Source organism: Carcharodon carcharias, chromosome 16 (assembly GCF_017639515.1).
Source record: "Carcharodon carcharias isolate sCarCar2 chromosome 16, sCarCar2.pri, whole genome shotgun sequence".
NCBI lineage: Eukaryota > Metazoa > Chordata > Chondrichthyes > Lamniformes > Lamnidae > Carcharodon > Carcharodon carcharias.
Genome location: NC_054482.1, coordinates 87,499,046 through 87,564,449, shown reverse-complemented (window position 1 = coordinate 87,564,449; position 65,404 = coordinate 87,499,046). Strand labels below are relative to the sequence as shown.

Here is a 65,404-nt window from a genome sequence, read left to right as displayed (position 1 = left end):
CAACTCCAATCCTACTCTTCCCCTTCCCAAGTCACAGTCCTGGGGGATACAATCTCCCACAGTATTCTTGGCCCTTAGGGATCATGCAGGGTTTCTTCTTCATTTTGTGTCATAATTCCCAGCTTACTACTAGATAAACCCAATCCCAGGGTGGAACTCGGCTTTATAGATCCTAACTTTTATTTTTTGTTTTGAAACATGGAGACTTGGACTCTACTGTGAAGTCACAGGAGTCAGTTGATGAACTTTTAACAAAAGAATAAAACATTTATTAAACAAGGAAAGATGAACTATATTACAATGCTCCTGCACCCACAGCTATACCTTTACAGATATATACAGATTCGTAAGGATAACACAAGTTACAATAGCTATCTTACACTCTCATGTTCATAGTAAGTACACAGTCCATGTTAACCAATAGGTGACCTGTGGTCAGACACACCACACCCTGAAACTAAGGCCAGAATTTTTCACTTGGCATGCGGGCATGTGCTTGACATGCTCGAGCGTAAAATGACGTATGATGATGTAGGGCGAGTGTCCTGACATCATCACGCACTTGCGCAATATTTCAGTCGGCGGGCACGCGCGGGAGTCGGCAGCACGTCTGCCAACAATTAAGCAGCCTATTAAGGCCCTTAATCAATTAATCAAGTACGATTTTTCACTGCGCGTCCAACTGTTCAGTTGACAGGCGGGTGAAAAGACCAAGTGGCCTTTGCGTTTTTGGCGAAACCTCATCCACGGTTGAGATGAGGTTTTGACCAATGATTTAAAAAATAAAAACTTTTTGCACTCCTATTTAACATGTCCCTGCTCATGCGGCAGAGTCACGAGGGGAAGTTTTCATTATTTTTCATTTCTTTATTTTGAGTGCGGAAAATCTTCAGTTCTGTGCCTCAGGGAGCTTTTACTGCATGTACCCGTGAATTCAGCGCTTGCGCTCCTCCTGCCCCCACCCCGGCAGCGCTGAGGTTCTGACTGTGCCTTTTACGCTGGCTGGCCATTAATTGGGCGGTGGTCAGCTTCCTGACCACTCCCGGGCCCACCTGCTCGATGATGGCAAAATTCTGCCCTAAGTGACAGATGCCACCCCAAACAAATGCTATATATCTCCAGCACCGGCCCCTCCCCCACCCCCTCAGACGCTTGTCACACTGTAAGTCAACCAGTCTCATTGAATCCATCTTTCACACGAGGGTTTCCAACCTCCACTCCAGAAGGACCCACTTTGGAATCTTCTCCCAAACAATGCTTTCTCTCAGACGCCTTCCACAGGGGTCCACCTCCAGGGTTTCGAACTCTCCTTCCGATGTTCTTCTCCCCTGGGTTGCCACAAACGTTCAAGCTTCCTTCCACACACTTTCTTTCATATGCTCAGCCGTGCCAACAGAACACCACTGCTTCATATGCCCACAGTAAGAAGTCTTCTTGCAAGCCTATTTCACTTTAAGTCTGTGCCCTGCAACTTTTTCCCTTCAAGCTTGGAACATGCCTCTCTGCTCATTGAACAGGATCTTGTTCCAAATTCCTGTTCTTCCTTTGACTATAAGATCATCTTGGGACTTTCTTTTTTTTCATTTAGGACCTGTTCCCTGGTTCTCGGGACCTTCTGTTCTTATGGGAAATCTGCTCTTTCTACAGTTCCCTCTGCTGTGCCCAGCCTCTCCTAGCTCCAACTGAACTAAAAGCTCTTTTTATTTCTCTCTGTCTCTGTGTGGGCCTTCTGTTGCTGGGCAACAGCCAAGTTTTTTCTATCTTGTGTTTGTTTTAACTCCCTTCAAGAGTCATAAAAACTCATTAAAATGCAGGCATCTTTTAAAATGAAACTAAAACTCAAGTTTCCCCCATTTCTTAATATACAAATGCAGACATACAAATTAAACTTAAATTTAAAGCTAAAACCAATTTCTAACACCCACAAATACAAATACAACTTACTTAAACTATCTTTAGTTCCTAACAGTTGGAGGATATCAGCAGCAGCAGAATGGGACAGCAATTTAGTAACATTGCTGGTAAGCAGACTGTAAGTTGCAGGATAACTAAAATGTAAGGACAACAAAGACTTTTTAGTGAAAGACTGATCCAAAGAGAAGACTGAAGAACATCAGACTTTGGACTTTCTGGGGCTAGAAGAGAAGAACTCAGGACAATCTCTCTCTAAGCATACAGGGAATGACTGTCAGAAGAGGAATGATCTTCAACTCCAGGCAAGACTGTCACAGCCATATCATCCACAGCTGTATCAAAGACTAAAAAGGCAATGAAGATCTGAGATTTCAATTAATTTAGACGATGAGGGAAAAAATAGCACACTCTTGTAAGACTGTCAAGAAAAGAAGGAGAGATGATTTCCCATTGATATTTTAGGAGTACTGTCTACTTTCTGTAGGCAGTGGCAAGAAAGCCACACTTCTCTGTGTGTGAGGTTGATCCACTAAGGGCAATGGGAAGAATTGCTGAGGAAATGAAGACAAGACAGCCTCATCTTCTGTAATGAGACAAATTTCCTGTAGACAACTCTGGGACAAAATTGCTGTACAGGATTCTGCAGCTTCAGAAGTGCTAAGGATTCTGCTGCAGCTTCTATGCTGACCTCCAGCTGTGGAGGGAATAATACTTTCAGCCAGGACTGAAGTATGGGTGTAAATTGACTTTTATCCCTGAAAGGTACTAACTCTTTAGTAGTGCAATATGACCTGGACTCAGGCAAAACATCCCCTCTGGAAGATTCTTCATGGACAACAGAAGATAGGTTAGATAATGCATTGGTAGGTTCAGTGGAACGAATATCTGAATGCTACTCAACCATTATAAACACAGCTGATTCCTGTAAAAAGGCAACAGAGACTTCACAAGTTGCATCCATCAGCTGGAAAGGGGAATCACCCTCTAGGATGTCAACTCCAAGAGATCACTCAGTGCTGCAAGGGATTCTTCCTCATCGTTTTCTAATAAGAGCCAATTCAGATCCAGCAGGTTTTCATGGGGATGGTCACCTTCTGCTGCAGTGTCTTCTGTATCCACTATTTCTGGCCTTACTTTATAAAGAACTGAGGGATTCATAACTTCAATCTCCACCCGGGGTCTGGTGGATGGTGTCTCTGAAAGAAAGGAATATGCTACTGAATGTATAAACTTTCTCAACGTCTGAAGGCTGAAGTTCTACTGCTTCTAAATAAAAGATTGAAGATTGTTGCATGAAATACAGTGAGTTGTTAAATGGTGGGCATCATCTGGTTTTTCTAGTATGCCTAGAAGTATGCCAGCATTGCCACTCGGTAAGGATGTTCATTGATTGTGAAGAACATAGAGAGAATCAATGATCTGTCGCCCCTTGTAGCTAAGAGGAGCAACAATCCTACCTTTAATTGGAAGGTCTATGTCACCTGGACCTTTGATGTCTGATGGATGAAGGGTCATTAGTTGAAGCCAGTCAAGATCACCTGCTAATACATTAACAGCAGCTCCACTATCAATTTTAAAGGTGGAATCGAAGCCTTGCATTTGGACTGAAACTAACCAATAGTCTGGATTATGACTATCAGCTTCCTCTAGGAACTCTGTAATTTTGTCTTTTTCTTGACTTTCCATTTCTTGAATGTAGTGTGTTTCATAAATGTGTTCTTACCTTCTACATCAATTAAAATTGTTGCATTTGCAGAAACGCTTGAAATGTCCAGCTTTGCTGGACTGGAAGCATCCTGTGCAGTCCAGTTGGGCAGTGCTGGCATCTATACTGGGTGTTCACACCACAGCGCAAGCATCTCAAAATGATTGTCAGTGTGGAGTTTCCCACCCTTTTGCTTGGTTTGGGGGGGCTTTCCTGTCGGTAGGGCCCATGGGTCTACCCAGTCAACGGAGTCATGTCAAGGCTGGAAGTTGTGCCGAATTATAGCCCGGTTAAATGCTCTAATCTTGCCTTTCCTCACGTACTGGAACGCTTGATCCAAAGTAAGAACATCTTTGTTCTGCAGAAAGTCAGAGTTTTTTTCATCCTGGGCACCTAGGACTATGTGATCATGGATTAGCTCGTCCTTCAGCGCCCTGTATCCACAAGAGCTAGCTAGGTGATATAGGTCAGGTAAAAGAAATTCAATTGATTCCCCAGGTCGTTGCAACCACTGGTTAAAACATGCTTGATCAATTACTAAGTTTCACTTTGGGTGAAAATAGGTGTCAAAGGCTTTAAGAATGGACTCAAAGTCCATGGTGGAGTCCTGCACTTCCGCCTTAGGAGAATGTCATCTGCTACTGGACCTACAACATAAAGAAATAAATTAACTTAAAGCTTTTGCTTTTTTTCATGATGGCCTGCTGTTGCTTAATACCAGACAACATGGCATTTCCATAACTCCCATTGCTGGCCTCTCTGTGGGCCCTTGAGGCAGTCAAATGGGCAAGGCAGAGGCAGGGATTGCTCAACAGGTACGGTCATTGTTACCTCTCTCTAATGTGCCTCCTCCTTCCGTTGACTTGAGCTGCTATCAAGGCGTTCTTAACTGTGTGGTTCCTTCAATAACACCAGTGTATTTTTTACATCAATCTCTCCATTGCTGCCACCATGTTCTGAGATGGTCCTTCTATCTTGGAGTCCAGCTGTAGAACTTGGTTAGTAGACAGACAGTAGACATACTTTGGTATCTGCTTAACAGTTGATTATTAGCACTACATTTAAACAGGTTACGGATTAGGCATATTGTTCCCAGGCATGATTCCAACCTCTCTCCCCTTTGAGAGCCTAAAACATGACAGACTGTTGTCAATGATACATAACCATCTACGTAATACATCAGCATATCCCATCTGCTAACCCTTTGAACTACAACAGTGAAGTTGGGAGGGTTTCTTCCACTGGAAGAGGTCCTTGCTGCTGTGGGGTGGGTGGGGGGTGGTGGGGGTGGGTGAGTGTGGGTGATTGGGGAGGTGGGGCCTCCATGGGCCACAGGCTGTCCAATCTGGAGGGAACCAAACCCACAGGGAGGCTACCGGGTTTTACTGAGTGTCCTCCCCATGTGGTGAGATGCCCATCTGCCATTGGTAAAACATTGATGGCAGTGAAAAGAGGTCCTTTAATGGCCATTAAGGGCCTCAGTTGGCCCAATGACGGGGGGAGAGGGTGATGAGCATGGTGCCCCTCGCCATCCCACCTGATTTTATGCCACCCCACGTAAAATCACATCCTAGCCTGCACCCAAGGGGGTGTAAAATTACAGCCTGTGTGGATAATAACTCCTCATGTGGCAAATAGGAAGTTATTATCTAAGAACACTGCCACAGTTAGCATTTAGCTTGAAATGCACTAACTGCTGTAAACAAGATACATAGACAAGGCATCACTCCAACGTAAATACATTTAATTTGCATAATTCGTCAAGAGGCAGGGATGCTCTTCAGCTGTGAACTATTTATCACAGTGATTGCAGATAGTTTTTTAAGACTAAAGGAATTATGTGACAAAATGATTTGTTACCAACACCTATTAGATGGATCCTTCAGTCATCCTTTGTATATGTAGATATTTCTCTGGAAACTTTGATTTGAATTTGAGAGAATCATTGGTATTTGGTCAAGCTTCAAATGTTACCGTCGATAAATCCAGGAGAGCCTGCTGAGAGTCATCAGTTCTTCTGAGGCTTTTAAGATAGAGGCTGGAGAGAATGTGATTTTGATGAAACCCCACCAATGTTATGGACGCTAATCCACATTTAATATTAGTAGAGTTAAAGGTGAAGTATCTTTTACCATCTTTTATTGAAAGGCAAAATGTGAATTAAAACTTTTTTAATAATAGTGCAAATTGCTGTATTGTCTTTGCTAAGGATAGTTGCCTGCAATTCCTGAGCTACGTGGGAACTCCAAGATCGAACTCAAAGCTCAAGGTGTCTGAGCTTTGGGAATGGCTGAAGTCACTGCAGGGCTGAAAATTTTCTGGATCACACATCCTTGGAGGTGATCACCTCAAAGCTATAGAGAGTTCAAGAGCTTAGTAAAGGGAATACCAGATGTCAAAGTAGGAAGAGGTGAGCAGTGCAAAAATCCTCTGGGATTGTGGCATTCTCAAACTGATTCTGAACATCGTACTGTATATCGGTGTGGGTGGTCTCAGTCTAGAGCACAGCCATTGCAGAAAAGGGCAAATGACTGCTTAGGAGTCACAGCAAAATGTCGAAATGCAGTTGTTAGGGATTTGATAGTTGGAGGGCTGGACAGGCATTTCTGCAACCATAAATGCGAGTCTCGCATTGTGAGTAGTAGCCTCCCTGGTGTCAGGTTAAAGGGCATTAGTAACACGTGAAAAACAATTTCTTCAGGAATGGGGACCAGCCGGAATTTGTGGTCCATGTTGGAACAATAATATTGGAAGGATATGATTGAGGCTCTATAGACAGAGTTTCAGTAGTTAGGGAGGAGGTTAAAGAGCAAGATCTCAAAGGTTATAATGTCCGGATTACTCCCAGTACCGCACGCTAATGAATATAGGAGCTTTAAGATAAGACAGGTTAACATGGCTGCAGCAGTGGTGCAGGAGAAAGGGCCTGTAATCATGAGGCACTTCTGGGACAGGAGGGACATGTACAAAATGGATGGATTGCACCTCAATAGGGCTGGGACCAATGTTCTTGTGGGAGATTAGCTAGTGCTCTGGGGGAGGTGTTGGAACTAGTTTGGTAAGGAGAGGAACACCAAGATGTAGCATTAGAGAGGAAGTACAATGTGTAGAGAGGATAGGGAGAGACAAACAGCATTTGAATAAAAAATAGTTCAGAAAGAGGAGGAATCAGATGGAGGAATAATGCAAGGCAATGTAAGATGGATTTGGAATGTATGGTAAATAAGGTTGATTAATTACAGGCACAAGTAATCTAATGGGACTATGATGTAGTGGCAAAAACAAGGACTAAGCTCAAAGAAACTGAGATTAAGATTTTAACATTCCTGGTTACAAGGTATTCAGGAAAAATAGGGAAGGAAAAAGAGGAGGTGGGATACCAGGATTTATTAAAGAAACTATTATAGCATTGGAAAAGGATATTTCCAGGATTAAGGAACTTCAGTTACATGGACAGATTGGAGAAGCTGTTATTGTTCTCCTTGGACAAGAGAAAATTAAGGGGAGGTTTTATAGAGGTGTTCAAAACCATGAGGTGCTTGGACAGAAACTGTGAGAAACTGTTCCCTTTGGCCTAAGGATTGAGAACCAGAGGACACTGATTTAAGGCGATTGGCAAAAGATGCAACAGCGACATGAGGAAAACCTTTTTACACAGAAAGCAGTTAGAACCTGGAATGCACTGTATGACAGTGTGGTGGAGGTAGATTCAATCGAGGCTTTCAAAAGAGAATTGGAAAATTATCTGAAGAGAAAAAAATTGCTGGGCTACGAGGAAAAAGTCGGGCAGTGAAGCTAGTTGAGTTGTTCTTGCTGAGAGCTGACACAGACATGACAGGTCAAATGACCTCCTTCTGTGCTGTAACCATTCGTTTCTATATGATTCTAACCTTTAATGGATGACTTTTCATTCATAAACATGAAACATATTAATTCGCCATGACATTGCAGACAGCACAGGAGCTTTAAGCTTTCACTTTGTATCATTCATGTTGTTGGAAGGACCCTTAACTAGGGAATTTATTAACCTGTTATGTTTTTTACCAAGGTCACTGTTTACTGGTGGCAATTAATATTGTTAAGGAAATACTGGGCGAGAAGAAATATTTCATTTTAAAGAGTCTGGTGCCATATAAGAGGAATGTTGTAAATTGGTGATGGCCACTATTCCACCAACTGTTTTAACTTGGAGGAAATAAGGAATTACTATTCACTGTTCCCCACATTTACCCAGAACTGTGAAAAAATCATTCGGTCCACAAAGAGTTAACATTGAACAAACAGATCGTTTCCAATCCGGGAGATAGCCTGTGGCTGAGAGTTGGCGGATCAGGGAGTCCAGAGCTTGGATCGAACGCCCAGGGAAAGAGAAAAGTGAAAATCAGCTGGAAGGTAACGTGTTGACTGATTTGTTTTGTCCCTAAGAGCAAAACAGTTTTACACGAACAAACGAACCAGGTGTTTTAAGAAAACTTTTCCATGTTCATCATCTGAAGTGCATGGAGTTTCAAACGTTTCCTTGCTAAATCTTTTCTAAAGGTCCGAATTCAATCCGTTACAATTGTGTTTTTAACATAAGTCTCTAAACTTCTTATCGAAATTGCAACAAATTCATGTTACAATTGTGTGTGGATTCTTTTCATTCAGTGGTGGCCGGATGCACTTTTGCCAGTTTTTTTTTTACATTCTTGCATCTTGTCCGGTTTTATTTGTTCTGGCCATGCGCTTTTTTGCATCACAAATCGTCGATTGCATAATTTTGGCATTATGTGAACAAGTCAGTAACATTTTTGAAGAGTAGAACTTTGCATAAACAAATGAGTCTCGGTGTTTAGAATTTCCGTTCCCACCAGAAAATGTGCAAGAGTTTGTTGTCTTTTCTACACCCAAAAAAATTGACACACCAACTAATCGGGGCCTTTTGTTCTCTGTTGCTTTTTAAAAAATGTTAATTTAAAATAAATTTATTGTCCATCTACTCCAAATTGTAGGAATATGTAAGAGATCATGATGGGGCTGGAGATGCCTTTACTCACTATTGTTTTGGGCCTAACAATCACTGTGGCAGTAGCGGGGAATGAAAGCAGAATCTGTAATGTGGCCCCTCACTGGGAGATTGCCAACCAGAACCCAATGGAGGAACAAATTGGCCGTGTGGTGGTGGTGGCCCTTCTCAAAGCAAACTGCCGGTTCTGCTTAACACAGGCAACTAAGTAAGTAAAGCACTTCATAAATATTTTCTGCCGCCGCGCTTAAGTCATCTTCACGATGCCTCCTTCATTCAAGAGCACAGACTGGAATTCTATCCTGTCTTTAGCAATTAGGTGAAGCACAAGAGTGGTGAATGTGAAAAACTCTCTTGATTTTTCCTTTCCTCCCCTTTCACTCGGGGGGAGGGGGATCCCCATTCTTTTGTTCGTGACATCTCAGAGTGTCAGAATTAAGACCAAGGGCTCTCTTAGGAATTGTGCCATGAACTGATGTCGTATATTAATGTTGGAATATATTGAACACTCTTTTGTTTAATGTTACTTTAAAGGATGACTTTCTGTTCAAACCATTGCTGCTCATTTTCATTCTTTTATAATTTTTTCCGTCCTGTGTAATTGAGTAATTTCTTTTGAGTCTTTTTTATATTAATCGAGTGATTGGCTATTGTAGTTGGAACAACGTCCTTTCAACAAGGAACTTCGGAACAGTTGCCAAACTCATACATTCACAAGTCCTACAATTTGTGGGTTTTTGCCCCTTTTTATAATGTTTTCTTCTACATAAATTTACAGCATCTTGAGATATACACCACATCCTATAGTTTATGGACATTTTAATGTTTCTGATGCAAATGAGAAATTGTAACTGTACAGAAAGCTTTATTTACATTTTTCATAAACATTAACACAATCTGCAGATTGCTAGACTTGTGAATGATCCACAAGTGTTGGCAATAAAAGCAGAAAATGCAGGAAACACTCAGCAGGTCATGCAACATCTGTGAAAAGGGAAACAGAGTTAATGGCCCAAGTCTTCCGGTCTCCGCAGAGATGTGCTACAGGACTTCACAGGAATTGCCCAGGAAGTTTGAACTTCTGGGCAATTCCCCTGCTCCCCTGGAGCCTCCAAAAAAACAGTTCGAACTCTGAGTTAGAGTCAGAGGCATCGGACAGGTCCAACTTACTTACCAGGATAGTTACTCAGGAAATGTTAGACAGGAAAAAAACCCAGTCTAACATCTGGGAAACACCTCTGACTCCCCACTCAATATACCCCCCCAACTACTCCCCTTGACTCCTCCAATAATTCCACTGACCCCACCTGACTAGTCCCCCCACCCGACTCCCTTGTGACCTGACCTGATTAGCCCCCTATCACCCAACTGCTCTCCTGACCCAAACCCGACCTGACTCCCCTGGCCTGACCTAAGTAGCCACTGATCCAACTACCCCTGACCTCACAGCCCCTCCCGACCAGACCCACCTGCCATCCTGCCACTGTACCCACTTCATCCAACTACCACCCTGCCCATCTACCATCTCACCCACCTGCCACCCTATCCTCTTACCCACTTTTTCACTCACCATACCCCTTTACTCTTTATCTTATCCACCCTACCCCCTTAGCCACCCTTCCCCCATACACACTTATCTTCTCCCCGTTGCTTTCCTAAGAGACTCTACTTTCTGGAATAGGCCAACTAGTGCCATAAAAAGGGGGTGTGGCTTCTGCACCGAGATCTCTGTGCTGCTCCTTACTAGATTTGCTGCACTGAGTGAGTTGTGAACCATCAAAAGAGCATTTAGAAAAACCAGAACAAGGTAAGTGTGTATTATTTTGTCTGATCAGAGTCGGAAATAGGGATTCCAAACCTGATCAGAAGATCTGGCCAATGTTTTAGGTCAATGACCCTTTCATCAGAACTAGGAACAGTTAGAAACGTATTTGGTTCTAAGCAAGTGAAATTGGGGAGACTGGGAAAAAGAACAAAATGAGAGAGAGTAGGAGACAGGAGAGATTAAATGACAAAAAAATCAGCTGGTGGTGCAACGATAAAGGGAGTGATAATGGGACAAGTAAATAAATAAAAGATGTGTTTAGAGGAGGTGTGAATGGCAGAATGATATCCTACCTCACTGCCTGGTTGAATTTATTTTCGCATTGAACTCCACACGTTCTCTAAATAAAAGGTATTGCTATGGCTACAACTAACTTTTTGTGGGAAAAATGGAACATTTCATCTTCAAGTCCTCCTCAGGCCCCTTCCTTACCTCAATATCCTGTATAATGATGACTGTACTGGTGCCCTTTCTTACTCTCGCCCTGAATTTCAAAAACTTTACTTCCAATTTCCATTCTTCTGTCACCTTCACATAATCCATCTCCAATTCTTCCCTTCCTTTCCTCAATTCCATATCTGAGGATAGGTGATCCATCAATATCCACTATAAACGCACTTACTCCCACAGCTATTTCGACTACACTTCCTTACACCCAGCAAGGACTCCATTCCATTTTCCCCATTTCCATTGCATCTGCTTTGATGATGCAACCAGCGCTTCTCATATTTGTTCCTTTTTCCTCACCAAGGATTTTCCCCTTCACCCCCCACATGGTTGACAGGACCCTTGGCCAAGTCCATACAGTTTCTTACACTTCTGCTTTCGCTCCTTCCCTTCCTTTCGAAATCCATGAGAGGGTTTCCCTTGTCTTAATCTTGCACCCACCAACGTCCACATTTAACAGATTTCTGCCACCTCAAGTGTGATGCTGCCACAAAAAATATCTTCTCCCTCCCCTCTCAGCGTTCTGAAGGGACTGTTATTTCCACGATGCCCTGGTCCACTCTTCAATAATCCCAACATCGCCTCCCCTTACGACAGGACATTCCCATGTAAGCGCAGGAGGTGCAACACCTTTTTAACCTCCTTTCTCCTCATCATCTCAGACCACAAGTACTCCTTCCAGATGAATCATTGGTCAACGTGCACTTCTTTCAATCTAGTTTATTGTATTCGCTGCTCATGCTGTGGTCTGCTCTACACTGGGGAGACCAAACACAGATTGGGTGACTACTTTGCAGAACACCTCTGTTCAGTCAGCAGGTGTGACCGTGAGCTTCCGGTCCCATTTAAATTTAAATTTTCCACCTGGTTTTCACAACTTACTCTCTGTCCATGGTCCCTTGCAGTGTTCCAATGAAGCTCAAAGAACAGTACCTCCTTTCTGAATTCAGTATTTTACAGTCTTCCAGGATCAACGCTGAGTTCAACAATTTCAGATTGTAATCCTTGCCCCCATTTTATTTCCTTTTTCTTTGCTGGGTTTGGTTTTACTCTTGTTTTTCTCTTGTTTTCATTTTCATACAGCAGCTGTTCACTATTCTGCCATTCACAGCTCTTCTAAGCATATCTTTTGTTTCTTTACTTGTCCTGTTGCCACAACCTTTGGCCTTGCACCATCAACTCATCTGCCATTTGATTTCTCCCATCTTCCACCCTATCACAGACTTTCCCTTTTGTTCTTTTCCCCAACCTCCCCCTTGCCCCTTTCACTTGTTAATTCCTATTTCCTATTACATTTCTAACTTTACTCAGTTCTGATGAAAGATCACAGACCTGAAACATTAATTCTGATTCTCTCTCCGCCTGTTTCTCTCTGCCTCACCTTTTGAATATTTCCAGCATTTTGTGTTTTTACTTCAGATTTCCAGCATCCAGAGTATTTTGCTTTTGTACAAAGTGTTGGCGAAGTTGGTGTGAACCAATCCAATATTTCAATGACACCATCAGGATTATAAATTAGCTCCATGTTTTTTTTAAGAAAACATATCCAATCTGAAATGTCCTGTATGCATGTTCAACTCTGCAAAAGTACCAGCCAAAGTAATGCTGTTCACTGTTCATCATTTTTATTGCATTGGTAGATTAGGCAGCTTGCGAGACAAGCTCAATCATCAGGGCCTGAAGGATATACGCTATATGATAGTGAATGAGAAAACACCTCAATCTAGAGCCATGCTCTGGGAGCTCAAACGGCATGTTCCTGAGGATATCCCTGTCTACCAGCAATCACCATTTCAACGTGATATCTGGAGCATTCTGCAGGGTAACAAGGATGACTTCCTCATCTACGACAGGTTGGTTACTTTAAATGGTAGCACTGAGACTATTTGTTGCTATCAAACAGATTCTTCCCCCTTCAATTATTTGTGTGCAATAGTACTTAGGACTGCTGGGAAAGTAGATATAAGGGATGATTTATTCTAGCACCCTGTTTTGTGCTAACAAAATAGCAGAACCTTTCTGCTTTTACCATTGAAATATTTAACAAAATGAGCAAAATTTATTCCCCGCCAATTTTTTCCCCTTTTATCATGAAGGTGATGCCTCGTGCTGAGATATGATTATATGATGGTAACAGCCCTTTGGTAATTTGCCCAAGCTGTCGTGTGTGAGCATGTTTGCAATTATAGTCAAACCTGATCCGGTCCTCATGTGCATGCACATATGTGCTTTCTAACAGGAATCACCCTTACAGCAATCGGCAGCAAAAGTCCTTGCTGATACTTCATATTTTTGTCCTTCTGTATTTTTGGGTTACCTAAGGCAAATTGGGGGGGAAATGCAGAAGCGGGTGTGTGCAGGGGCGCCTCTGATCAGTGCTATGCGCTCCCTGTGCATGCGGGGGGGGGATTCCCTCAGCTGGGAGTGTGCTCTTTTGCGCATGCACACGAAAGAGCGCACAGATCTCCCTGAGGCAAAGTGCTGCCTCAGGGAGATTGATGCCAAATTCAAAAACGGTCAATGCAAAAAATTAAAATTTCCCTGACATGTCCCCTCATGTGACACTGTCACATGAGTTGGGACATGTCCATCACTTTCATTCAAACTTTTATTAAATTTTAAAAAACCTACGTGAAGCTTCATCCCACCCATGGATGAGGTTTCATGCTTTTTCTGAAGCCCACCAGGGCTCCCAGCCGCCTGCTAACCTTAAGGTTGGACAGGCAGATCCATTAACTAGTTCAATTACTTTTTAAATGGCCTCAATTGGCTGTTGACGGGTCGGCAGGCACACAGCTGACTCAGCTGTGCCCCCGCCGACCTGAAAATTGAAATGACACGGGGTGACGTCGGGAGTTCCGCCTCATGTCATCCTACATCATTTTATGAGTCAGCGAGCGGGTCCCGCTCCCCGCTGGCTGATCTCAATGTCTTGACCTTTGTAGCCTGTGTGGCTCAATGCTACACAATGTGATATTTTTTATTCACTGTGAGACTAGCTGTCATATCTTTAAAAATTGAGCAGTTGTTCAACTTGCACGTTTATCTTCTAAAGGATCTGCACCAACACTTACAAGGAATTGGGCCATTTATAATGCCACTCACATGTCACTTCAAGGTATTTAATCCCATTTTTATGATTTTCCTTTTCTTCTAGATGTGGTAAATTGACCTTTCATATCGTGTTACCATATAGCTACCTCCATTTTTGGTATACTGAAGCAGCAATCCGGGCAACATATAACAAGGATGTTTGTGGGAACTGTGGAATCAGCAATATAAGTCTTGAGGTAATTGTTAGTGTTAATTAGCAATCTTAATTTCAGAAAGACCACAGAGATGCTTGGTAAACAGGTGGTCATATGTCAGTGCAAAAATATAATGTTTGTGGCATCAGTATACCTCAGAAATCGTGTCTTCAAGCAAATAGAAGTAAGCTTCCGACCTCATATTCATGCCATCACTAAGACCACCTATTTTCACCTCCATTACAAAACTGGATTTCGCCCCTGTCTCAGCTCATCTGCTGCTGAAACCCTCATCCATGCCTTTGTTACCTCTAGCCTCAACTATTTCAACACATTCCTGGCTGTTCTCCCACATATAGACAGGATGGTCAAATGGTCAGATAAGTGGGAGATGGAATTTAACCTGAAAAGTGAGGTGATACACTTTGGAAGGAGTAATTTGACAAGGAAGTATTCAATGAATGGCATGACACTAGGAAGTTCTAGGAACAAAGGGACCTTGGCGTGTGTGTCCATAGATCTCTGAAGGCAGGGGGGCATGTTAGTGGGGTAGTGAAAAAGGTATATGGGACACTTGCCTTTATCAATTGAGGCATAGATTATAAAAGTAGGGAGGTCATGTTGGAGTTGTACAGAACCTTGGAGAGGCCACAGCTGGAGCATTGTGTGCAGTTCTGGTCGCCACATTATAGGAAGGATGTGATTGCACTGGAGGGGGTGCAGAGGAGATTCACCAGGATGTTGCCTGGGATGAAACGTTTAAGTTATGAAGAGAGGTTGGAGAGACTTGGGTTGTTTTCGTTGGAGCAGAGAAGACTGAGGGGCGACCTGATCGAAGTGTACAAGATTATGAGGGGCATAGACAGGGTGGATAGGGAGCAGCTGTTCCCCTTAGTTGAAGGGTCAGTCATGAGGAGACACAAGTTCAAGGTGAGGGGCAGGAGGTTTAGGGGGGGATGTGAGGAAAACCTTTTTACCCAGAGGGTGGTGACGGTCTGGAATGCACTGCCTGGGACAGTGGTGGAGGCAGGTTGCCTCACATCCTTTAGAAAGTACCTGGATGAGCACTTGGCACGTCATAACATTCAAGGCAATGGGCCAAGTGCTGGTAAATGGGATTAGGTAGGTAGGTCAGGTGTTTCTCACGTGTTGGTGCAGACTCGATGGGCCGAAGGGCCTCCTGCACTGTGATTCTACCATCCATAAACTTGAGATCATTCAAAGCGCTACTGCCTGTGTCTTTACTCGCAACAATTTCCATTCCCCCTATTATCCCTGTACTTGCTGACTGACGTTGGCTCCCAGTCAAGCAATAACTTATTTTAAAATTCTCACTCTTGATTTCAAATCTCCCCATGGCCTTACCCCTCCCTATCATTGTAATCTCCAGCCTCATAAACCTCCAAGGTATCTTTGCTCCTTTAATTCTGGCCTCTTGTTGCATCCCCAATTTTAATCATTCCACCATGGATGACTGTGCCAAGCTCTGGAATACCCTCCATACACCTCTCTGCCTTTGCATCTTGCTTTCTTTGTTTTAAGACACTCCTTAAAACCTACCTCTTTGTCCAAGCTTTTGATTATCTGACCTAATATCTCGATATGTGGCTTGGTTTCATACTTTGTTTCATAATGTTCCTGTGAAGCCTTTGGGATGCTTCATTACATTAAAGATGCCATATAAATATAAGTTGTTGTTTTTTCTTGCAGACAGAGAAAAACATCACCACCACTTACAAAACAAACTTTACACAATCTAAAACCACAAGTTTGATGACTAATCCAGTTTTTGAAAATCGACTAATTCAGCCAGTGCAACAGCGCATATCTAGTAAACCTCATCCTGAACCCAACCTGGCTCCAAGTGCTATCCATCCACATCATTTCAATAACAGCCAAGATGGAAATCCAGAGAGTGATGATACTCAGAGATCAGAATGGTTGTAGAGAAAACATCAGGAACAAGAGTTAAAATAACTGGCAACCTCAGGACAACTGCCAGCATCAAACCTAATAATTCACAAGTTGTCAAAAAAGAATCCTGGTTTAACATTAACAGTTTTGAATCATGTTCAGTTTTTAATTGAAGAATGTCATGTATGGCACCTCCCACAACAAACACTTCTGTGTTATTGTCAAATGTTCTTTCGATGAAAGAATCTAGCCATGACAATTTAACAAGCAATTTAAAGGCAAGATTGAAATGAGTACTGAAATAAACATATGTCTCGGTGTATTGCCCCTGAGCAGGTAGCCATTGTTTTTGGACCCACAATAAAGTACAGTCCAGACCAAAGGCATCCCCACTCCAGATGCCGCTGTGAGCGTAGAAAAATCGGGGAGGCTAATCACCATGATCTGATTCCAAGCTGTTCTCATGCATCTCCTTTGGGGATAGGTAGGGAATAGCAATCAAAGGTTGGTAAGAAGACAAATTTCAGCTGCCTTAGGAAGACAGCAGAGGGTCCTTTGGAAAGATTGAGGGAAACAAATGGATTAAAAATAGTTTGCCGCATGTTTCAGGTATTTTGTCTAATCCTCAAAGAATATTCTATGCATGTCCATTTATTAAAGGAAGGAATTGGAGTACTGCTCTCTTAACACAGAAGATTCTTGATGGCTTGATGTTACAAGGAAAACATTGGCATTTCTTTTATTTGCTAATCAGTGACAGTGTTTTCTCTTTATTCATGTGCTCAATGAAGTCTTTGGTTCAAACTAGTTCCTCATAGCAGTACTAATTCCAAAATATTTGCACATTTCTCATTTCCCTAAACCATTCTCCCTTTTTGTTTCCACTTTTGGGTATCTTTGGTCACTTTAGTTATTCCACCCATGCCAACAAGAGATTTGGTAGCAAGTCTGCTCCCAGTGACTCCTATATATACACTGATTAGAAAATGGTGAGTTGTGTGCATTAGTTACTCTCTCATTTTTCTCTCCACCTACAAAGGAATGCTGCCACATCCACATGGCATGTCCCAGATCGATGAGTGGAGTTGGAGACTCTAATTACACACTAATACACTACTTTTCCCCTTTACCCCTTCTTTTCTGAAGGCAGTGACTTGTGTTAAGATAGAATTCTATGAGTTGCAGCAATCCTCAAATACTTCACCTTGGTTTGTGATTTCAGACTCTGCATAGGTTGTTTTAACAAGAAAGTGTCACAACTTGGACAGCTTCCATCATTTTAACATCCTGATCATTACCTTGACCTAATTTTGTCTGACACAATCTCTTAGAATCATCAAAATACATTTTTATTACCCCACAGAAAATAATCAAATGTGTGTGCATTCTTGGAATATTTTCTGCTTTGCTGGTTTCAGATATTTAGCAAGATAGATGAGATACCAACTGGGCTATTGGCACTCAGTAAGGTATGTTACATTTGAACAGAAGATGGAAGACTGTTTCTGGCTAATGATTATGACTGATTTATCTGAACAGGAAATACACTGCAGTCTACCTAAAGATCGATGATTTTAAAAACTTCTTAAAACCATAATTTAAAATAATTCTTATGTCTTGTTATGAATGATAGTGATCAATAAATTACTAATGAAGTTGGATTTACAGTTACTCTAACATGTATAAACAAATGAAAATAAAAGTCAAATTTTTATCAAAAAACACTGAATTATGTATTAGTGAAGTTGTACATTGTTTTATACAGCACTTAGAAGCACTTATTTATGAGTCTGTTGACATAACTGTATATTGGTAAAGCGGATCTATAGATTACAGCAAAGATGGTAACTGCTACAGGGCTGTCAGCATCATCAGTCCCACGAAATGAGGATTACTGATGGGCGAGTAGTGACAGTTGGGCAGAGGGTAACCTACCTTGAGGTGGTACCTATAATAAGTGTTGCTGTACTTCCATCGTCCCCACTGTATCTGGTCTTCACTGCCAGGGAGTCATTGGACTTATATAGGTCTCTAGATAACTCAGTATTCTCTCAGGTCTAGACAGAAAATGGACATTATGCTCTATCAATATGCCTTGATCTGAATGTAAGGCTTCATCATTTGGGGAGGGGAGTTGGGGGGAAAGATGTGTTTTGTGTTGAGTGAGTGTTGTGCAGGTTTTTGTTATCAGCAATTCTCAGGCACAGATCCATCAGGAAGGCAACTGGGAGTAGGGATCTCATAATCTTTTGTAACTTAGATTGCTGCCCAGAATTGTTGAATTTTGGAGCAGGATCGTAATTTGTGCTGAAGCAAAGGAGTTTGGCTTCATACTTTCCATCTCTTAGACAGAGGGGTGAACTCCATGTGTGGTATGTTGGTGCATGAACTTCATCTGGCCCACCCCTTACATTTTACTGCACATGATTGTCTGGGTATTGTTTCCAATATTCCACTATTTTTCTCGTTATTTGGTTCTGGGCAGCAATCTACGTTAAAGAAGATTATGAGATCCCTACTCCCAGTTGCCTTCCTGATGGATCTGTGCCTGAGAATTGCTGATAACAAAAACCTGCACAACACTCACTCAACATAAAACGCATCTTTCCCCCCAACTCCCCTCCCCAAATGATGAAGCCTTACATTCAGATCAAGCACCTGTGAGGCATATTGATAGAGCATAATGTCCATTTTCTGTCACGAGTTCCATCACTAGTCTTTTCTTTGGGCTCTGTGGAGAGTGTGTGTCAGCTGTGGCTCAGTCAGAAGGCTGTGGGTTCAGGCTTACACTCCAGGCCTTGAGCACAAAAATAATGGCTAGCACTCCATGCTGAAGGAGGGCTGTACTGTTAGAGGTGCTGTGTTCACTGCAACTTCTGCAGCTGACTGGAAATGCGTCAAGAACGGTTGCTCATGTGCACTTGGCCTGTAGCGCCGGTGCATGTGCAACTGATCCTGATGACTTTCCAGTCAGTGGCAGGACCATCAAATCCCACTTCAGATTTCTTCTTTATTATGGGGATAAACTTGTTGAACTTTCAATGCATCGCAGAAGTACAAAATGGAAATAGTGATTTTATGAATTTTATGTATTATGTAACAGTCTTCTGAAGCAAATTGAAGGCTTTGTGAAGGTGATGGGGCTCTTAATCCTGAAGTTGTGCTCTTGAGCCCACATTGGGTCATATTGTTTACTTTTTTATTTAAGAATTTGTCTTAATAAAGGCCCTGGTTGCAGGTACAAAAACTATCTAGCGTGAACATAGGCTTCTCAGGAGAGCCCAGCTACTAAAGAATATGTTTATTTGTAGAAAACAGGAAATGTTAATAAATAATGCGAGATGGAGTAAGCCCATACATTGTGATGCTTCTCAAAATCATATTGATAACACCTGCAAAAAGTCCTATTAAAAAAACAATACCCTGAAGTATTTCTGATGAGAATTTTCATAATGACTGGCAAATGAACAGAACATTTTGGGGAACTAACGTGATTCTGTTTTAATTTACTCTCTATTACCAGGTTTCAATTTACATCTCCAAAATTAATTCAGGATGCCTGTCTAGTTGTAAATGATAAAATGAGTTCTCAGGCACCAGCTGCACTTAAAGGCATCTCACATTCAAACAGTCAGAGAGTGATTCACTGCGACTGACACTCTGCACATGTGCAGGAATGCTCCCCCGCTAGTGTTGTGGCACTAATAAATGCAGCCTGCTGTCTTTTGGATAAGATGTTAAACCAATTGAGGCCTTGTCTGCCCTCTCTGACCTAAAAGATCCCATGGCACTATTTTGAAGAAGAGCAGGGGAGTTAGCCTGTGTCCTGGCTAATATTTATCCCTCTATCAATATTGCAAAAAACAGATCGGCCATTATCACATACATTGCTGCTTGTGGGAACTTGCTGTGTGCTAACTGGCTGCTGTGTTTCCTACACTATAGCAGTGACTACACTTCTAAACTGCATCATTGGCTGTAGAGCGCTTTGGGATGTCCTGTTGTCATGAAAGGCGGTATACAGATGCAAGCCTTTTCTTCTTTATAGAAATATCTTTGAATACCACTGATATTATTTTAAGGACAAAATGCACAACAATAGAAATTAGGAGGAGGTGCAGGATTAAGGGGAAAAAACACAGTGGAATTAGTTTTGAATTGTCTAGCAAAGGGCTGACATAGACCTGTTGGGCTGAATGGCCTCTTTCTGTGCTCTAAACTTTTACGATTTGACTTTACAATGTTATTGTTACACAGCAATAGTTGTAGATCAAAGACATTTCCTTGTTCCTGTTAGTCTACAGGAATAAATATTAGCTTACGAACAAAATAGTCAAAAGTCTATAGTGTATGAAAGGGGTGACATTGCCTCTTGGGTTCTATCGTTTTTGGGGGCTTTCTGATTTAAAATTTCTACTTGAGTGTTAGCTTCAAAGAAAGGTAATAACTGCAGCTTTTAAAGGGTATTGGTTTATAGGCAAATGTGGTAGCCAGTTTGCACATAGGAAGGTATCAGGTAAAACAATAAGATAAATGACCATGGTTAATCTTTTTTTTGGATGTGTTAATTGAAGGATATTTGTTAGCCAGGTAATTCCCCTGTTCGTTTTCAAATAATTATGGGATGATTTACTGCTTCCTAGCTCAGCGTATTGGGGACAAATTGTGGTGCACCGACCGTTGTTCTGTTTGGGATTACTAATGCAACATAGGCAAGGAAACAAACCTAGGAACTTCTGCTCTATGAGACAGGTTCACACTGGCATTGTATTTACCAAATTTCTTCCTTTCCTAAAGGTGTTGACTCATGCTGGGCTATAGTGCTCCACCCAATTGTCCATTTTTCATGGATTAGCCTACACGTTGAATGTTGCTGGCATTTTGATGATGCGATATCACAGCTGAGCTATCCTCTGAAAATAAATTTACACATTCCAGCAGAGATCAAAGGATAGCAATCAACAGCAATGTAATTTGATTGTAATTCTTTTTCACATCGATGTTCTCCCGATCTCTCCTTAAGACAGTAACTGCTGGCTCGTTATTATTCCTTGAAGGGATTCCAGTTAAATTGTATTATAGGACTTAGGAGCAGGAATAGGCCATTCGGGCCTTCAAGCCTCTCCACCATTTTATAAGATCATGGCTGATCTGGTTGTGGTGTCAACTCCACTTTCCTGTCTGCCCCCAAACCCCCCCATAAGCCTTGACTCCTTTGTCTATCAAAAGTTTATCTAACTCCACCACGAATAAATTCAATGACTAGGCCTTGACTGCTTTCTGGGGGAGAGAGTTCTACAGATTAATGACCCCCCTGAGAGAAAAAAAATCCTCCTCAATCTCTGTCTTAAAAGGAGGACTTCTTATTTTAAAACTGTGTCCCCTAGTTTTAGTCTCCCCCACAAATCTTTGCCCAAATGGTCATTATTTGTTTATGAGAAAGAGAAATAAAGGCTTGTATTCTGAAGTGCCATTCACAATCTGAGGGCGTCCAAAACTGCTTTACATCTAATGAAGTACTTTTGAAGTTGAGTCACTGTTGTATTGTAGGAAACAGAACAGTCAATTTGTACACATCAAGGTTCCACAACAGCAAAAATCATATAATCTGTTTTAGTGATATTGATTAGAGGGATAAATATTGGCTGGAACACCAGCAATAACTTCACTGTTGTTATTCAAAATAGTACCATTTTGTATCCACCCGAGAAGGTTAAACACCTCCTCTGGAAGATGGCACTGCAAAATATGCAGCTCCATCTGAGTACAGCACTGGAGTGCTTGAGCTCTGATTGTGAGTGTTGGCTCTGCTTGTCTGCAGGAGGCATTTTCAATCGTCCACGTTAGACCTGAAGTCCACACAAGTGTCAGGCTGAAGTTTCCTCTGGAACGCATTTGTTGCTAGGAATGGGATAAGGCGGAATTTCTGTTGATCCTGCAGAAGCCCCGAGCCATTTTCCTGCTTGGGGCTCATCAATTTTGCAGCACAGGCTCCAGCCAGCATCTCCAATAGGCAGTGGAAACCTACTAACACTGATAATATAAGTTGAGTGCTGCAGATAATTTAAAGAAGTCCCCTGAGACAAATTCTCAGAAAAGGCTTTCTCAAAGCTAAGGGGCTCATGCTTCAGGTAAGGGGCATGAAGAGAGGGAGAGGTAGCAGCTACTAGGCTTTCCTCTTCCAACAATGGCCATAGCGAGATTCTTGGTACTATGTCAAGGTGTATCACAAATTCTCTCCTGGAAACCTCAGGGGTTATCTGTGAAAGTGGTGATAAAGAGAGTAACTGGCCAGGTTGAGTATGTCAATGTATGGCTGGCAACATTTCCTGACGGAGGAAGATCCCTAACAGTGATGATGGGGTGGGAAGGCTAAAGGTAGGCTTTCATATCCCAATTTCTCTTTCATACTACCTCTGGTACCACGTGAAGTCAGGTGGGGCTTGCCAGAAAGTTCTAGGCTATAATCTCAGCAGGAGTCACTGGAAATAGATCAGGAACAGGAATCCTGGTTAATTTTCATCCCCTCATCCTGAAAGATCAGTTAGTAGCATAGCTGGAGGTAAATGTTATTCTGGACTAGAAAGTGTATGAGGAAATGTCACCTTGCCCTGGAATTAAAGCAAGGAGAGGAGAAACCAAACCTCTAAATACATCTACCATGGGGTAGAACATTCCCCCCATTGAGAGAGGGGGAGGGGGGCGGGGTGCGGTTGGGCAGGGGCGGGGGCGGGCGCGAACCCAATCGGCGCCCCCAATCAGGAACGCGCCGCCATTTTACATGGGCGGGCCAATTAAGGCCCGCCCAGTGTGACACGCACCCAGAAGTGCTGAGCACTTCCTGTGCAGGCGGGGTGGGGGGTGTTCCCTGAGTTGGGAGTGCACTCTTTCGTGCATGTGTGCAGGGGTGCTTCAGGGAGATCAGTTTTAAATTTTAAAAGGTTAATAAAGTGGAGAAGTAATTTTTATGACATGTCCCCTCATGTGAAACTGCCGCATGAGCTGGGATATGTACATTCATTTTATTAAAAATTTGTGTGAAAATGTAAAATCATTCAGGAAACCCCATCCTGCCCATGGATGAGGTTCCATGAAAAATGCGAAGGCCGCCTGGGCGCTTCACCTGCCCCCCAACCTTAAGGTTGGACAGGCAGCTCAGGTAATTAAAAACAAAAAACTGCGGATGCTGGAAATCCAAAACAAAAACAGAATTACCTGGAAAAACTCAGCAGGTCTGGCAGCATCGGCAGAGAAGAGAGTTGACGTTTTGAGTCCTCATGACCCTTCGACAGAACTAGGTGAATCCAAGGAAGGGGTGAAATATAAGCTGGTTTAACGTGTGGGGGGGTGGGTGGGTTGGGTGGGGGGAGAGAAGTGGAGGGGGTTGGTGTGGTTGTAGGGACAAACAAGCAGTGATAGAAGCAGATCATCAAAAGATGTCACAGACAACAGAACAAAAGAACACATAGGTGTTAAAGTTGGTGATATTATCTAAACAAATGTGCTAATTAAGAATGGATGGTAGGGCACTCAAGGTATAGCTCTAGGGGGGGTGGGGGGAGCATAAAAGATTTAAAAATAATAGAAATAGGTGGGAAAAAGAAAAATCTATATAATTTATTGGAAAAAACAAAAGGAAGGGGGAAGAAACCATCCATCCCCACCCCCTTTGTTTCTTCCCCCTTCCTTTTGTTTTTTTCCAATAAATTATATAGATTTTTCTTTTTCCCACCTATTTCCATTATTTTTAAATATTTTTAAATCTTTTATGCTCCCCCCACCCCCACTAGAGCTATACCTTGAGTGCCCTACCATCCATTCTTAATTAGCACATTCGTTTAGATAATATCACCAACTTTAACATCTATGTGTTCTTTTGTTCTGTTGTCTGTGACATCTTTTGATGATCTGCTTCTATCACTGCTTGTTTGTCCCTACAACCACACCAACCCCCTCCACTTCTCTCCCCCCACCCAACCCACCCACCCCCCCACACCTTAAACCAGCTTATATTTCACCCCTTCCTTGGATTCACCTAGTTCTGTCGAAGGGTCATGAGGACTCGAAACGTCAACTCTTTTCTTCTCCGCCGATGCTGCCAGACCTGCTGAGTTTTTCCAGGTAATTCTGTTTTTGTTTTAGCTCAGGTAATTGCTTAATTGTCTTTTTAAATGGCCTTATAGGCCTTTGACAGTTTGGTAGGCATGCAGCCAAGTTCTAAATGTCGCGCAGTGATGTCGGGATGCACGCCCGATATTGCCCCACATCATTTTACACCTCAGCGAGCAGGCCCCGCCCCACACTTGCCGAGCCGAAGATTCTGGCCCATGTTAAAATCATAAAGAAACAGCATCAAGCATTTAGGTTCAGATCAGCTTTGGGGTAACAGGATTTGAGTTATATTTATTACTTATACAATAGATTTGCACTTTAAACCACAATAAACCACACTGAAATAGATGTTTCATTTATTTCTTATTAACTGACTGTTTAAAAAAAAAAACTAGCTGGCCAATATGTGTTAAAATGAAGATATTTTATGTTGTTTAGAAAAAAACAGATCTAATGTGGGCCACACCAGGTGTGGAATAGAAGACAAAAATATTCTTAGATTATAAACTGAAATTTGGAGACAGTAGCTTTGAGAGGATCTGAAAGTGATTGAGACAAGAACAGTTGAAAACCAAGCTGATTATTCAGACTGTGAGAATAGTGGAATTTCTTAAAATACCTCTATTTGGCACGTTAAACATATTTGAATACTGCCAGATGCAGTGGGTATATAGAATCTGAAAAAAACAAGAGAAAACCTTCACAAAGAGACAGTGTCAGGGACAGAATAAACATTGGATTTCTGGGTATCTGAGTTTGATTCAGACAACACTGGTGTCTTACAGTGCTCCTGTTTGATGGTTGAAGCCTCATGCTTTGCTGCTTTTAAATCAGATAGTCTAGTTGAAATAGAGTCTGAACATTCCTGGTTGTCTGAAGAACTTACTGAATCATTTACATCTGGGCAAGCAATGCCAGATTGCTGTTCTTCAAGTTCCACTACATACTTGTGAATAGCAGCACATTTTTCATCCAGAAAAAGAGAAGTTGGAAAGACTTGCTGTTGGGATTTCTCAGTATATAAGGAAGACCTACAGTTGGCTTGTTCATTATTAATTTGACTATACAGGGAACTGGCTTCGCCAGAGGCGACATACACTGGTGACTTGGGGAAAGGCTTGTTTCCAATCGGCAGGCTGTTACAGTCACCTGCTTCACGATTAAGCACACTTGGTTCCTCTATTATCTTCTTATATCTCACTGGTAATATAGTGCGAGTTTTCCAAACCTTTCTTTTCTTGCATTCCTCGTTTCCTGAGCAATATACTCTAGCTTTAATGGATAAATCACTGTTGTTCTTAATCCAGTGTAGTAATGGATGGTACACTTTCCCCCCATATTTCATGGCATTCACCCATTCTGTTATCTCTTTTTTCCGGTTTCTGGTCTTCCTCAAGTGAAACAGACAACAGGTAATAGTTGCTAGTATCATACATGCTCCAAAAGTGATGAAAAAGGGACAAACCCAATCTGAAAATAAATAAATATTTGTATTCTTATATGTATGTATGTCGGATATGAAAATGAGCTAACATTTTCACTTATTTCTGTCTTCAATGCTATGAGAAATGTGGTCAATATGTCCTGAATTACTGCCTTCAGCATTACTGGGGCTCTCAGTGAATTAAGAGAGGGCAATCTCTCTCATTATTTGTTCATTCCTGAATGTTAATTTCAAACAACAACCAAAATTTATGTTTAATTAGCACCTTTAACATAAGTCAAATATCCCAAGGTGCTTCACAGTCACATAAAGAGATATGGGGACAGGTGACCAAAATCTTGGTCAAAGAGGTAGGTTTTAAGGAGCATCTTAAAGGATGAGAGAGAGGCAGAGGGGCTTGGAGAAAAAATTCCACAGCTTCAGCCTAGGAAGCTGAAGGCATGGCTTTAATGGTGGATTAAAATTAGGTATATACAAGGGGCCAGGATTGGAGGAGTGCAGAGATCTCAGAGGATTGTGGGCCTGGGAGAGGTAAGGAGGGAAAAAGCCTTGGACTTAAAAACCAGGGTGAGAAATTTAAAGTCAAGGTGTTCCTGGACCGGGAGCCAATGTAGGCCAGCAGGCACAGTGGTGATGCACAGGACTTTGTGAGAGTTAGGACATGGAGGCAGAGTTTTGGATGAGCTTAATTTTACAGAGGGTGCAAATTGAGAGGCCAGCCAGGAAACCAATGGAGTAGTAGAGTCTAGAGGTAACAAAAGCTTTGAGGAGTCAGTAGGTGAGTTATTTAGTGCAAAGTTCCTAGCCTCTGACCTGCTCTTGTAGCCACAATATTCATATAGCTGGTCTTCAGTTTCTGGCCAAAGGTGATCCCAGGATGCTGATGCTGGGGGATTCAGCGATGGCAATGCCACTGAATGTCAGGGGGAGGTAGTTAGATTCTCTCTTGTTACTGATGGTCATTGCCTGGCACTTGTGTGGCACAATTTTACTTGCCACAAAACAGCCCAAAATGTTGTCCAGGTGCTGAATTTTCTGTTCATCAGGTGGGTGGGCCTGACCCAATCGCGGGTGAGAGTGGAGCCGATCACTGCCAGCGATTGGGGCCGCACCGCCATTTTATGTGGGTGGGCCAATTAAGGCCTGCCCAGCATGATGTCCACCGGGAAGCGCTCCCTGTGCGGGCGGAGGGGGGCGAATCCCTAAAATCGAGAGTGTGCTCTTTCATGCATGCGCACAAAAGAGCACACTCATCTCACTGTGGCTAAGTGCAGCCTCAGGGGGAGTGCCTCGACTTTTAAAAATATTACAAATAGAGAAAAGAAAAATCCCTTACATGTCCCCTCATGTGACAATGTCACATGAGTTGGGCCATGTTCATAATTTCCCTAACAACTTTATTACAATTTTTAAAACCCTACATGAAACCTCATCCCGCCGCTGGATGAGGTTTCATGTTTTTTCTAGTTGCCGCTGGGGCTCCTGGCTGACCCGACAACCTTAAGGTTGGACGGGCAGGTCCTTTAATTGCTTAATTGATCCAGTCAATGGCCTCAAGTGGCCATTGACAGGTCGGCAGGCCCGCAGCTGATTTTGCTGCGCCCCCGCCTTCCTGAAAATTTAAATGGGGTGGGGTGATGTCAGGGGGTTCCGCTTGAAGTCATCCCGCATCATTTTACACGTTGGCAAGCGGACCCCACCCCCCACTCGCCGATGGTAAAGTTCTGCCCCAGGTCTTGCAAATGGACACAGACCGCTTCAGTATCTGAGAGTTATGAATGGAACTGAACACAGCATTAGTCACCAGCGAATATCCCCACTTCTGACCTTATGATGGAGTGAAGGCAATTGATATAAGCAGCTGAAAATGGTTGAACCTAGGATACCACCCTGGGGAACTCCTGCATTGATATCCTGGGGCTGAGATGATTGGTCTCCAACAATCACAACCATCTTCCTTTGTGCTAAGTATGACTCCAACTGACGGTGGACAGTAAATATCAGGTCTGTAATTCACTCCTATAATTCACTCTACAAAAACAAAATAACGTATTATGCCCTTGTAACAACAATAATTAGTGCTTTAGGATATCACAAGGCAGTGCAAGTTCTTTCTTTCACCACATCTCTTGACGCCTCCACTGTCTCTAAATTGTCAGGGGTTGTAGAGGTAATCCAGGGAACTACAGACCAGTGAGTCTCATGTCAGTGGCAGGGAAACTATTGGAGAAAATTCTGAGGAGAGAATCTACCTCCACTTGGAGAGGCAAGGTTTGATCAGGGATAGTCAGCATGGCTTTGTCAGAGGGAGGTCATGCCTAATAAATTTAACTAATTTTTTGAGGAGGTGACCAGGTGTGTAGATGAGGGTAGTGTAGTTGATGTAGTTTATATGGATTTCAACAAAGCCTTTGACAAGGTCCCACATGGGAGACTTATAAAGAAGGCAAATGCACATGGGATACAGGGTAATTTGATAAGGTGGATTCAAAATTGGCTCAGTTGTAGGAGACAGAGGGTGATGACAAAAGGCTGCTTTAGTGACTGGAAGCCCATGTCCAATGGCATAACACAGGAATCTGTGCTAGGTCCCCTATTATTTGTCATATATATAAATGACATAGATGACTACGTGGGGAGTAGGATTAGTAAGTTTGCGGATGACACAAAGATTGGCCGGGTAGTTAACAGTGAGGTTGAGGCTTGGGCTGCAGAAAGATATTGACAGGATGGTCAAATGGGCAGATAAGTGGCAGATGGAACTTAACCCTGAAAAGTGTGAGGTGATAGACTTTGGAAGGAGTAATTTGACAAGGAAGTATTCAATGAATCGCATAACACTAGGAAGTTCTAAGGAACAAAGGGACCTTGGTGTGTGTGTCCATAGATCTCCGAAGGCAGAGGGGCATGTTAGTGGGGTGGTGAAAAAGGCATATGGGACACTTGCCTTTATCAATCGAGGCATAGATTACAAAAGTAGGGAGATCATGTTGGAGTTGTATAGAATCGTGGCGAGGCCACTGCTGGAGTACTGTATGCAGTTCTGGATGCCACCTTATAGGAAGGATGTGATTGCACTGGAGGGGGTGTAGACGAGATTCACCAGAATGTTGCCTGGGATGAAACATTTAAGTTATGAAGAGGGGTTGGATAGACTTGGGTTGTTTTCATTGGAGCAAAGAAGACTGAGGGATGACCTGATCAAGTTGTACAAGATTATGAGGGGCATAGACAGGGTGGATAGGGAGCAACTGTGCCCCTTAAGGATCAGTCATAAGGGGACACAAGTTCAAGGTGAGGGGCAGGAGGTTTAGGGGTGATGTGAGGAAAAACTTTTTTACTCAGAGGGTGGTGACGGTGTGGAATGTGCTGCCTGGGAGGGTGGTGTAGGCAGGTTGCCTCACATCCTTTAGAAAGTATCTGGATGAGCACTTGGCACGTCACTGCATTCAAGGCTATGGGCCAAGTGCTGGTAAATGGGATTAGGTAGGTAGGTCAGGTGTTTCTCACGTTTTGGTGCAGACTCGATGGGCCTAAGCGCCTCTTCTGCACTGTGTGATTCTGCTTCTCTATCATCTAGTAGCTGAAGAGCAGAAATTTATTCCAATTAAATATTGGGAAAATCAAAGCTTTGGTCCCTATCAGAAACTTCATTCCCTAGCCAATGAGTCCATCCCTCTCCTTGGTGTGGTCTGAGGTTAAAACAGCCTGTTTGCAGCCTTGATGTTGTATTTGGCTCAGTGATGAGCTTCTGACCACCTATCTGTGCCACCACTAAGACAGCTTCTGCAATATTGTCCGACTCTGTTCCTGCCTCAGCTCATCTGCTGCTGAAACCCTTAACCATGCTTTTCTTTTATCTAGGCTTGGCTGCTCCTGTTATGTTTTCTGGTTCCCATAAGTTCAAAATAATCACACTTTAAGATGCTGCAGCTTCATCGAATGTATTTCTTACAGCTCTCCATATAGCTGGTGCACTGCTACTTTGTTGCTTGGCACCTGACTGCAGTGCATCAGTAAATGTGCCATCCTGTAGATTCACATAACAATTAGTTGCTAACTTTTTATAAATATAACATCCCTCTTACTTTAACAAAATATGCCTCTTTATTAATGCAATTGTTCTATCATTAACTTTTTTTTATTATGTTATACCTAACAAAACAAGATTAACAATCAACTTTCATAATTAAACTGAGCACCTTTACAGTCTGTTGTAGCTTATTCTCTTTTCTAAAAATATTATTCAGGGTATCGTTTAGGTGGCAGGATGTTGTGTCGCCATCTTGTAGCTCTGGCATTTACTGCTCTCAGGAATGTGTTGGCATGGTGCATGGACAATATTGCTCCTGGTATTGTAGGAGTCATGCTTAATGTCATTAATGTTGCGTCAATTGTTGGTGACATTGCTGATTTGCACAGCTAGTTGGCGATGCTGTTGATGTTGTCTTGCTGGTTAATGACATTACTGCATTGCTAATGATCTTTTCTGCTTTCCCAGCTCAGGTATAGATCAAATATGGACTCTGTTCCTTCTCTTTTGCTTACTGGTTTCAGTCTCAATGATGTATGACCTTGCAGTCTCTGCTTCACCAACAGCTTGTACTGGATTCCGGGTTTTCAGGATTGGATCCTGTATGTGTATATTTTGTCCATTCTTGTTTAAGTGTCGACCTCCTTCTACCTATGCATCAGTGAGTCGCTGTCTTACTTCCTCCTGGTCACTTGGAGGGAGTATCTTGTTTGGCAGAATTGTCTTTTACATTCTATTATTCAACGGGTCTGTAAGCCATGAGAAGTGTAGATCGGAGGGTTCATTTGACTCTCCGTGTGTGTTTTTCTATAAACCTGTGTCCCATTGGGTAATTTGTTGTTGAGGTGATGATGTTACACCCATACTTTTCAGAAAATTCCTTAAATTCTCTGGAGGTGAATTGGGTTCCATTGTCACATATCATTCTTTCAGGAATCCCTTGTTCAGCAAACAGATCTCGTACTGCAAGAGAACAAGCTACAACAGACTCTAAGCGTGCTCAGTTTAATTATAAAAGTTGATTGTTAATCTTGATTGTTAGGTATAACATAATAAAAAAGTTAATGATCGAACAGTTACATTAATAAAGAGACAGATTTTGTTAAAGTAAGAAGGATGTTATATTGTTTATAAAAAGTAAGGAACTAATTGTTATGTGAATCTACAGGGTGGCACATTTACTGCTGCACTGCAGTCAGGTGCCAAGCAACAATGTAGCAGTCCACTAGCTAAATGGAGAGCTGTAAGAAATACATTCGATGAAGCTCCAGCATTTTGAATCTAAAAGTGTGATTATTTTGATTGTTGTAGCTCTCAAATCTTTCATCTTTCAGGTAAAAGGGAGCTCTGAATAGTAGTCTGCAACTATGAGATACCATTCTTGATTGTGTGTGATTAAATTGGTTCCCACAGTTTGCCATGGTCTAGCTGGTAATTCAGTAGCTATCATCTCCACTTTCTATGGACATATGTTGCATGTAGGCACCATATTTTCAATGTCTTTGTAGATGCCTATCCAGTGCACAGCTAATTTGGCTCGGAGCTTACACTTCTCCACGCCCCTGTGGCCTTCATGTATCTTCTGGGGAAATTCTTTTTGCATTGTTTTAAGTATGATTATTCTGGATTTGGCTAACAGAACACCATCTTCTAGTGAGATGTCATCTCTGATAGACCAATACTGCTCGATTGGTGGCGGTGTTTGCTGTATCTTATCAGGACATCTCTAGGTCACTTGCTCAGAAAGCAGCTGTAGCTTCTCATCTTTGCTGGTCTCATCTCTAATTTGACTCCGTTTTGGTGGTATTACATTCACTAGGTGATGGATCTTTATACCTAGACCTTTTATATCATGTTCACCTGAGACAACAACTGAGATGGGCCATCTGCCAGCACCATTTTATTCTGGCTTGTATTTCAAAGTGAAATCATGACTAAAGCCTCAAGAATAATCTCTACAGCTTGCTGGAGCTGTACACAGACTTTTCTTGTAGATCTGTTCTAGTGGACAATGATAACTCTCCACTATCAATAGAGATATATGCAGAATTTCTCACATCCATACACAACTGCTGAAAGCTCTCTTTCTATGTTGACATATCTGGTCTCAGCTGAGGTTAGAGCTTTGGAAGTGAATGTCATTGGCTTTCCCTCTTGTGCCAAGGCTGCCCAGTCCTTTTGTAGAAGCATCCGCTTGCAGGGTGGCAGGTTTCTTTCTGTCATAGTATGACGTGCTTGAGTCCTGGCATATTACCTTTTTGAGCTTGTTGAAGCTCCTGTTGTGTGACTTTGACCACTGTACTCTACACCTTCTTCCATCAGCTCCCACAGGTTTGCTGTGTGTTCTGATACACGGAGCAGAATATTGCCGTGGGCATGCGGGGAGAGGCCCAACACGCGTAAAATGATGCGAGATGATGTCGGGCATGCATCCTGACATCAGCGCACGTCATTTCAATATTGTGTTTGGCGGGTGCGCGCCGGAGGTGGCTGCGGGCCAGCCGAACTGTCAACCATCTATTAAGGCCATTAAGAAAGCAATTTACCTTATTAACACCTCTGCCCGTCCAACCATAAGGTTGGCGGGCAGGCGAAGAGCCCAAGCGGCCTTTGCGTTTTCCAGGAAACTTTATCCGGGGGCGGGATGAGCTTTTCCGAAGGTTTTATAGAATTAATAAATAAATTTTGTAAACTTCACAAACATGTCCCAGCTCATGTGACACTGGAAGAACACAGGCCCCGACCCTTCCTCCTCCCCCCGCCGGCACCGGTAGTGCAGCACTACTGGCCGTACTTTACACTGGGAGGGCAGCGCCTGCCCCCACCCGCTCCTGCCCAGCCCACCCGCCATAGGTAAGATTCTACCCGTGAGGTATGAAAGAGCTCATGTCCTGGATCAAGCCAAGGAAACTTCAAAACTCTTTCTTGTCTCTTAGAGCTTCCATCTTAGAGATACCAGGACATCAGGTGCGAATACTATTCTGATGAACTGGCATTCTGTCAGCTTCACAATACATTTTTCTGCATTTAGTTTGATCCCAGCTTTTCTGGTTCTCTCCATGGCTTCATGTAGATGGTAGTCATGATCTTTTCCATCTATACCATAGATCTGGATGCCATCAGGTATGCTGACTGCTCCTTTACATCTGTAGGTCTTTTTATTTTCTAGTGGCACATATCCTGGCTTACTTTAAGGCCACAAGGTAAGCACAGGAATTGGCACTGACCAAAAGGTGTGATAAGTGCTGTCAACAGTGAAGATTCCTCATCATGCTTCATGTTCCAGGAGCCATTTCTGGCATCGAGCTTGCTGAAAACGTTTGCCCTGGCGGTGCTGGCATGATCTCTTCCAGTGTTGGAATACTAATGATTCCTCTTTATTTCTTGATTAAAATTTTTGGGATCCAGGTAAATTCTTAACTGTTTATTTGGATTCTCTCTTACCATGATGGAATTTACCCAATCTGTGGACTCTATGACTCTGGCGATTACTTTATTTTCTTCCAACTCTTGGAGCTCTCTTTCAATCTCTTCTTTTAAATCCATTGGTACTTTATGTGGGGGATAAATCACTGATTTCTTCACTGGATCGATAGTAATGTGATACTCAAAATCTTCAAAGCATCTCATCAAAACGCTTTGGATACACTTGTACCAGATCGTCCTTGACTCTGATTGGAAGGTGTTTTTCAACGGGTACACTACCTTCAACCCTCAGTGCTGTGTCCTTCATGTCATGGTTTACAGAGATAAGCTGCAGACCTTTACAACTGCTCAATGCAGGACCATCGGTTTCACACTTGTAGAACATAGAGTTAACATCTTTTCCTTTGTGTGTCCCTCTGATTTGGGTTATTCCTAGCTGCTGAATTGTTAACATGCTGTTGCTTGGTTTCAGGGCCTCTTTCCTTGGGTAACTATTTTCTTTCAAAGTTTCAGGAAAGATCTTCTGGTATAGTCTGAGTGGGATGATATTACTCTGTGCTCCAGTATCAAGCTTCAGCTTCAGATTTATGGTTGTGGGCTTATTTCTCACCCTCTTCCTGTTCTGAATGATTGTGTGAATTTCTTTTCTCTGGGAGCTGTCACATTAGAATATTTCATGCAGTTCTACGGTTCCTATGTCTATTGTGTTCTCAAACTCAGTGTCATCTTCTTAGGCATGGATGTTTTGGTTTCTTTTCCTTCCCATTTGCCCTGTTGCTCTGTCTCTGATAACTTGCTTACCACATTCTTCCTTTGTTCTGCACATTGGCGTTTTCCCAGTGACTTGCTTTTCCACAAGCTCCGATAAATCTATGTGCAGGACATTTCCTTTTGTCTGTGAACTCATGTGGTCGTCCACAGCTCTTGAATATCTTTCCTTCTGTCTGGTATGCATGCTTTTGCTGTCGTTTCACTGCATTGACCTTGCTGCTTTTCTGTTCACTTATCTGAAAGCTAACTATTTGGATAGTCAGCCTCTTCATTTGTCTACTTGTGGCTTCATATGTTCGGGCAGTGTCTAAAGCCTGCAATATTGTGAGCATGTCCTATTCAATTGAATCTTTTCTAATTCAGGTGTGCAAAACCCCTAAATGAGCTGATCTATCCGTCTTTCATCCTTTTCCTTGAATTTACATTTTCTCGCTGCATTTTTCAATCTTGTTAAGAAATTGTCAACAGACTTGCCTGTTTCCTGCCTCACGCTTTGATTCATATCAATGGACCTGATGATTTGACTTTGGCAGGAGATGCGTACTGAATTTTTCAAAAATGTTGTCAGGGTTACTATCGTCCTCACTCATTACCCAGCTATTAAACAAGTTTTAACCCTTTCTCTCCTGCCCACAAAAAGATGTAGCTGACTGTTTCCTCTTGACTACTGCCTTTCAGAAAGCTAATGAATGTCAATCTGCACTTTTGTTTAAACTTCTCAAAAGCTTTTACGACATCATCAGCTTCCGAATTCATTATGGGCTGTAGCTGTGCTACATTCATTGCAGTGACGCTGGCCATTTCATTTTCACATGATTTACTCAGTTCTTCTCTCTCTCTCTCTCTGGCACTAATTCGGGTTGATTTTTCTCAATCTAATACAGCATTAAATCCATTTAAAATGTTGGGGCCTTGCTCATAAACACGTGCTGCCACCATGTTATGTCTTCTGTTTCCCATAAGTTTGAAATAACCACACTTTTAGACTCAAAATGCTGCAGCTTCATCAATTGTATTTCTTACATGCTCTCCATGTGGTTGGTGGACCGATACATTGTTGCTCAGCACCTGGCTGCAGTGCAGCAGTAAATGTGGCACCCTGGACGTACATCCACATAACAATGAGTTCTTGTAATAATTTATGGTTTTATTTAGTGCATAATGTACTTTTAAGAATAATACTTGTTAGGCATGATTTGTAGTGACCAATAGGAGTAACGCGGGCTACCTCAGCAGTCAGTGTAGGGTTGGAGTTAGAGTTGAAAGCACATGTGTAGTTGCTGCTGAGTATGTTGTAAATAAACTTAAAGTTTCTTCCCAAGAAGTGTTTACAGTTCAACTCTATCATTAATAATACAACTCAGCCACCCTACAACAAACTGGCAACGAGGATCAATCAGATCCGATGCTGTCTCTTGCCCAGCAATTGTGAGTGTTTAAGATAATTAAAAAGAAAGGAAGATGTACTCACCAGGTATGCTGTCGCTTTAAGTTAAAGAAAAAAACGGTCCCCAATGCAAATGGCTGTGAAATTTCCAGGAGCACTCCCGACATTTAAAAAATAATACCAAAATTGCAAGACCTCTGAGTGAGAATCCACAAGACATGTGAGCAAAACAAAAAAACAAAAAGAGAATCTGTCCTTATATTGTAAAACGGGTGGCAGCCCCGCAGGCTCAGTAGTTTAGAGAAGCTGGCACACAGCTTGCAAGTTTTTAAAAAAGCAGCAATCAGAGCAGAAAGCAGCGCTGCAGTTTTTTTTTTAAAAAGAAAAAACCCAGCAAAGTTGCCCAGGAAAGAGAGAAGAAATCGCTGCTGTGTTTTTCCGAACAGGAACGAAGTTTTACAAAGTTAAAAGAGAAGAAGGCCCACAATCGTGGGGATCCTGCCAAAACTCAAAAAGCACGGGAAACACAGCACAGAAAAGCCGACAGTTGCAGAGACAGCCCGAGTAAAAAAAACGGTGACTGCTCTTAAAGTGGCAATACATTTAACGTTAGAAGAGGCCCCAGAGAGAGGGCATCTCTGCTAAAAGGAATAAGAGACCCCAGAGAGAGGGCAACTCTGCAGAAGGCAACAAGAGACCCCGAGAGAGGGTATCTCTGCCGAAGGGAACAAGTGACTCCAGAGAGAGGGCAACTCTGCCAAAAGGAATAAGAGACCCTAGAGAGAGGGCAACTCTGCCGAAGGGAACAAGAGACTCCAAAGAGAGAGTAACTCTGCCAAAGGGAACAAGAGACTCCAGAGAGAAGGTAACTTTGCCAAGGGCAACAGGAGATCCCAGAGAGAGGCTAACTCTGCCAAGGGCAACAGGAGACCCCAGAGAGAGAGCAACTCTGCTGAAGGGAACAAGAGACTCCAAAGAGAGGGCAACTCTGCCGAAGGGAACAGGAGACCCCAGAGAGAGGGTAACTCTGCCAAGGGCAACAGGAGATCCCAGAGAGAGGGTAACTCTGCCAAGGGCAACAGGAGACCCCAGAGAGAGAGCAACTCTGCTGAAGGGAACAAGATATTCCAGAGTGAGGGCAATTCTGCTGAAGGGAACAAGAGATTCCAGAGAGAGGGCAATTCTGCCAAGGGCAACAGGAAACCCCAGAGAGAGGGAAACAAGAAATTAAACAGTTGAAAGAGCAGTTGATTGTCCTTCAAGATCAAATGCAAAAGGAACGCATAACCATTCAGCAACATGAAAACATGAAGGCCATCTTAAACAGTAGAATGGGAAGCACACCAGAATAAATGCAAAGACGGCTCAGGAGAAGCCCTGGTGATCGAAGATGACTCAGGAGAAACCCTGGTAATCGGAGAGGGCTCAGGGAAAGCCCTGGGAGTCATGTATAGCTGGATACAGCCAGGAGACAGGAGTTTGGATAAACTCCAAGGTGTTGCCAACTCAGTGAAGCTACCTGTCTAGCAAAGAGCTGAAGAATCAGTTAAATGAAGCCTAAGGGGCTTTGGAAGCAAAAGTTGCAAAATTTCCGAAGAAGCAGAGAGATAATGAAATTTTGGGAGACTCAGCCACTGAGCTCAGACATGTTGAGCTTACATCTGAGAGAAGTCTGGCCAACAGTGAAGTCAAAAGGAAGGCTGAGATTAAAGTCTGCGGTAGAAAGAAAAGTGCACGTTCCAAGCAAGGAAGGTAATCTATTTGGATCACCGGGTAGATTCACAGGGCCTCCACCTGGTTGAAGAAAAAGAGAGAGCCATAAGAGAGGCACCTGCGCCAAAGAACTCCTCAGACCTCAAATCATTCCTAGGAATGATCAACTATTATGGGCGGTTCTTACCCAATTTGTCTACAGTGCTGGCCCCCCTGCATTCTCTACTCAAAAGGAACCAAAGTTGGTTTTGGGAGGCGCCCCAGAAAGAAGCTTTCATAAAGGCGAAACAATTGTTGCACCTGTCCAATCTATTCGTGCATTATGACCAGACCAAAGAATTGGTTGACATTTGACGCTTCTTCATACAGAGTGGGAGCAGTGCTCTCTCATCAGATGGACAACGGCACAGAACGGCCAATAGGTTATGCATCAAGGATGCTCACCACAGCGGAAAAGGGATACTCCCAGATAGAAAAAGAAGGCCTGTCCATCACCTTTGGTGTCAAGAAATTTCAGCAATACATACATAGCCACCATTTTACAATTGTTTCAGACCACAAACCATTGCTAGCATTGTTCAATAAGGACAAGGCTTTAGCACCCACAGCCTCAGCAAGAATACAACGATGGGCTTTAAATCTGGCAGCATACGAATACACTTCTGTACATGGGCCTGGCAATCAAATCGCAAATGCCAATGTCCTTAGTTGTTTGCCTTTACAAGAAAACGATGAGCACGTCCCAGTTCCACAGGAACTTGTTTTGCTGTTAAATTTCTTAGATTGCTTGCCGGTATATGTTCGACAGATCAGAGGCTGGACATATCAAGGCATAGTCCTATCTCAAGTACGAGGGCAAGTGCTGCATGGTTGGTCACAGGAGCTCGTATCCAATGAAATGAAACCGTATTTCAACGGAAGACATGAAATAACCAGCCAGGATCGCATCTTATTGTGGGGAGCACGAATGATAGTTCCTCCAAAGGGAAGGGAGCCACTTTTGATGGAAATATGGAGTGCCCATCCAGGGATTTCCCGAATGAAGACCATAATACACAGCTATCTATGGTGGCCTGGGATTGATGGTGAACTGGACCTGCCTTATAAATACTGTGGATACAACAGCAGGTCAGAGGCTAGAAATCCTGTGACGAGTAACTCACCTCCTGACTCCCCAAAACCTTTCCACCATCTACAAGGCACAAGTCAGGATTGTGATGGAATACTCCCAACTTGCCTGGGTGAGTGCAGCTCGCACAACACACAAGCTTGACACCATCCAGGACAAAGAAGCTTGCTTGACTGCCACCACATCCGCAAACATTCACTCCCTCCACCACCGATGCACAGTAGCAGCAGTGTGTACCATCTACAAGATGCACTGCAGGAATTCACCAAGGCTCCTTAGACAGCACCTTCCAAACCCATGACCACTGCCATCTAGAAGGACAAGGGCATTAGATACATGAAAACACCACCAACTGGAAGTTCCCCTCCAAGTCACTCACCCTCCTGACTTGGAAACATATCGCAGTTCTTTCACTGTCACTGGGTCAAAATCCTGGAGCTCCCTTCCTAACAGCACTATGTACCTACATTACATGGACTACAATGTTTCAATAAGGCAGCTCACCACCATCTTCTCAAGGGCAACTAGGGATGGGCAATAAATGCTGGCCCAGCCAGTGAAGTCCACATCCCTTGAATGAATAAAAAAAAAGAATTTAGTAAAGCACTGTGTGCAATGTCAGCAACTGCAGAAGTTGCCAGTGAGAGCTCCATTACACTCAAAGGAGTGGCCAGGAAGACCCTGGGTGCGACAGTTACACATTGACTATGTTGGACTTTTCCTGGGAACAATGTTTCTGCTCATTGTCGATGCCCATTCAAAATAGTTGGACGTATATGAGGTGAAGTCACAAATGTCAGCCATTACAATTGAAAAACTACATCAGAGTCTACCAAAGTAGTCATTTCTGATAGCGGTATGGCATTTACAAGTGCTGAGTTTCAATGGTTTGTCAGCCTCAATGGTATCACTCGTGAAAACTGCACCGGAGCACCCTTCCTCAAAGGGACTGGCCGAAAGGGCAGTTCAAACATTCAAAGCAGGCATGAAAAAGGTAACTGGTGATTCCTTGACAACTGAGCTAGCATTCTTTCTTTTTCATTACAGGATTACCCCTCACACAACAACAGGTGACGCACCTGCGGAGTTATTGTTGAAACGTCATCTCAGGATGAAACTAAGCTTAATAATGCTGAATTAGAGCGGAAGGTGGAAAGGAGTCAGGGGAGCCAGAAAATCAAACACAAATGGCATAGTCGTGAGGGGAAATTTACTGTGGGAGAGCCAGTATATGTGGAAAACTTCGGGGAAGGACCAAAGTGGTTACCACATGAAATAAGTGCAGTGACTAGACCTCTATTTTCCCACGTGGAGGTGGAAAGCTGGATCATCCGTAAACGTGTGGACCATTTAAGGAAGAAAGAGACAAATCACCAAGATTTGGTTCCACCAGTGATCATGACCAGGTCTGTGTTTCCTGTTGAGGAAGTGTCTACAGTTCAACTCTATCATTAGAAATACAACTTGGCCACTCTACAACAGTTCCTAACTCTTTATGAATAATATAACAATAGCAACGCACACCTGGCTGACCTCCCATATTTTATAAAAGCAATACACTGCAGATGCTGGAGATCTGAAATAAGAACAGAAAACGCTGGAAATGGTCAGCAGGTCAGGCAGCCTCTATGAAGAAAACCACAGCTGATGTTTCAGATTGATGGCCCTTCATCAGAATGTTCTGATGAAGGATCAGCTATCTGAAATGCAAGGTGACCAACCATCCCAGCTTTCCCAAGATTCTCCAGGAGTTTGGCTTCTTGTCCCATGTCCCATACGTGAGCTTCACAGGATACCATGTATCCCAGATTCCTCCAGGCAGCAACTGAGGATACTGCTCAGTCTCCTCTTGTTGCTGGCTGAGCATCTTTTGTGTCTGCACATGTGCACTGTGGGGACACAAGCACACACTTATCCATGAGGGAGGTGTGCTGGCTGGCACTCTCCTCTCTGAGAGTTGTCCAGCTCCAAGCAAGTGGGTGGTTAGGGCTCAGGGTGGTGGTGTGCCTGGGCAGGCTTGATGTGGAGGGAGGGGTCTAGTAGGTTCCGGTGGGGGGGGGGTGGGGGGAGGTGGCAGATCTGGACAGCCCTGGTTGGGAGGGATGTCTGGGCAGGCCTGATGAAGAGGGGAGTTCCGGACAGGCCCAAGGGGGAGGGAGGTCTGGGCAGGCTTGAGGGGGAGGACAGGCCTGGTAGGCACCAACAGGAGGGTCTAGCGCACCTGAGCGAGATGAGGTGTCCAGGCAAACCTGGAAAGAGGGTCCTAAAAGGCATGATGGGGAAGGAGATCTGGCAGGGCCCTATGGCGATTTTCTTTGCTCAGCCATTCGTGGCCATGCCTTTAGCTGCCAAGGACCTTAGGCCTGGAATTTCCTCCCTAAACCTCTCCGCCTCTCACTTCTTGAAACCTAACTCTGATCAAGTTTATGTTAAACACCCTAATATTTCTTAATGCGGCTCATGCATCAGATTTTGTTTGGCAATGATTCTGTGCTGTGTCTTTTGGATATTTTAGGATGTTCAAGGTGCTATATGAATACAAGTCATTGTCTCTAGTTATCTAAAACCCTAATGACATATCATACTTACTATTTGGTATTATCATCTATATTAAGTAAATATTTCCAGATGTAGCTGTAATGATTTGTTTGGACTGAGAGATGTGTTGATTCTGGTCCAATCCCTCTTCAGCTCGGAATTCACTTGTGAGAGTGACACCATCAGTCCTTATGACGTAATAAGTCCTCGCTTGACGTAAAGGCGGAATCTGTGCAGGCGCCGGCCCGGCCGCTCAGCATTCTGGGATTGCAGTACCCGGCTCTACTGGCAAATTTATCGCAAATTTTGTTACTATGAAAGATCCAAAGCCAGCAAAAAAACAGTAATACATGGCTGGAAAATAATTTTAAGCAGAGACAAGATAATACTGAATGTACCTCTCAGGTTAATAGTATAATCCGCCTTCTCGCCAGCCGACGTCGGTCCTGGTTGGCCGAAGGCGAGTTGAGCTGTTATTGGTGAATGTTTACCAATCACGCTCTACCAAGCGTATTTCACAGTTCTGATTGGCTAGTCGTTCTTCAGTGAGGAGCGCGTTGATTGGTTGATGATCAAGACGCTGCTGATGGCGGAGGAGAGTAGATGAGTGTGGAGGGGATTCATTTAGGAGTGAGTTTGTTTAAGAGGCACATGGTTCGTTGGTAAACGGCTGGGTGGTCCTTCTACATCAAGGTGGATACACGGGTTCTTGTTCTCTGTTACAAAAACAAAAACAGAATTACCTGGAAAAACTCAGCAGGTCTGGCAGCATCGGCGGAGAAGAAAAGAGTTGACGTTTCGAGTCCTCATGACCCTTCGACAGAACTTGAGTTCGAGTGCAAGAGAGAGTTGAAATATAAGCTGGTTTAAGGTGTGTGTGTGTGGGTTGGGGGCGGAGAGAGAGAGAGAGAGAGAGAAGTGGAGTGAGGGTGTGGTTGTGGTTGTAGGGACAAACAAGCAGTGATAGAAGCAAAAACAGAATTACCTGGAAAAACTCAGCAGGTCTGGCAGCATCGGCGGAGAAGAAAAGAGTTGACGTTTCGAGTCCTCATGACCCTTCGACAGAACTCAATATAGCAGATCATCAAAAGATGTCAACCACAATAGAACAAAAGAACACATAGGTGTTAAAGTTAAAGTTGGTGATATTATCTAAATGAATGTGCTAATTAAGAATGGATGGCAGGGCACTCAAGGTATAGCTCTAATGGGGGTGGGGAGAGCATAAAAGATTTTAAATTTAAAAAAAAAAATGGAAATAGGTGGGAAAAGGAAAATCTATATAATTTGGAAAAAAAAGGAAGGGGGAAACAGGAAGGGGGTGGGGATGGGGGAGGGACCTCACGACCTAAAGTTGTTGAATTCAATATTCAGTCCAGAAGGCTGTAAAGTGCCTAGTCGGAAGATGAGGTGCTGTTCCTCCAGTTTGCGTTGGGCTTCACTGGAACAATGCAGCAAGCCAAGGACAGACATGTGGGCAAGAGAGCAGGGTGGAGTGTTGAAATGGCAAGCGACAGGGAGGTTTGGGTCATTCTTGCGGACAGACCGCAGGTGTTCTGCAAAGTGGTCGCCCAGTTTACGTTTGGTCTCTCCAATGTAGAGGAGACCACATTGGGAGCAATGAATGCAGTAGACTAAGTTGGGGGAAATGCAAGAGAAATGCTGCTTCACTTGAAAGGAGTGTTTGGGTCCTTGGACGGTGAGGAGAGAGGAAGTGAAGGGGCAGGTGTTGCATCTTTTGCATGGGCATGGGGTGGTGCCATAGGAGGGGGTTGAGGAGTAGGAGGTGATGGAGGAGTGGACCAGGGTGTCCCGGAGGGAGCGATCCCTACGGAATGCCGATAGTGGGGGTGAAGGGAAGATGTGTTTGGTGGTGGCATCATGCTGGAGTTGGCGGAAATGGCGGAGGATGATCCTTTGAATGCGGAGGCTGGTGGGGTGATAAGTGAGGACAAGGGGGACCCTATCATGTTTCTGAGAGGGAGGAGAAGGCGTGAGGGCGGATGCGCTGGAGATGGGCCGGACACGGTTGAGGGCCCTTTCAACGACCGTGGGTGGAAAACCTCGGTTAAGGAAGAAGGAGGACATGTCAGAGGAACTGTTTTTGAAGGTAGCATCATCGGAACAGATGCGACGGAGGCGAAGGAACTGAGAGAATGGGATGGAGTCCTTACAGGAAGCGGGGTGCGAGGAGCTGTAGTCGAGATAGCTGTGGGAGTCGGTGGGTTTGTAATGGATATTGGTGGACAGTCTATCACCAGAGATTGAGACAGAGAGGTCAAGGAAGGGAAGGGAAGTGTCAGAGATGGACCACGTGAAAATGATGGAGGGGTGGAGATTGGAAGCAAAATTAATAAATTTTTCCAAGTCCCGATGAGAGCATGAAGCGGCACCGAAGTAATCATCGATGCACCGGAGAAAGAGTTGTGGAAGGGGGCCGGAGTAGGACTGGAACAAGGAATGTTCCACATACCCCATAAAGAGACAGGCATAGCTGGGACCCATGCAGGGACCCATAGCCACACCTTTTATTTGGAGGAAGTGAGAGGAGTTGAAGGAGAAATTGTTCAGCGTGAGAACAAGTTCAGCCAGATGGAGGAGAGTAGTGGTGGATGGGGATTGTTCGGGCCTCTGTTCGAGGAAGAAGCTAAGGACCCTCAGACCATCCTGGTGGGGGATGGAGGTGTAGAGGGATTGGACGTCCATGGTAAAGAGGAAGCGGTTGGGGCCAGGGAACTGGAAATTGTTGATGTGACGTAAGGTGTCAGAGGAATCACGGATGTAGGTGGGAAGGGACTGGACAAGGGGAGAGAGAAGGGAGTCAAGATAACGAGAAATGAGTTCTGTGGGGCAGGAGCAAGCTGAGACGATCGGTCTACCGGGGCAGTTCTGTTTGTGGATTTTGGTTAGGAGATAGAAGCGGGCCGTCTGAGGTTGGGCGACTGTCAGGTTGGAAGCTGTGGGAAGGAGATCCCCAGAGGAGATGAGGTCACTGACAGTCCTGGAAACAATGGCTTGATGTTCAGTGGTGGGGTCATGGTCCAGGGAGAGGTAGGAGGAAGTGTCTGCGAGTTGACGCTCAGCCTCCGCGAAGTAGAGGTCAGTGCGCCAGACAACAACAGCACCACCCTTGTCAGCAGGTTTGATGACAATGTCAGGGTTGGACCTGAGAGAATGGAGTGCAGTAAGTTCAGAGAGAGACAGGTTAGAATGGGTGAGAGGAGCAGAGAAATTGAGACGACTAATGTCGCGCCGACAGTTCTCAATGAAAAGATCAAGAGAAGGTAAGAATCCAGAGGGAGGGGTCCAGGTGGAGGGAGAATATTGGATATGGGTAAAAGGATCCGTTGAACTGGGAGAGGACTCCTGCCCAAAGAAGTGAGCCCGGAGACGAAGACGGCGGAAGAAGAGTTCAGCATCATGCCGAGCCCGAAATTCATTGAGGTGAGGGCGTAAGGGTATGAAACTAAGTCCCTTGCTGAGCACTGAACGTTCAGCATCGGAGAGGGGAAGGTCAGGGGGTTTAGTGAATACACGGCTGGGGTTGGGATTGGAAGATGGGGTGGGGACGGAGGGACAGGCAGGGTTGGAGGGTCCTAGATGGGTGTTGGTGTTGATGAGTTGTTGGAGCTTGCGTTCCTTAGCACTTGAGAGAAAGAGAAAAAGTTTCTTGTTGAGGTGTCGGATGAGCCGAAGGATAAAATGAAACTGGGGGCACGCGCAGCTTTGAAAAAGGGTATGGCGGTGCTGCTGGAGGGAGAGGTCGAGTGTGTTCATATGGCGGCGCATGGCACTGAGTGTGGATTTCAGAATGTGACGGGAACAGCAGTCCGAGAAACGTTTTATGTCCCGGAGATACCTGTAATCCTGGGTGGGTTCGAAACATGAGGGGTGGAATTTCAGTTGAAATCCACGTGGGGTAAGTCGGAGATGAAGACAGTCACTGAGAAAGGAGATATGTCTGTGAAAGCGGGATTTAGTAAACACCTTGTCAAACACCAGGAGGGAAATGGAAAGCAAGGAAGGTGAGCAGGGCAAAAGAGAGGAACGGAAATCTTGTCGCAGAAAAGAACATAACTTCTTCAAGGAAGTAGGCATTTCTTGACGAGCAGCGGCAGTCAATTAAACACAGAGATAAAAACAAAAAAACTGCGGATGCTGGAAATCCAAAACAAAAACAAAAACAGAATTACCTGGAAAAACTCAGCAGGTCTGGCAGCATCGGCGGAGAAGAAAAGAGTTGACGTTTTGAGTCCTCATGACCCTTCGACAGAACTTGAGTTCGAGTCCAAGAAAGAGTTGAAATATAAGCTGGTTTAAGGTGTGTGTGTGGGGGGCAGAGAGAGAGAGAATTGGAGGGGGGTCGTGTGGTTGTAGGGACAAACAAGCAGTGATAGAAGCAGATCATCAAAAGATGTCACAAACAACAGAACAAAAGAACACATAGGTGTTAAAGTTGGTGATATTATCTAAACGAATGTGCTAATTAAGAATGGATGGCAGGGCACTCAAGGTATAGCTCTAGTGGGGGTGGGGAGAGCATAAAAGATTTAAATTTTTTTTTAAAAATAATGGAAATAGGTGGGAAAAGGAAAATCTATATAATTTATTGGAAAAAAAAGGAAGGGGGCAACAGAAAGGGGATGGGGAAGGGAGCTCACGACCTAAAGTTGTTGAATTCAATATTCAGTCCGGAAGGCTGTAAAGTGCCTTCTGTCCTTGGCTTGCTGCATTGTTCCAGTGAAGCCCAACGCAAACTGGAGGAACAGCACCTCATCTTCCGACTAGGCACTTTACAGCCTTCTGGACTGAATATTGAATTTAACAACTTTAGGTCGTGAGCACCCTCCCCCATCCCCAGCCCCTTTTCTGTTTCCCCCTTCCTTTTTTTTTCCCAATAAATTATATAGATTTTCCTTTTCCCACCTATTTCCATTATTTTAAAAAAAAAAAAATTTTAAATCTTTTATGCTCTCCCCACCCCCACTAGAGCTATACCTTGAGTGCCCTGCCATCCATTCTTAATTAGCACATTTGTTTAGATAATATCACCAACTTTAACTTTAACACCTATGTGTTCTTTTGTTCTATTGTTGTTGACATCTTTTGATGATCTGCTTCTATCACTGCTTGTTTGTCCCTACAACCACACCCCCACTCCACTTCTCTCTCTCTCTCTCTCTCTCTCTCTCTCCGCCCCCCCCCCCCCCCCCCCCCGCACACACACCTTAAACCAGCTTATATTTCAACTCTTTCTTGGACTCGAACTCAAGTTCTGTTGAAGGGTCATGAGGACTCGAAACGTCAACTCTGCTTCTCCGCCGATGCTGCCAGACCTGCTGAGTTTTTCCAGGTAATTCTGTTTTTTTGTTTTGGATTTCCAGCATCCGCAGTTTTTTTGTTTTTTCCTTCTTCTCTTTGGTCGCCATGTGATTCGAATGAGTCATACTGTACAGAATGGTTAAAGAGCAGAAGGAGGCTGTTCAGCCCATCGTGCCTGAACTGGCTGTCCGAGTGAGCAGTTCACCAGATGCCATTCTCCTGTCTTCTCACTGTAACCCTGCACATTCTTCCTTTTCAGGTAACCGTCTAATTCAATTGAGCCTACCTCCATCACACTCTCAGACAGTGTTCTGGACTTTCAGTACTCACTGCCCGCTCCTCCAAATCATTGCACATTGATATGATGGTCTGCTGTACCATTTAATCGTGTACGTTGGGGGCCAGATTCCACAGTCTGTGGTGCAGCGAGAAAACAGCTGGGCTTGTATTTGGCTTCAGTTTCTATCCAATGTCTGTGCAGAAAGTCAATGGGATATTAGCCTCTTTATGTGGTTAGGCTGAATAGATGATTTCAAATTCTTCAGTTGCCATGTTGTGATTTGATTTGATGCGTTTTCTGGATTGTTCCTCCAGGCTTGTGGATGATTAGTTCAGCAATATAACTATATGCTAAAAGACCCATAATCTTATAGCCATTAATGATGCTGACCAATCTGTTCAAATGCTCATTTAACTCTATTCCTAAGTTCCTCTTCTTCCCATCTAACCTGCTCTGAATCCTATCACATAATGCTCACCTTGATTCATAGATATTCTGTTAAATGTCACACACATCTGTTATCGCCTTCACAGTGAATGGTGTTTGGAAGAAGTGCTGCTCTATCCTGCCTTGTGATTGGTCAGTATTCTGATCCGTAGTGAAAAGTGGATGTGAGATACGATAGCCTGGGATCACTTTTGTTTTAGTGCACGTAGGAACAATTGTACAATAAATTTATGTACTCATGTAAAACTGGTGGAGAAGCTAACCTGCAAGCATAGACTTATTGTGACTGTTTAAACTGTAAGGAGTCTGCATACCAAGTGCAAAGTATGATGCACTTTGGCCAGAAAAATTATAATTATTTCATGACCAGCTCCCCCCATTACATTCAATTTTTGACTTTTAAAGGTTCTACTGTATCTGAACTCTTAAACTATTCTAAAGTGTTGCAATCTGATCCTGAATGATAAGTAGGCAGTGTATTTTAAATATTTTGCATTTCACTGCCACTAGAGAGCACTTTAGCTTTAGAATACATTTAGGTTGATATCTTGAGTTGAATCACATTTATTACATTGGTAAGGGGAGTTTGAAAGAAATGTACAACAGAACAGTGGCCTTTTTTTACTTTGTTATTACAATAGGCATTGAATTTTTTTGTTTTATCTCACTTTGTTCCCTCCTCAAAGCAAAGGCTCTATTTTTATTCTAGGCCATGTTCAAAAACCTTTGCATTTCAAGAATGTTCATGGGTCAAAGATTTGTGACTTATTTTAAAGGTAAACTGTTTAGTTAACCATGCTAATTGGCTGAAACATCCCATTATCTGGATGGAATTTCTTTTTATTCTTTGCATTCAGTGGGCAATTGGGAGATATTAATAAACCCAACCAAAAAACAGAGTTAATGTGGAATGTTATTAACTAGTTCTGAGCCAGTCTTCTACCATGCTAGCTGTAACAACTGTTTTAAAGCATAAAAACAAAATGGGAGAAAATTGAGATGATGGTGCCAATATCTCCTTTTATAAGAAAGAATTAGGTGACAATATTTTCCATTTTAATTAACTTACCAATTATTTGTTAATGTCTAAAGGATGTTCATTGACCAGTTTGTTAGTAGGGAAGAAAACGTGAATGATGCTGAAAGCAAGTCTGAATATGTATACAACTGCCCACAACCACTGGCAGTTTGATGCAATGTTTTCTATGAAATTTGGAACCTTTTGAGGCAAACTAATTAACAATGGGAAACTTGCTGAATGTTGTTGACATCTTTTTTCTTTTAGTTGGGTCGTCATGGCTACAGCATTCAGTGATGATGGTTCTAAGACAATTCAGCGGTCCATAGATGTTCTTGAAAAGACCAATAGAACCAGCTTTAGGGAGATTGATGTTGTGTATGAAATTGAGAAGACCTGCAGCTTCATCACAGATCGTGGCTTCAAAAAGGTTTGTATCCCTTGGCACTGTACATAATTTCATTCCCTCTTTTTGTGGGGAGGCTTTAAATCTGACACCCCTAGAAGCAGGGACTAAGAGCAGGAGCAGATTGTAGGCACAGATATGTAACCTCCTGTGATCCATTGTAAGGGAAGGAAGATAGATCAGAAAGCAATCAACTTGTTCTTCAGAGTGCTATTGGTGTGCACTTCCTAATGGCTGTTACATAGGTGTTTGCTGATGTCTGGGAGCAGGCTGAAAATATTTCAATACCCACAGGTGGCTCTTCAGTTTCCTGATGAACTTCTCACAGATGCTCCTGCCATTGTATCAAAACTGGAGAAAAACACCACAGCCAAGCTTTTCATATTGGGTGACACATCATATGGCAGGTATGAATAAATTTGATATTGGCTGCTTACTACAATTTGTTTCTGAACAATGAGCATTAAGCTTCACTGGAGTTGGTATCTTAACTGGGTTTCTTTCTGTGAGGGATAAATTGTACATCTGTCGTGAATGCTGCATTTGTAAGAATAAAATATTTAACTGTTCTATTGGATTGAAACATTCATTGTAATTTGGGTAATTGCAAAAGTTGCTACAGTGCAAAATTTACTTTTATTGTAGCAGGTGATATATTAGACCAAGATTGCTATAGTATATTGTGCTGCTGGTGGTACTCTAGAAATTAAGTAGTATGGACATACTGATCTTTCACCTTTTTAGAAGGTTAGGTTGAATCTAGCCTGGACTGAGTAATATGGAAAGTGATAGCAGACACCTTTTCTAACTTGGAAAAACTCAGCAGGTCTGGCAGCATCGGCGGAGAAGAAAAGAGTTGACGTTTCGAGTCCTCATGACCCTTCAACAGAACTTGCGTTCGAGTCCAAGAAAGAGTTGAAATATAAGCTGGTTTAAGGTGTGTGTGTGGGGGGCGGAGAGATAGAGAGACAGAGGGGTGGGGGGTGGGGGGGTGGGGGGGGGGCGGTGTGGTTGTAGGGACAAACAAGCAGTGATAGAAGCAGATCATCAAAAGATGTCAACGACAATAGTACAATAGAACACATAGGTGTTAAAGTTGGTGATATTATCTAAACGAATGTGCTAATTAAGAATGGATGGTAGGGCACTCAATGTATAGCTCTAGCGGGGTTTTTTTTTATATAATGGAAATAGGTGGGAAAAGGAAAATCTATATAATTTATTGGGAAAAAAAAGGGAAGGGGGAAACAGAAAGGGGGTGGGGATGGGGGAGGGAGCTTACGACACTTCCTCTCTCCTCACCGTCCAAGGACCCAAACACTCCTTTCAAGTGAAGCAGCATTTCACTTGCATTTCCCCCAACTTAGTCTACTGCATTCGTTGCTCCCAATGTGGTCTCCTCTACATTGGAGAGACCAAACGTAAACTGGGCGACCGCTTTGCAGAACACCTGCAGTCTGTCCGCAAGAATGACCCAAACCTCCCTGTCGCTTGCCATTTCAACACTCCACCCTGCTCTCTTGCCCACATGTCTGTCCTTGGCTTGCTGCATTGTTCCAGTGAAGCCCAACGCAAACTGGAGGAACAACACCTCATCTTCCGACTAGGGACTTTACAGCCTTCCGGACTGAATATTGAATTCAACAACTTTAGGTCGTAAGCTCCCTCCCCCATCCCCACCCCCTTTCTGTTTCCCCCTTCCCTTTTTTTTCCCAATAAATTATATAGATTTTCCTTTTCCCACCTATTTCCATTATATAAAAAAAAACCCCCCACTAGAGCTATACCTTGAGTGCCCTACCATCCATTCTTAATTAGCACATTCGTTTAGATAATATCACCAACTTTAACTTTAACACCTATGTGTTCTATTGTACTATTGTCGTTGACATCTTTTGATGATCTGCTTCTATCACTGCTTGTTTGTCCCTACAACCACACCAACTCCCCCCCTCCACCTCTCTGTCTCTCTATCTCTCCGCCCCCCCCACACACACACACACCTTAAACCAGCTTATATTTCAACTCTTTCTTGGACTCGAACGCAAGTTCTGTTGAAGGGTCATGAGGACTCGAAACGTCAACTCTTTTCTTCTCCGCCGATGCTGCCAGACCTGCTGAGTTTTTCCAGGTAATTCTGTTTTTGTTTTGGATTTCCAGCATCCGCAGTTTTTTTGTTTTTACCTTTTCTAACTTAATGGTTTGAGTCATAATTAAGATAACGGACACTATTCATGTGGTTTCTATTTGGGCAAATGCTAGCAGCCAAACATTATAAAGCAAAAAATGGTGGCAGTGTTGTATTTTAATCTTAATGTTTCACAGAGCAATAGGACATGGGTTCTTGCCTCTAATTCTCCATACATAAATATGCAATATCTACTATGCTGTTTGGAGAAGTAGAGAATAGAAGTTAGGGGCATTCCAAAAAGAAAGAAGAATTAAAATGTGAGTTACCTGAAGCTTCTAGTAGTCAAGGAATAGTGTGTGCCTTGAGAAAATCTAAAAAAGCAGAGAATCTATCACATTTTTTGTCCTTCCATGGCCAACCGAAATTCAAAGCTAGAATTATTTTTAATGACAGATATTAAGACTGAGTACTTATGCATCACAAATTTGGATTGCACTTTGTGTCAAAATACAATATCTTCGTCTTTTGGAATGTGGGGAATATTGGGCAAGACAGTATTAATTGTCCATTTCTAGTTAATCCAAGGGCATTAAGAGTCAATCACTTAATGTGGAGTTGAATTTGTGCATTGATGAACTGGACATGGTTGGCAAGTTCTGTACCCTAAAAGACATCAATTAAGTTTTCACAATAGTGCAGCAGTTTTCATGGCCACCATAGTTGACAAATTACTAGATTTGTTGAATCACAATTTTCCATGGTAGGATTTCAACTCATGACTTTTCAGTTACTGGTCCGATACCATAATCACTAAGCTACTGTACTTGCAAATAAATTTTCTTCGTGGTGTGCAGTTCACATTCAGACATATTCCAAAATTTCCCTGAAAATCTCTTGTCTATTGTGCAGCTGCTGTGTAGATGAAGTTGCTGCTGAGCACCTTGAAGCTGACAGTATAGTACATTATGGAAGAGCATGCCTCAGTCCTTCCAGAAGACTCCCGGTTATGTATGTGTTTGGACAAAAACCAGTGGATGTGCATCAGTGTGCTGCCTCCTTCCGAGTCCTGTATCCAGACAAGTATACCCATGTTATAATCCTGTGTGATGTCATCTACTCGTATGTAGTTGGTAAGAGCTTTTCCGCTTTATTCCTTCATTTTATGCTGTACACTTGTTTCTCTCACGCTATACAATTAGAAAAGGGACTTTAAGTGAGAACCATTGTTCTGGACTTGGTTGCAAATCCCAGTCTTTGGGATTGTCAGGATTGAATCCCCTATGCTGACTGGAAGTTATGAGCTGTCCAGGAAGAAATTCATAATTCAGGACAGTCCTGTGAGAATTTAACTAAAAAATGATCACTGTAGGAACTTAAATGACTTTTGCAGTGTGATTGCTTTAAAAAGATGGATTGTACTTTTACTTTCTCCCCCTTCCCCTTGTTTCTACACGTGGGATGCAAGGATTATAGGCCTTTAGTTCCCAACCTCTTGCTTTATATAACTATCCATTACGACGTCCTTTTTAAGGCATTTGTTTGGTCTTTTTTTAGAAGAACTACAGCAACTTCTTCACTCAGAGTATGAAAACCTTGTTGTTTCAATGATTTACAGTGGCCAAAATGAAGCAACTGATCCATGCGGGACTGATGGTTTTCACAGTGGAGGTGATGTTGATTCCTGTTCTACCTTCAGATCCTGCAGCAATGTATGCAATCATCAAGTTATTTCTAAGTTTGGCCGACACTTCACCATCAGTGCCAATAGTGATGTGAAAGACTACGGCATGTTCTACATTGGACAGGAAAGCCTGACATTGACTAACTTTATGATGACATGGAATCAATGTTCCTTTTGCTCCTTTGATCCAGTGAAAGGGGCTGGGAGACGGGAAACACTGAATGTTAACAGGGCTTTAATGAAGCGATACTACATGATTGAAAGAGCCAAGGATGCTCATGTTGTAGGAATTTTAGTGGGGACTCTTGGTGTCGCTGACTATCTTTCTACTATTGGACATCTTAAGTCAATTGTCAAGCAGGCTGGCAAGAAAAGCTACACCTTTGTAATGGGTAAACTGAATGCTGCCAAGTTAGCTAATTTCATGGAGGTGGATATATATGTACTTGTAGCCTGTCCAGAAAACTCTCTGCTGGATTCCAGTGAGTTTTATAGGCCAGTTATAACACCATTCGAGATGGAGGTTGCTTGCAATCAAGCAAGGGAATGGACCGGAGAGTACATTACTGACTTCAGGGACTTGCTTCCAGGTGCGTTTGGCTGCATGTGAACATTGGTGAAGTGTGAGTGTATAATTGGAACTTGGCTATGTCAATATCTTTTAATTGAAAGTGACATGATTTTATCCCCTCATTTCCTCTCTCCTTTATCCTCAGTTCTCCCCTTGCGAGGCCCCACAGTGAATTTTGCATTTGTAATTCATAGTGGTGTAATCTAACTATCAAATCTTGCATGTAGGCTAGGTTGCAATTAACTAACATAACCCTTCTTATATATCACAATGTTCTCCTGTTCTCCTTCACAGGTGCTTGCTGCCATGTTGAATTTCCAGATGAGGCCTTCAATGGTGAGGAGACTGATGTCTCTCTCGTAACTGGAGCCCTGCGTGCAACACACTTGCTAAAGTCAGAGTGGCAGAACAAAGCATCAAGCACATCTCTGATCCACAGGAATGATACTTTAGCAATCACCCAGTCACATTCAGCAGGTATAAATCCTAATACTTAAATTTTAAAGATTGAATATCAAAGTGGGGCATGAATTGACAAAGGTATCTTGTCTTATCCCTTTTTATTATGGAATGGCATCTGGCAGTTATGTAGCATGTGGGGAAACCCACATGCTGGATACACTGTTCAGCAACCCAAAACCGTTTGTTCTGCGTGGTACTCTGGTCACTTAACCATCTTATTTGCTCAACTTTGGACTGGCCTATACCTGTTACATTTTTTTATTCATTCATGGGACAGGGGCATTACTGGCTAGGCCAGCATTTATTGCCCATCCCTAATTGCCCTTGAGAAGGTGGTGGTGAGTTGCCTTCTTGAACCACTGAGGTCCATGTGGTGTAGGTACACTCACAGTGCGGTTAGGGAGGGAGTTCAGGGATTTTGACTCAGCAACAGTGAAGAAATGGCGATATATTTCCAAGTCAGGATGGTGAGGAGGGGAACTTGCAGGTGGTGTTGTTCCCATGAATCTGCTGCTCCTGCCCTTCCAGATGGTAGTGGTCGTGGGTTTGGAAGGTGCTATCTGAGAAGCCTTGGTGAATTCCTGCAGTGTATCTTGTAGATGGTACACCCTGCTGCTACTGTGCGTCGGTGATGGAGGAAGTGAATGTTTGTGGGTGGGGTGCCAGTCACACAGGTTGCTTTGTCCTGGGCGGTGTCAAGCTTCTTGAGTGTTTTTGGAGATGCGCTCATCTATGCAAGTGGAGAGTATTCCATCACATCCATGACCTGTGCCAAGTAGATGGTGGATAGGCTTTGGGGAGTCAGGAGGTGAGTTACTCACCACAGGATTTCTAGCCTCTGACTTGCTCTTGTAGCCACAGTATTTATATGGCTAGTCCAGTTCAGTTTCTGGTCAATGATAACACCAGGATATTGATAGGCGGGGATTCAGCGATGGTAATGCCATTGAATGTCAAGGAACAATGGTTAGATTCTCTCTTGTTGGAGGTGGAGATATCTTTTGTGCTGATGTGATAGGTGCCCCTAACATTGAGGTTGCCTCCTCCAGTGAGTTGTTTAATTGTCCTCCACCATTCACAACTGGATCTGGCAGGACTGCAGAGCTTAGGTTTGATCCATTGCTTGTGGAACTGCTTAGCTCTGACTATCGCTTGCTGCTTATGCAGTTTGGCATGCAAGTAGTCTTGAATTGTAGCTTCACCAGGTTGACAGCTCATTTTTAAGTATGCCTGGTTCTGCTCCTGGCATGCCCTCCTACCCCCTTCATTGAGCCAAGGTTGATCCCTTGGCTGGCTGGTAATGGTAGAGTGGGGGATATGCCGGGCCATGAGGTTACAGGTTGTGGTTGAGCGTAATTAAATTAAGGAAAGGTAAGAATTCTAGTTTTTATTTAAAGTACATAAATAATTTAACTTTTTTTTACTGTATTTAACTTAAAGTAAGGGTTCCTCTTTTTCAACTAGAGGCATAGCAGGGAGCTCAGTCCCGTGTTATGTACCGCCTGCAACATGTGCAAAATCCTAGCTGCTCCTTTCGCTCTGACCGACCACGTGTGCAGGAAGTGCCATGAGCTGCAGCTACCCGAGCTCCGAGTTTCAGAATTTGAGCAGCAGCTGGAGGCACTGAGATGCATCCGCAAGGCTGAGAGTTTCGTGGGTAGCATGTTTTAAGACGTGGTCACCCCACAGCTTACGGAAGTACTGACAGAGAGGGAATGGGTGACCATCAGTCAGAAGAAAGGTGTCAGGCAGGTAGGAAATCCCCAGGGTGCATCTCGCTCGAGAACCATTTTTCAGTTTTGGAAAAGGGTGAGAGTGACGGTTCATATGGGGAGTGCAGCCACACTCATGGCACTGTGAGTGGCTCAGCTGCACGGGGTGGGGACAGGAGGAAAAAGAGGAGAAGAGCAATAGTGGTAGGAGACTCAATAGTAAGGGGAACAGACAGACGTTTCTGCGGCCGTAGACGTGACTCCAGGATGGTACGTTGCCTCCCTGGTGCCAGGGTCAAGGATGTCACTGAACTGCTGCAGTGCATTCTAAAGGGGGAGGGCAAACAGACAGAGATCATGGTACATATTGGTACCAATGACATAGGTATAAAGCAGAATTTAGGGAGCTAGGATCAGATTAAAAAACAGGATCTGTAATCTCTGAATTACTTCCGGTGCAACACGCTAGTGAGTATAGAAATAGGAGGTTAGTCCAGTTGTATGCGTGACTGGATAGGAGGGAGGGCTTTAGTTTTCTGGGACATTGCGACCATTTCTGGGGGCGACGGGACCTGTACAAGGCGGACGGGTTGCACCTGAACCGAAATGGGACCAACACCCTTGTGGGGAGGTTTGCTAGTGCTGTTGGGGAGGGTTTAAACTAACTTGGCAGGAGGATGGGATCCTGAGAGGAGGTTCAGCAAGGGGAGATGCACAGCCAAAATTAGAAGAGAGAGCAAGTGGGTCTGGAAGGCATAGAAATTATAGGCCAGTTAAGGCACAAGGGCATTTGGCAAGGTTGGATGGCATTTATTTTAATGCAAGGAATCTGACAAATAAGGCAGATGAGTTGAGGGCACAAATTAACACATGGAAGTATGATGTCATTGCTGTCACAGAGGAATGGTTGAGAGAGGGGCAGGATTGGCAGCTCAATATTCCAGGATATAGGGTCTTCAGGCGATACAGGGAAGGAGGTAAAAGAGAAGGGGGTATCACAATATTGATCAAGGAATCAATTACAGCAGTAAGGAGGGCTGACATCTTAGAAGGCTCTTCACGTGAAGCCATATGGGTAGAACTGAAAAACAAAAAAGGAGCAATCACGTTGCTGGGATTGTACTATAGGCCCCCAAACAGGCAGAGAGAAATAGAAGAGCAGGTATGTAGGCAAATTTCAGAGAAGTGTAAAAATAATAAGAGTAGTAATAGTCGGGGGGGGGAGATTTCAACTTCCCTAACATTAACTGGTTTAGTCACAGTGTGAAAGTTTTAGAGGGAGTGGAATTCTTAAAATGCATCCAGGAGAGCCTTTTAAGCCAGTACGTAGAAGATCCTACAAGAGAGGGGGCCGTCTTGGACTTAATTTTAGGGAATGAAGCCGGTGGTAGAGGTATCAGTGGGGGAACGTTTTGCAGATGGTGATCATAACTCCGTTAGATTCAAGGTTGTTATGGCAAAGGACAAGGCCAGAAATCAGAATTCTAAATTGGGGGAAGGCCGATTTTAATAAGATCAGATATGATTTGGCCAGAGTGGACTGGGTGCAGCTACTTTTAGGTAAATCTACATCAGAGCAGTGGGACTCATTCAAGAAGGAAATAGGGAAAGTACAGGGCCAACATATTCCAGTGAAGATAAAGGATGGGACCAAAAAATCTAGGGAACTCTGGATGTCAAGGGGTATACAGGATTGGATAAAGAGAATAAGGGAGACTTATGGCAGATATTGAGGGCTCAAAACAGCAGAAGCCCTAGAGGAGTATAGCATGTGTATGGGGGAACTTAAAAAGGAAATTAGGAGAGCAAAAAGGGGGCATGAAAAAACATTGGCAGGTAAAATAAAGGAAAATCCAAAGTTATTTTATAAGTACATTAAGAGTAAGAGGATAACTAGGGAAAGAGTAGGGCCCTGTGGTAATTTGTGTGTGGAGCCAGAAGACGTAGGCAGGGTTCTAAAAGAATGCTTTGTGTCGGTGTTCACAAGTGAGAGGGATGACGTGGGCATGGAAATCAGGCAGAAGGACTGATATAATTAAAGAAATTTGCATAGAAAGGGAGGTGGTTCTAAGTGGTCTGGCAGACTTAAAAGTAGATAGATCTCTAGGCCTGGATGAAATGTATCCCAGGCTGTTGAATAAAGCAAGGTAGGAGAAAGCAGGGGTGCTGGCAATTTTCTATACCTCTCTGGCCACAGGAGAGGTGCCAGAGGACTGGAGGACAGCCAATATGGTACTGTTATTGAAGAAGAGAGGAAGGCATAAACCAGGGAACTACAAGCCAGTCAGCCTAAACTAAGTGGTGGGGAAACTATTGGAAGCAATTCTGAGGGACAGAAGTAATCTACACCTGGAAGAGGCAGGGATTAATCAAGGACAGTCAGCATGGTTTTGTTAAGGGGAGGTAATGCCTGACCAATTTGATTGAATTTTCCGAAGTGACCAGGTGTGTAGATGAGGGCAATACATTTGACATAGCCTACTTGGACTTCAGCAAGGCTTTTGATAAGGTCCCACATGGAGCCCATGGGATCCAAGGCAATTTGGCAAATTGGATCCAGAATTGGCTGAGTGGCAGGAAGCAGAGGGTGATGGCCGAGGGGTGTTTTTGTGACTGGATGTCTGTGTCCAGTGGGGCTCCACAGGGATCGGTGTTGGGTCCCTTGCTGTGTGTGGTATATTTAAACAATTTAGACTTGAATGTAGGAGGGTTGATCAGTAAGTTTGCGGATGACACGAAAATTGGTGGGGTGGTAAATAGTGAGGAGGATAGCCTTAGATTACAGGAGTATATAGAAGGGCTGATCAGTGGCAAATGGAATTTAATCCGGATAAGTGTGAGGTAATGCATTTGGACAGGACAAACAAGGCACAGGAATACACGATGAATGGTAGGACCCTGGGAAGTCCTGAGGATCAGAGGGACCTTGGTGTGCACGTCCACTGGTCCCTCAAGGTAGCGGAACAAGTAGATAAGGTGGTTAAGAAGGCATATGGGATACTTGCCTTTATTAGCTGAGGCACAGAATATAAGAGCAGGGAGGTTACGTTGGAACTGTATGAAATGTTGGTTAGACCACAGCTAGAGTATTGTGTGCAGTTTTGGAATCCACATTATAGGAAGGATGTGATTGCACTGGAGAGAGTGCAGAGGAGATTTACCAAGAAGTTGCCTGGGCTGGAGATTTTTAGTTATGAGGAGAGATTGGATAGACTGGAGTCATTTTCCTTGGAGCAGCGGAGATTGAGGGGGGACACGATTGAGGTGTGTAAAATTGAGGAGCGTAGATAGGGTAGACAGGAAGGAACTTTTCCCCTTGGTGGAGGGATCAATAACCGGGGGCATAGATTTCAGGTAAGGGGCAGGAGGTTCAGAGTGGATATGAGGAAGAATTTTTTCACCCAGAGGGTGGTGGGAATCTGGAACTCCCTGCCTAAAAGGGTGATAGAGGCAGAAACCCTAATAACATTTAAGAAGTATTTGGATGTGACCTTGCGATGCCATGACATACAAAGCTATGGGCCTAGTGCTGGAAAATGGGATTGGAATAGTTAGGTACTTGTTTGACCGGCGCAGACTCGATGGGCCGAAGGGCCTTTTCCTGTGCTGTTGACCTCTATGATTCTAATTCTGCTGCTGGCCCACAGCTCCTCACGTTTGCCCAAAAATCTTGAGTTACTAGATCTGTTTGACATCTATCCCGTTTAGCTTGGTGGTAGTGCCACACAACACAATGGAGAGTATCCTCAATTTGAAGTCAGGACTCTACCTCCACAAGGATGTGCAGTAGTAAATCCTACCAATACTGTCGTGGACAGTTGCATCTGTGGTTGGCAGATTGGCGAGGATGAGGTCAAGTATGTTTTTCCCTCCTGTTGGTTCCCTCACCATCTGCCACAGGTCCAGTCTAGCAACTATGCCCATTAGGACGTGGCCAGCTCAGTCTGTGGTGGTGCTACTGAGCCACTCTTGCTGATGGACATTGAAGTCGCCCATCCCGAGTACATCCTGCACCCTTGCCACACTCGGTGCTTTCTCCAAGAGCTGTTCAACATGGAAGAGTATTGATTCATCAGCTGAAGCTGATGGGGGGATGCGGGCAGTACGTAGTAATCAGCGAGCGGTTTCCTTGTCCATGTTTATCCTGATGCCATGAGACTTCATGTGGTCCGGAGTCGATGTTGAGGATTCCTGGGGCAACTCCTTTCCAACTGAGACGTTATCTGTAAGTTTTGATTCCATGAGTATGACTATGTCAGGCCGTTGCTAGACCAGTCTGAGACAGCTCTCCCAATTTTGGCACAAGCCCCCAGTTCTTTGTAAGGAATGCTTTGCAGGGTCGACAGGAGTTTGCTGTTGTCATTTCCAGTGCCTAGGCCAATGCTAGGTGTTCTGTCCTGTTTCATTCCTTATTGTTGACTTTTTAGTGGTTTGATACCATTGGGTGGCTTGTGAGGCCATTTCAGACGGCATTTAAGAGTCAACTACATTGCTGTGGATCTGGAGTCACATGTAGGCCAGACCAGATAGGGGCAGCAGATTTCCTTCCCTAAAGGGCATTAGTGAACCAGATGGGTTTTTACGATTTCATGGTCATCCTTAGATTTTTTAATTCCAGATTTTTGTTGAATTCAAATTCCACCATCTGCTGTGGTGGGATTCGAACCCAGGTCCCTGGAGCATTGCCCTGCGTCTCTGAATTACTAGTCCAGTAGCAATACGACTACGCCACCATCTTCTCCCAAATTGAGAGGGAACTATGGTACCACTAAAATGATGGTAAAGCTACTTCAGGGCGTTATGGGAGAAGAGCTGTTTGGAGCAGATATTAATTATGTTTGGCCATCATTGACTCCCATTCAATGATTCCACTTGTGAAAAAGTAAATATAGAAGCTTGTTTAGCTATTTAACGTCTCCAAGTTTGGGAACCTGACAAAGAAAGTCTGCTTCATCTGTTAAAATTTAAAACCAATGTTTGCACTGCGAATTTGAAATAGAATTGTGTTCTCTTGGCTTTTATTTGCTACTCCAAATGATGTGCTACAGTGAAAGTAAGTCACTGTATCAAGTAAAGCATTAAAAAAAGTACTGTAATGTACTGCGGGTGTCTCAATATCCTGGAATAGAGTAATAGAAAAAGCCGGCTTGTCCATCTTTTATTTGATCTGTTCTGGGAAATAAAAGATAATCAACAGCATGTTTGGTTCACAAGTATTGTGGAAAAGGAACGTTGTCTGTTAATAGTATTCACTAGTTTATTTATTCTAAGTTGCAACCATCTTCCAATATCTAATCAATACTCCCAAGTCAGGAATAACACAAATTTACCTATTCCAATAATTTATCTAGTTTTCAGACCTCAAAGGCATAATCCCACTCAAACTGGTAACTGCACTTATATTACATTATAAATTCTATACAAGCTATGTATGTAGCTTTTCTCGTGGAAATACTCATTGCAGAATTTTGAACAATGTTTTGTTATGAACTGATGTTCATTAGGAACTGGATTGAACTGGGATAAATGGTCTTTGCATTGATTGCAGTTGGCAAAGAGAAGAGAAACTCATGCTTTGAGTCTAGCCAGAGTTGAATGTTGGGTTCCAGTGCTGAAAGGATAGTCACCACCTCCACCCACCCTCCTCTCCCTCCCCTCACCTGTCGCCCATTGCATTTCATAATCTTCTATTTTGTAAAATAAAATGTTTTCTGCTTGTGCTTTTTTAAGAAAACTATACTGTGCAGCGAAATTTTGATCCTAATTATAACCCAATTTACAAGAAGTAGTTTCCAAGAAGATACTGAAAACTGTGACACTTTGATTTCACTGCCACTTCACAAATTTTACTATTGAAATGATAGTCAGGTGTTAAAATCAGTGACTTGTATTTAAACGGCTTATCTTTTTGTATTTCCTGTAGAAAATGTGAAGTTACAAGACCAAGCTATTGCCAAACCAAAAAAACATACACAGTTTAAAGAAAGTCAGTGAGATCAAAATTTCAGACAGATTAAGTTAAATGATTTGATCATGCTGTAGATCAGAATTGGCATAGCAATAAGTTGTAGATTTCTAACTGCTTGCTTATTGGGGGTATACCTTCCAGTTACAAAAGCACATATGCATTTTGCCACAAGTTAGAACCATAGAAAAGTTACAGTGCAGAAAGAGGCCATTCAGCCCATCATGTCTGCACCAGCCAAAAAGAGAAAAAAGAAACTAGCCGCTCATTTTACTAATTTTTTTAATGAGTTGAACATTTCACCCTCAACAACCAACATAGGCAGTGAATTCCAGATGCCCACCACCCTCTTGGTGAAAAAGGTTTTCCTCATGTCCTCTCTAATCCTTCTATCAATCACTTTAAATCTATGCTCTTGGTAATTGAGCCCTCAACTAGGGAAACCAAGTCTTTCCTGTCTACCCTATCTAGGCCCTTCATAATTTTGTACACTTCAATTAGGTCACCCTTAGCCACATCTGTTCTAAGGAAAACAACCCTAGCCTATCCAATCTCTCTTCATAGCTGCAATTTTCAAGCCCTGGCAACATTCTTGTGAATCTCCTCTGCACTCTCCAGAGCAGTTATATCCTTCCTGTAATGTTGTGGAGCAAGTGGCCACAACTTCCCTGGCTTATCTGTTGGATGTGTCCAGATATTACATGGAAGATTGAACCTGGGACTTCACTCAGGTTAATTACCAGGTTGCAATTGGTGATGTTTGCAATCAACCAGGAGCTAGAGCTGTTGTGAGTTTGTAGAGTGTAGTCTGTTCCACTAGGGGCTATGGGATTTTAGACCTGTATGTGGGTTTTTTTGAGGTCCTATCTCAGTGGGTCAAAATGAGAGTGAATGTCATACAGAACTGGTGAGTACCACCTGGAACAGCAGAGTCAACACACTACACGCTGCTTCATTCACCCTGGTCAACCCAACAACAGAGTTCAGCTGTTCAACCTGGCTCAGAGCTGCCACATAATTGTGGTAGATATCCACCTCTGGGAAATTGAGGATTGTTTCTGAAATGTTGAAACCAATACTGCTTGAGTGGGTTCCTGTATTAGCACATGTTAAACCTCCTGATGTCTGCAGGGAAAATGTCGTCCTCAAAGAACACCACCAACTGACAGCCTGTGAAGCACCTCCCCTGACACAGGACCTCTAATCCAATTCATATGTAAGCCAGCCAATGAATGTCAGCAAGCTATTTATGACAATGTGGTGCTAGTTAAGATAACTGCACTCTCACAGTCAAGGAGGTAACACCGACATAAATGCTCTCTTCCTCGGCTGCAATTCCTATGTTTCAATGCTTGCAATACCTAGAGCATGCCTCTTTCCAACAGAACTTGCTTAATGCCAGTTATGTAGTCCAGGGTAGTTGTGATCCAGCTACAGCCCTGACTCAGAACACAAAAGGTTTAAATCTTGGACCTTCCAAGTCTGTTTGATCTAGTATAGTGTGCATTTATCAACTGAACTATCAAGGTAATTCTATTTAATCATTTATTCTGAACAGTTTTGAACTTTGAGGAAATAGAATAACATATTATATTGGAATTTAGTACTTGTCATCTGAGTAGCTAAAATAATCATTGCCCCAGCTATTGTCCATACATACTCCTTCATTAGATTAGAGTGTATAGCTCAGCCCATGCATATGTGGTTCTAATTGTAATCTGCCTGAACTGCTGGATTTGATTCATCCCTTAATCATCATCTGGGTATTTATTTGTGTATATGTACACACATTCTATAAATGTGAATCCTTCTATTAGTCCAACTCATATTCATTATGTTCTCTTCTTCCTCAATCTATAGCACTGACATGAAAATTACTTATTTTACAGCCTCGTTCTTAGCAACTAGGAGCTGGCAGGGACTGGAGCAGAAACTAGGGGAGACTTCTGTGTCAAAAGCAGTGGAAGGGCGAAAGGGCATTGCGATTGCCTATGAGGGAGAGGACACAAGTTGAAGGAACTGGGATTGGGAAGTTATCAATTGTGTAAGCTTTGGGCTGAAATTGAAGCTAAAGGATAACAAATGAACTGACGAGATTTATTAAAGATGTTTTTTTTTAAACTGTCTTATGACTTTCCTTTAAATATCCTGCTAATTCTAAGCTCCACATTTGAATTTTCTGTGCATAGCAAATTCCTACTGCTATATGTCTGATAGCTTGAGTGTTGCTGGGCAGTATGTTCCCTTGTGATTGAGTCAGCTCATGGACCATGAGAAAGTTCAGCATTTTCTGAATCCTGAGGTGTTCTGCTGTCTGGCAAGAAATTGTTATTTGTATTATCATAGCAGTTACTCAAGCTAAGCATTTGAAGCTGATATAGCTGAGCAAGGAATTCATTAATGTTCCACTTAACATGGACAAAAATGTGCAGCTATTGTATAATTCAAGCTGTTATTGCTGTGTCATTCATCGAAAGGTTGAATGAGGGTACAATTGTGTGAAGACCAACCATGCTGGGTCTCATGATGGAAAGAAGAGCTTTGATTTCTAATTACTTCATAAGCTACTTTCTGATCTGCACAATTGTCACATATTTAGAAATAATGACAGCAAATTGGGCTTGTGTAGTGTTCTCGATACAGAAAAATGTCCAAGGTGCTTTAAAGGACAAAAAGAGCAAACATTGAAGTATTTAATATTTGGAAAAATATTGAGGGTGGGGAAAGTTTTGGAAGCCTTTTAAAGTGGGGGAGTTGAGAAGTGTAGACCCAAGATGCCTAATGGCCGTACCACTAGATTGAATAAAGGGAGCGAGATTGCACAGGAGGCTGGAGGCAAAGGAAGATAGATGTGGAGAAGATGTGAGGTGTGGTAATGGAGATTTTTGTAGATAAGGATTTTAAATTCAATCCATTGGAACAAGGGGAGCCAGTGGAGGTCAGCAAAGGGATGATGGGCAGGATAGGTTGTGGTTGATTTAAAGTTTTGAAGTTCATAGATATAGGCATTAACAGCCTGACAAGCAAGGTATTGGATAAATTGAGCCTAGAGGTAGTTAAGAATTCTGGTGACAGTGGAGATTAGTTGCCTCACCTCTCCAACGTATGTGTGGAGATGAAAGTACATGGTCTTGTTAGGATATGGGTTTGAAACTTAGCGAAGTGAAAGCCATCCGACAGGCTGAACCAGTCAACTCATAACCTGTGAGCAGCAAAGGAAGGTTTTAAAAATTCTTTTCATGGGATGTGAGTGTTGCTGACAAGGTCAGAATTTGTTGCCCATCCCTAATTGCCCTTGAGAACCTGGTGATGAGCTGCCACCTTGAACTCCTGCAATCCATCTGGTGTAAGTAGGCTGCTTTGTTCTGGATGGTGTTAAGCATCAAGTGTTGTTGGAACTGCACTCATCCAGGCAACTGGAGAGTATTCTGTCACACTCCTGACTTGTGCCTTGTAGATGGTGAACTGGTTTTTGACTTTACAGCAAAAGTGTGCAGTTTTGGCAGGAGCTGAAAATTAACATTTTAATCTTCCCAATATGCAGTTGTAGGTTTACACGTGACTTAATGACAGCATGGAGATGGTTGTGTGCTTGAGGAAACAGCAGGATCAAAGCAGAGTTAAGATCCCTTCAGGTCTCAAGCAGAGTTGCAACTGAGGGTGAACAAAACAAGTCAACAATAATTGATTACTTCCTATAAATATTGCTGTCAAAATTTTTCCAAACAGGAACAGTTCTACAATTAAACATTTTTCGAGCACTTGCATGTACGTCTAAAGAGATCTCTACCCAACCTGTTGCTGGCACCTGACTGCATTTTTCTGGGGTGCAGAGACAGGCACCTAGTTTAGGGTGGGTTTAGAGGGGGAAATCTGCCTCTGGCTATTGAAATCATATTACAGTTCAAAGGCTCCAGCTGCTGATGGGAATAAATGCAGCAATTTAATTTGAAAGTGAAGGTGATAGCTGGTGCGAGAACTCGACACCTCCAATGGCAGAAGGGAAGCAACACCGGGGATATTTGCATTGACCCATTTTGCTAAAGTTTGCATTTACAGAGTGCTTTTCACGACCACTGAATGTCTCAGCACTTTAATGAATGCTAGTCTTCATTGCCAGAAAATGAGACAAAGTTAAAAGTCAAGAAATTTGTTTAAAAAATTGTTTTTTTTAAAAAAAAACAGCCAATATAGAGTGACAGTCTGTTTTAAATAAGCCACTATTGAAGTTTATAATCTCCAACAGGTCTGCGCTCTCTTTACAATATATTAAAGCATCTGAAAATAATTTTCACAAGCTTACCTGTTATCTGGATATGATCTGGCCCCCCATTCTCAGAGGCCAATGAGCCTTGCCATAAAAAGACACCATGCAGAACTCTGGCATTGAAGCTTTTGGATACTGGGCAAGGAGAGGAAAGGAATCATCATCATAGTACAGAAAATCCTGGAAAAACCCAGCAGGTCTGACAGCATCTAACACTGAGGTTGAGTGTCTTGGGCTACAGGAAGATATAAACGGGATGGTCAAATGGGCAGGTAAGTGGCAGATGGAATTTAACCCTGAAAAGTGTGAGGTGATACACTTTGGAAGGAGTAATTTGACAAGGAAGTATTCTGAGGAAGTTCTGAGGAACAAAGGGACCTTGGCGTGTCCATAGATCTCTGAAGGCGAAGGGGCATGTTAGTGGTGTGGTGAAAAAGGCATGTGGGACACTTGCCTTTATCAATCGCGGCATAAATTACAAAAGTAGGGAGATCATGCTGGAGTTGTATAGAACCTTGGCAAGGCCACAGC

The 65,404-nt window shown here is 43.2% G+C and overlaps 3 protein-coding genes across 7 annotated transcripts; 2 read left to right on the top strand and 1 right to left on the bottom strand.

The window, feature by feature from the left end:
• Positions 1-7,860: 7,860 nt before the first annotated feature.
• Positions 7,861-17,780, top strand: LOC121289054 (selenoprotein Pb-like). The gene is made up of 5 exons (XM_041208008.1): positions 7,861-8,011; positions 8,611-8,832; positions 12,537-12,749; positions 14,054-14,186; positions 15,855-17,780. The coding sequence occupies exons 2-5, from the start codon at positions 8,627-8,629 to the stop codon at positions 16,089-16,091; spliced, it is 789 nt and encodes a 262-aa protein (XP_041063942.1). The 5' UTR covers positions 7,861-8,011; positions 8,611-8,626; the 3' UTR covers positions 16,092-17,780.
• Positions 17,781-24,631: 6,851 nt separating this feature from the next.
• LOC121289465 lies at positions 24,632-41,189 on the bottom strand. The gene is made up of 3 exons (XM_041208981.1): positions 41,010-41,189; positions 40,663-40,893; positions 24,632-25,640 (listed from the first exon to the last, which is right to left on the bottom strand). The coding sequence occupies exons 2-3, from the start codon at positions 40,676-40,678 to the stop codon at positions 24,871-24,873; spliced, it is 786 nt and encodes a 261-aa protein (XP_041064915.1). The 5' UTR covers positions 40,679-40,893; positions 41,010-41,189; the 3' UTR covers positions 24,632-24,870.
• On the top strand, positions 41,164-62,727 carry dph2 (diphthamide biosynthesis 2). 5 transcript variants are annotated; one of them, XM_041208977.1, is made up of 7 exons: positions 41,164-41,241; positions 47,946-48,108; positions 48,379-48,491; positions 51,125-51,345; positions 51,770-52,486; positions 52,762-52,944; positions 62,496-62,727. In XM_041208977.1, the coding sequence occupies exons 2-7, from the start codon at positions 47,956-47,958 to the stop codon at positions 62,618-62,620; spliced, it is 1,512 nt and encodes a 503-aa protein (XP_041064911.1). In that variant the 5' UTR covers positions 41,164-41,241; positions 47,946-47,955; the 3' UTR covers positions 62,621-62,727. The 5 variants fall into 5 exon arrangements, with proteins under 5 accessions (XP_041064911.1, XP_041064914.1, XP_041064910.1 ...); XM_041208980.1 differs by having other exon boundaries at positions 41,195-41,482; positions 51,770-51,883; XM_041208976.1 differs by having other exon boundaries at positions 41,197-41,482.
• The last annotated feature ends 2,677 nt before the right edge of the window (positions 62,728-65,404 follow it).

What these genes read in the sequence shown, in the direction of transcription:
- LOC121289054 (XM_041208008.1), top strand. Translation starts at nt 8,627, where the DNA reads ATGATGGGGCTGGAGATGCCTTTACTCACTATTGTTTTGGGCCTAACA. An exon ending in TGCTTAACACAGGCAACTAA is followed by an intron (nt 8,833 to 12,536) that starts GTAAGTAAAGCA and finishes TTGCATTGGTAG; the next exon opens with ATTAGGCAGCTTGCGAGACA. An exon ending in GACTTCCTCATCTACGACAG is followed by an intron (nt 12,750 to 14,053) that starts GTTGGTTACTTT and finishes CTTTTCTTCTAG; the next exon opens with ATGTGGTAAATTGACCTTTC.
- dph2 (XM_041208977.1), top strand. Translation starts at nt 47,956, where the DNA reads ATGGCTACAGCATTCAGTGATGATGGTTCTAAGACAATTCAGCGGTCC. An exon ending in CATCTACTCGTATGTAGTTG is followed by an intron (nt 51,346 to 51,769) that starts GTAAGAGCTTTT and finishes GTCTTTTTTTAG; the next exon opens with AAGAACTACAGCAACTTCTT. An exon ending in CACCCAGTCACATTCAGCAG is followed by an intron (nt 52,945 to 62,495) that starts GTATAAATCCTA and finishes CTTATTTTACAG; the next exon opens with CCTCGTTCTTAGCAACTAGG.